This window comes from Ptychodera flava, chromosome 18 (genome assembly GCF_041260155.1).
Source record: "Ptychodera flava strain L36383 chromosome 18, AS_Pfla_20210202, whole genome shotgun sequence".
NCBI lineage: Eukaryota > Metazoa > Hemichordata > Enteropneusta > Ptychoderidae > Ptychodera > Ptychodera flava.
This window is the reverse complement of record NC_091945.1, coordinates 25,652,239-25,713,186: the sequence shown is the minus strand read 5'-3', so window position 1 is coordinate 25,713,186 and position 60,948 is coordinate 25,652,239. Positions and strand designations below refer to the sequence as shown.

At 37.8% G+C, this 60,948-nt stretch overlaps 1 protein-coding gene across 1 annotated transcript; it reads left to right on the top strand.

The window, feature by feature from the left end:
- Positions 1-17,838: 17,838 nt before the first annotated feature.
- LOC139117246 (heat shock cognate 71 kDa protein-like) lies at positions 17,839-33,808 on the top strand. Its single transcript, XM_070680192.1, has 8 exons — positions 17,839-17,967; positions 24,411-24,563; positions 27,693-27,970; positions 28,486-28,763; positions 29,001-29,239; positions 30,412-30,574; positions 30,811-31,043; positions 31,363-33,808. Exons 1-8 carry the CDS (start codon positions 17,920-17,922, stop codon positions 31,504-31,506), a joined length of 1,536 nt encoding a protein of 511 aa, XP_070536293.1. The 5' UTR covers positions 17,839-17,919; the 3' UTR covers positions 31,507-33,808.
- The last annotated feature ends 27,140 nt before the right edge of the window (positions 33,809-60,948 follow it).

Sequence of the window (60,948 nt, the reverse complement as noted above, 5' to 3'; positions counted from 1 at the left end):
GAATATTACTTGATAAGTGGGGATAATTTATGATTTCAAAATCAAAATCATCCCTTTGTCATACAGCTTAGTGTGTAGCCCATTAGTACCCACTTGCAGGAACAGATCAAGATATGAAGCTGAGTTCCTACTCTCAGTTGTTTCTTTGATTTCCAATTCATCAGGGTATATATGATGTAAGTAATTTGATATGTCTGGATTGTTTAGACTAATCAGATCATCAATATATCTGTGCGTGTTGTTAAAACGCCTTGCAAGTTTTTAGACCCTGCTTTGTAGAGAGATTGTAGGAACTCTGCTTCATATGAATAGAGAAATAAGTCAGCAAGAAGTGGTGCACAATTTGTACCCATTGGTATGCCGATAGATTGTGAAAGGTCATACCACCAAACTTAACAAATATGTTGTCGATTAAGAACTTAAGCATGTTTATAATGTCTTCATCTGTGTATTTGTGCTGGGCATCTATGTTGTTACTAAAATAACCTGACCCATGTTTGATGATAATGTATTGGTACCTTCTACTGCCATTTTTATGCAGGAAAACTTGTTTAACAAGAGATGACAGCCTTGTTTTAAGTTTATCGTGGGGAATTGTGGTGTATAGTGTGGAAAAGTCAAATGTTCTGATTGACCTGTACTTGTTTTTCTTGACTCTTAAATCAGGCAACAATTCCTTGGAATTTTTTAATATTCACATTTGATTCAACCCACTCGTTTCATACACTTTGTCACAATATCGAAAAAGACCGTTTTTGATGGTTGTTAAAATTATAGTCAATAATTGTGACAGATGTTTAGTAGTGCATTTGCTTGATCCTGCAATAAACCGATGTTTGTAAGGGTTCTTGTGCAGTTTAGGTATCCAATACAACATAGGCAGTGTTTGTCCTTCTCTTTCAAAGGAATGCCAAAGTCACTGAGTATAGATGAATGGTTTGAAAAATATCTTCATCAGAAAGGGAGGAAAGAGTATAGGTTGTATTACTCTTATCTGAATGAAGATTTAATTCATCTATTATACACTGGATATAATAATTCCTACAGACAAAGAAAGACAAGTAAAGACATTCATTTAAATGATTAAGTGCGTTGTAAACTTGAGTTGTGGAGCACAGTTTGCATTGAAAGTGTATCGTTCATCTAAAGCATCGTAATAGGTCAGACTTAAAAAAAAGGGAAATTGAAACACAATGTTCTATGTCATACCTACATTGAGAAATACTAAGCATGGAGTCTCCCCTAATTTTCTCCCTGTTCAATCAGTCATTAATTCACTTGTCGGCAATACTCAATACTCAATAGTTTGAAATTTGACATTATATAGTCAAAATTCCTGACTGAAGAATATCAGACAAAATAAAAAGCAGAAATTATTCTAAGCGTAGTTTTCCAGTATAACATGTCTGTTTGGATAACATTCGTTCATTCTATTGTTCTGATTATGCTTTGCGAGACACAGTCCAAAATGTCCGTGGATTATTTATAGATTGATCACGTTTTTGTCCAGCCGTCCGCAGTTTCAAAAGTAGAAGGCGCTGTTTGACAACATTTGGTGAAATAATTGACTCATTGAAAAGACCGAGCAAATTGTATTTTGAAATGTTGACTTTACAACATGAAATTCCTTCACTTTGATGTTGACTATGAAGAACAAAACTCGTATAAGGTCGCCTTGTCTTTAGCGGGAATCTGCATATATTTATGTGTACTGGACTCTGGTCAACATCACCCGGTAAAGGGAAAGGGGTACTCCAAATATTTTCATATATTTCATATTCATGAATATTCCAGGAACACAACGATTGTCAGAGATTTCTCGACGAATTTTCGTGAAGATTTTCCAGAATGGACATAATCTTTGTCATTGACCCTGGCGTTTTACTTGCTCCCATGTCAGCGATTTGGAGTGTATCTAATAGATCGATTTGTGGTGTGGTCTGGCGTGTGTCAAGTTTTTTCATTCAAAACTTCTTTTTCGGAAAGTCCTTTTCTGTAATTGCACCATCGAAGGTTTTTAGTAAACGCTGCCACCCTTCCCAGAAAAGTATTACAAGTTTCTTTAGAATAAAATCCGATGGTACCTTATATTTGTAGTAGTTTTTAGTAATATTTGATTCTATCTTGCTACACGTTGCAGGAGGATTAGTTAAATAGCAGGATTTTCCTAAACTGTCGATTGGCATACTTTTTGTTAATGCTCCTAGATGGCCAGCTATTCCATTGTACCTCAACACCTTGCCTATCCATTCTCTGTTGGTCGGCTACCATCTGGTGGTAAAACATTTCCTAAGCACCAGTCTGTTTTTCTTGTCTTTGTTTCTTCGCTCCCTGTTATCAAAACTATCTCAATCTTTCATGCTCCTCTTTGTTCATCAACCTTGACTTCTGCACCTCTAGCTTGATATCTTAAGTTGTCATGCCTCTCTTTGCTCCTTGTGACTTTTACACCTGTCCCTCGATTTCTTAATCCACAATGCCACTCTTTTTTCTCTACAGTGATATCTTAATCTCTAATGCCTGCCTTTGTGCTATGACCTAGGATTTTCACACCTCTACCTTTAAATACAGTCCACTCATGCTAGCAACTCATTCTGCTCCTTATTGCTGCCACTCTGGATATCTCACTTCCTCACTGCACTGCGCCAATAGCCAGGCAACTAAAATGTTGACAATGCCTCCAGCATGGTCAAAGAGATCAGCTCACTAGCCAACCTGCCTGCAAGCCAGATAACACCGCCACAGTCCACTGAGATTGCAGATCTGCAAGTAGCAGTGCCAGAGGCCGACCCTGCAAGACTAGCAACGTCAGTGCTTGTAAGACAACAGTCAGCAGCTGCTCTGATTTACAAACCATAATCATGGAGGAAATCGAAGCCATCTTTTCTCCCCTGTGAACTTCTGAAAACCAAGTGACCACTGCTATACCTAGCTACGTTGACTCATCACCCAAACTATAACGTTTCAGGGCACTGTTACCAGCATTGAACTCAACATTTCACACCATTGACACTAAAGCACGACCCGACGTCATCAACAACCCCGTTCAAACCCTTCCTGACAGCGGCTTACATGCCATAAACCCTGACCCCATCATGTCAGTACATTCGGCATTAGGGGCAAACTCACTTCCGTTCGAATTATCATGGCCACCGCCATTTGCAATTAAATTGTTGCTAACAGAGGTCATTTGCTCGGGAATCACTTTCAAGTGGTACCGAATGCCCCTTCACCTGATCTTCATCTTCCTTACATAGACCAGCAAATACTAGCCAACCTTGCAACAAGAGTATGTACATCCATCCAGGGTAAGTACATCCATCTTTCTGACCTCAACCCCGACAACCTAAAGCTAAACGCACTGTAGATAGTCAATTGTCATATTTCCTTAGATCAAATAATTCAAATCATTGCAACAGTTGAATAGCAACCAAATTGCAATCCATACATACCTTTGTTAGTTGGCTAGCCATATTCGGAGCCTTCTATGCCAACCACGTTTACTCCTTCACAGAAGATGCCGTTCACCGGATTAATTTCATCCTTTTCATTGATATGCAATAAAAACAATTACAAACCTGAAGCTCGGCTTTCATATGATAAAACATTCTGTCTTTATCTGGAATTGCTAAGCTGGAATACACCTGACCTCGAACATGATTACACATTTTTCAAGCAAAATCCTCACTTACTCCTGCCATTATGCCATGAATGCAACAGAGGCCAATCAGCTCGACTACTGACCTCATCATCAAACACCAATATCAGCAAGAAACAACAATCAAATATGTAAGGATTACAACCATGGCATCTGTAAATCAGCCTGTCCCAGAAATCTAATTCACATTTGCAAAAATCTGTTTCAACTACGGCCACACCGCAGATACTCACAGCAATGAACAACAAGAGGATTCTTCGTCATTTTTGGCCAATGGAAACAAGCAAACTACACCTCAGCCCTTTCGCCCACCTGACCAAGACAACAGATAAGATCATAACCATGTTCTCAACAACACCTCTTTGATCTGACGTCTTTGCAAGTGAATCACACAACCACCCAGACAAATCGTTCGTCGCCTACATACTATACAACGTTTCCTATGGTGTACACATTGGCTTCACTGCATTGCCATCATGAAAGAAGTTAGACTAAGGCATAACATGGGACCATTCTCAAAACCACCATTATCGAACTGTGTTGTAAACTTTCTTTGGTTGAGTAAAAAGGGTGGCGCCTCTTTGTTCATCAACCTTGGACTTTTATAACTCCTATTTGAAATCTCAAGTCTCCATCGACTCTTTGTTCCTTGTCTTGTGACTTTTACATCTGACCGTAGATTTCTTGATCCACAAGTGAAGTAACGTATCGAACTTGTTCGTCGTCGTGTAGTACTTAGCGAGTTAAAAGCGAGGTCACTTACAGCCTAGTCAAGCTCTGCTATGTCAGGGGAACCGAACGCGGTACGCGAACCTAAGCACTCGACCGAAAATCGTTAAAAGCGAAGATCATCGGCTATAACTTGAAACCCGAACGATCAATCGACGATCCTAGGTCAACATCCTCAGAAAGTGACACCCACTCTAGTTCGGAAAGTGACAATTCTAGCTTTGATGACGAACTTCAAATTCCTCTTGCCGATCGATCATGCCTGTCAACCCGTGCATGGAGAGTCTGCAGTCGCTGCGAAATAATGGTTATGCCAAAGGAATTCCGCTGTTATAAAGAGATGGACATTGTTTTTGAAATTTACGAGCATTTGAAATGTGCTACAGAACACTCTCATTTAGCGATGATTTGTTTAGGACCGGCCGTCCTGTCTACAGCGTACGTAGACAAGTCTTCCATATATACAAGCAACGCACTGGAAATGCCCAGGACAAACTCACGAACAGGTTAGTAAATTAACGCTTATATTTCATTGTATCATGTTTTAATTTGCGTTTGGTTTATAGTCGCCCTATTAACCATACCTAAAAATCGTTTGAAAGCAATTTACTGCCATCATTCTCATTCCGTCCTTCAACAGTGCTAAATATCAAGATCTGTTTACAAGTGATTTTCAGTGGAGACGGTTCACTGAAAAGAAACCATGCGTTATATACATACTGAAAAGTACGGCAGTAATTGACTATTTATGGGTTTGCCATGTCTATCTCGTCTTTTTTAACATATCATGTACACTGACGTCGAGTCCCATGGTTTTTGTTATCAGATTGTACTGTTTGGTGGCATACAGGTTATTTATCCAGTTGGCATATCAAGGTGAACGACTCTGCAAGCATAACAGACGCGTGGTAATATCTTGTGTTGCATCCATGATACGCAGAAGAGAGCAGGAGATACACCAGTTTCAAGGAAATCGAGGAAGCCATGAAGTTCGATTGAAATTTAAGTTTTTTAAAATGATCACCTTTTACAATAATATACCATTTCTTTTTTTAATTTTGAATTTAAACCATTCATTTTGCCAATGTAACTCTGAATGTTTGTCACTGTGTAAATCAATCACCCTACAAATCTAGCCCAGTCATTTTTAGCTCACGTGTTGTCGTACGTGAGCTTATATCGTAGCGATGTCTGTTTGTCTGTCCGTGTATGTGTGAGAGTGTGTGTGTTTGTCTGTCTGATTACACAATAACTCAAAACAGGCCTGAACAGATTCAACTCAAGATTTGGTAGACAGGTACTGTGTGCCAATTCCAAGAACTGATTAGATTTTAATTGGTGTTGCTTGCATATTAATGAAGTTATGAAACATCATTTTTTTCACACCATGGTTTCCCTATGGAGACAGTAATGACAGTGACAACATATATCAAAAAATAATGCATAAAATTTCATGAAACTTTTAACTGATGACAATCTCAAAACATTGTTATGATACCTGGGTATCATGTCAATTATCTGTTCATTTGCATATTTACTGACTTTTGTAATCAGTGATATAACTCCGGAACTCCTACACCAAATTTGATGATACCTGCTAACGTGCTACAAATATTGATTTGAGAGATAAGTAAATGTACAGAGAAGCGTTGAGTAGTGTCAAATTAAGATACAGCTTATTTGCATATTTAATGAAGTTTTGTAAATAGTCAACTGCACCAAATTTGATGAAATCTTCTGCAGATACTTGTCCGAGAGATATCTGACTGCGTTGTGAAGCATTTAATATCACCAGTTAAAATAGCCAGGTACTGGTACAATTCTCTCCAATTACAGACCAGTCAGTAACTTAAGCTTTGTATCAAAACTTGTTGAGCGGGTCGTTGTTGACCAATTAACAGCTTACATGCAAGCAAATGCCCCATTACCTGTGTGTCAATCTGCATACAGGCAATATCAGTCAGTAACTTAAGCTTTGTATCAAAACTTGTTGAGCGGGTCGTTGTTGACCAATTAACAGCTTTCTCGTACGCGCAAATTCGATCATGTCACACCCGTTCTCAAAGATTTACATTGGTTACCTGTAGAGGCCCGCATCAGATTTAAAATTCTTTGCTTACATTCAAAATTATCCATGGAAATGCACCTATTTATCTGAAAGATTTATTAGATTTATATGTACCTGCCAGAGACCTGCGATCGAGTGACAAATTATGTTTAACCCAGCCCCGTGGCAACTTTAACAAGACATATGGACAGAGAGCGTTTTCAGTATGTTCACCCTTACTATGGAATGATTTTCCATTTGAAATTAAGACCGCCAGAAGTGTAGATAGTTTTAAGCGCAGTTTGAAAACCTACCTTTTTACTCAGTTTTATTTGTAATTTTCTGTTTTAATTTTTTAGTGTGGTTGTATTCTTTTAAATTATTTTATACAGCTATGTACAATGTGCTGAGACGTATGTGTAGTGCATTTTAAACAATTTTTAATAATAATAATAATAATAATAATAATAATCATAGAACTGAGACTGTACTCAGCAGGGTAACAACGTTCAACATATTTTAGTGTATGGGGAAAAAACAGTTGGCACTGATCGTGTTGCTGGATCTAAAGGCTTCCTTTGACACAGTAGATCATCAAATATTGCTCCACACTATAAAAGCTGAATTTGGATTAGATTACACAGTTTTGAATTGGCTTGCATCTTATCTGAGTAAAAGAGTACCGATATCCTATAGTTTTTTTCTGAAAAGTGTGGTATAAGATTAGATGTTCCACAGTTATCTTGCCTTGGACCCGTTCTGTTTACAGCTTATTCGAGTACATTGTTCAACGTCATAAATAAACATTTATTGTGCAGTCATTGTTATGCAGACGATACACAGCTGTTGAAAGTGTTTGCACCGAGAGCTGATGATCAAACCACAGCAAATGAATTTGTAGAAAACTGTGTTTGTGATATTCAAAATTGGATGTTCGAACATAGGTTAAAACTTAATGATAACAAAACAGAAGTTGTGATTTTTGGTACCAAACAACAGCTCGCAAAATTAACTTGTGACTATGTTCAAATTGGTAATGACAGAATCAAAATTGTTAACAAGGTTCGTAATTTAGGAGGATATCTTGATTCGACCATGTCGACGGAGCACCATGTCAACCAGATTTGTAAGAAAGCGAGTCACAGCTTATTCAACCTCCGACATATTAGTCATTATTTGAATCAAGACACTACTGAAATTCTTGTTCACGCTCTCATTAGCTTCCACCTCGACTACGCCAATTCAATCTTATACGGAATTCCAAATCAGCATTTTAATAAATTACAACGCGTTCAAAATGATACAGCAAGAGTGTTAATGCGTTTGAGAAAGTATGATGGTGTGACTGACTCACTGATCCAACTACACTGGCTTCCAGTAAAGGCCAGGGTTAATTTCAAAATTATCTTGCAGGTCTTTAAGGTTCTAAATGGTATGGCACCACAATATATTTGTGACTTGGTAGAAAGAGTCAGCGCTAATGGGTATAATCTGCGGATAAATTCCGGTATGAATATTGTTGTACAAAGATCTTTCAACAAATATAATGATGGAGCATTTGCAGTTTGTGGTCCAAGGTTACGGAACTCACTCCCACTTGAATTAAAGTGCATAACGGAAATTCAACCTTTTAAATCAAAATTAAAAACATTTCTTTTTCAACAATTATATCAACTGCACTGATTACTTTTAATATTATTGGACATTTTATGAGATTTTAGCTGCGCTGTCAGCGACACGGAGCTTATCAAATAGGCTGATTTTCCATCGTTGTCTGTTGTCCGTCGTTGTTGTCCATCGTCGTCCGTCAACAATTGCCTTCTCCTCTAAAACCGCAAGTCCAATTGCTTTTAAATTTTATATGCACTTCACTCGGGGTGACCTAAGTGTGTTCAAATCGTGGTGAAATTTTGCATATTTGTATTTGGGGGGCATTTTTTGGTGTTTTTGGTAAAAAATCTTCTCTGAAAGCGCTTGTCCGATTGCTTTGAAATTTAATATGCAGTTTACTTAGGGTGACTTCAGCCAGATTTGTTCAAATCGTGGTGAAATTTGCATATTTGTATTTTTAAGGCAATTTTTGTCGGTTTTGGTAAAAAAATCTTTAAAAATCTTCTTCTTCAAAACTATCCGTCAGATAGCTTTGATATTTGGTACATATGTCCCTAATGATGATCTATTTCAGATTTATTCAAATTGTGCAAAAATATGCAAATTTGCATTTTAAGGCAATTTTTGCCATTTTTTGGCAAAAAATGTAATTCTCAAAAAGTACTGGTCTGATAGTTTTGAATTTTGGTATATAGGTTTCTATAGATAAACTAAGTAATATATATTGAATTTCTGATGAAATCTGTAATTTTGTATTTTTGGGCAATTTTGCCATTTTTGGTCAAAAAATGTGTATTTCCAAAACTACTCATCTGATAGCTTTGCAATTTGGTATACAGGTTCCTAAAGATCACCTTAATGATATTTATTGAAATTATGATGAAATCTGCAATTTTGTTTTTTTAGGCAATTTTTGCCATTTTGGGTCAAAAATGTGTTTCTCAAAATGTACTGGTCTTATAGCTTTGAAATTTGGTTTACAGGTTTCTACAGATGAGCTAAGTAATATATTCAATTTCTGATGAAATCTGCAATTTTGTATTTTTGGGTCAATTTTTGCCATTTTGGTCAAAAAAGTGTATTTCCAAAACTACTCATCTGTTAGCTTTGAAATTTGGTATACAGGTCTCTGTAGATGAACTAAATGATATTTATTGAATCTTCCATTTTTGGTCAAAAAACGTGTTTCTCAAAAAGTACTGGTCTAACAGCTTTGAAATTTGGTATGCAGGTTTCTATAGAGAAACTAAATTTATTCTGTTGAAATGATGATGAAATCTGCAATTTTTATTTTGGGGGGCAATTGTTGCCATTTTTGGTCAGAAAATTTTATTCTAAAAAAATACTCATCAGATAGCTTTGATTGATGTGTTCTTAGGGATGATCCGATGTGATATATCCAAAGAATGATGAAATCTTCAATTGTGTATTTTTGCAGTTATTTTAGCCACTTTTTTCTGGCCACTGCATTGAGCTATCAAAGATTTCCACCTTCTTAATCAACATGTGTCAAAAATAGTTATTCTCTACATAAACACAGAAGAGCTATATCGGCCGCTAGGTCGCTTGTTGTTTAAATCTTGTTTTGTATTTTTATTATATGCATACTTTTTATTGTTTTACTTGATGTAAAGCGCTTTTTAATATTTTGTTGTAGAAAAAGCGCTATAGAAATATATTAAACATTAAACGTTAATAGTATGGAATAATATGAGGATTAATTTACATATTTAATGAACATTAAATATTAGCAATATAACTTTAAAATTATGACACCACATTTGGTATACAAGCTACATATATTGATCTCATAAATATGTAATTGTCGCATGAAGCACCATGCGGTGTCAAGCTATTGAGTAGCTCATTTGCATATTTCATTGAGTTTTGTAATCAGTCATATAACTCTAAAATGACTGCACCAAATTTAATGAAATCTGCGGCAGATTCCCATCAGACAGATATCTGACTGTGTTAAGAAGCATTAGTAGTGTAAAGTTATTTAAGGATTCATTTGCATATTTAATGAACTTTGAAAATTAGTATTTTAACTCTGAAAATATGTCACAATGGGTTAAACCGGCTACGGATATTGATCTAATAAATGTCGTGTGAAGCAGTGTGCAATGTCAAGTTAATTAAGGGTTCATTTGCCTATCTAATGAAGTTTTGTAATGTTGATATAACTCTGTAATTACAGCATTAAATTTTAACACAATTGGAACTATTTTGTGATGATAAGATGAACAGTAAAAGTCACAGAATATGCTCTCTAAGAGAGGGTTTACTCAAAGCATTTAGTAATTATCAATTTTTCTAGTGAAAATATCAAAACTGTAATTATCGAATTAAATGTTAAAGTAGTATTAAAAAAATGTAGTATTTAAAGCCATCTGCTTTTCAAAAATTGTAAATTTATCCTTTTTGACAATTTTTAAGGATATTTCATCTCATTGATACACATTCTTGAAATGTCAAGATTAAAGGTCAAAACTTGATGATTGCTGTATTGTTTAGAGGACCTGGATGCATTTGAAGGTTTCGGGATCATATCTGATTGGTTCTTTACTATTTCAAAGTGCCTCTCTAAGACAGTCCTTAAAACAATGGTTAAGGGTCATACCTAAGTTGTCCCTTAAAAAATTAAAGGACACATCAGGGTGGTCCCCGAAAGTTCAAGGACTCATGTAGGTGGTCCCTGAATGTTTCAAGGATTCGTCTTGGCGGTCTTTGAAAGTTTCACGGTCACATTAGGATAGTCCTCGAAAGATTCAGGGACACCTCAATTGGTCCCTGAAAGATTTAAGGACTCATAGACTTAGTCATGTTCATGCTACGATCACAGTTGCTGACACCATTGTCGAGATCGGGAACAGCACTGTCACTCCACAAAGGACCTTGGTAACGGACATCAAATTCATTGGCGATATCCAGTATTCCGTTGCTTTCCATGTAGTCCTGTCATTAAATAATTGGGGTAATGGACGTCCTACATTCAGAATCGGTAACCTTTCCCAACGAAGGAATTAGTGCAGTGGACAAAATTCATTCGAACGTCGCGTCGTTTACACACTCGACTTGAAACAATGCAGAGTCTCACAACAATGTGACCCGTGACCTTTATTATGTTAATTAGCAAGGACCATATTATTTGGTGTACGATTCGGTGTCTTGCTTAACGAGAAAAGCATCATTGACTACATCTCCAAATTAATCATGAAGACTGTAACATACAACCACAGTATTTTAAACGGTGGGAAAACTTTACAGCATAAAAGAGCAACATTTACCTTACCCGGGACCTTACACAATCGCGCGATGCGCCCTAGGTGTCCCTGTAGGTTAAAATGGAATATGCCATCATGAAATGATTGTTTGCAAATTGTTTACTGTTAAGACCAGCGTCGCGTCGGCTAGCGACAACATACTTCAACAAGCGAGTACTTAAATCGTCAAGACTGCTCGTCTAAATCGACTGAAGGTTCAGCCACTGCCCAGTTCATCACATTTATGCCAGGGAGAACATGCCTTGTAGATCTCGTCGCATGATAAATACGCAAAGACGTGTTTCGGCGCCGGCCGACCAGTCACACATCGGAGCCATGAGGACGCCGGGTTAAGCCATTACATAATCTTAACTTCGAGGTGCTGAATATTGACGCTTATGTGCAGGAAATTGGACCAAATCTTTCCAGTGATTCCTCTGCCTGTCAGCTTTACCAAGTAATGCTTGTGAATGCACAAGCTGATGAGCGAAGGTCACATCAGGATAGTCCTTGAAAGATTCAGGGTCTCATCTGGGTGGTCCCTGAAAGTTTCAAGGTCACACCAGGATAGTCCTTGAAAGATTCAGGGTCACATCTGGGTGGTCCCTGAAAGTTTCAAGGACTCATCTGGGTGGTCCCTGAAAGTTTCAAGGACTCATCTGGGTGGTCCCTGAAAGTTTCACTGTCACACCAGGATAGTCCTTGAAAGACTAAGGTAACATCTGGATGGTCCTTGAAAGACTAAGGTAACATCTGGATGGTCCCTAAAAGTTTCAAGGACTCATCTGGGTGGTCCCTGAAAGTTTCAAGGTCAAGTCAGTGTGGTCTCTAAAAGATTAAGGGTCTCCTCGGAGTGGTCCCTGAAAGCTGCAAAGACATCTCTGTACAGTCCCTAAAAATTCCAGACAAAAACTGTTGGTTCCTGCCGTTAATATTTTAAGGTTTCAACAGATATATTGATTACATTTCTTTGCATCTACTAAAAATAGTTCATTTTCAATAGAAGGGCTGAAATAGTTCAGTGATTTTGTAAAATTTTCCAGTATTAATTAGCACAGTCACAAGAAAACGGAAGTTTAATCAAATTTATCAGGTCTCATTTCTTGTATATGAAATAAATAAATGTACAAGACATTTTCTTAACATCTACCAAATCATTTGAAAGAGAGATCACCAAAAAAAACATATACTACAGCAGAACTGATTTGGGTAGAGGTAGAAGGCCATTTTCCCATCGAAAATTTAAAATTTTATCATGCATCGTTTGGTGAGAATAGTAAATGCCTACAAATCAACCTTGGAAAGGGAATTTGTATTTTGACTTAAACCTAAACAAAATTGACAAATAAGTTACATTTAATGGGTTCTCCTTTCCTGAGCGTGCGAAAAGCTAGACAAAATGTAAAATTTAGGAGATATATTTGATGATTGTGCAATTATCAACAATTTATGAAATTTGCCCCGCCTTCACACAAAAACACTGTTAGATTGATGATTTTAAATAGATTATAACAAAATGCTCAAGATCTTATAATCACAAACTAGTTCCAATTGTGTTTTTACGAAACGTGCTACATATGTTGATCTGATAGAGATCTCATTGTCCCATGAAGCATTGAGCAGTGTCAAGTTAATAAACATCTCATTCGCATAATAAATGAAATTTAGTATTTAGTCATTTCACTCCGAGATTACTGTGCGAAAGTTAATGAAACCTGCTACCTATAATTATCTTACAGATATCTTATTGTTCTGTGAAGCGTACTACAATGTAATGAACCTGTGTTACAGCGAGGGCACGACTTATCGGAACACCAAATTAGGTAATTACCCAGCAACTTAGCTGAGCACTTTGCAATTTGACCTGGCATTTACCTAAACAAGAGTCTGTTTTATGGTCTGAAGACTAATAAGATATCCACCAAACTCAGCAGGCAGCTCCCACTAAGTAAACTGATATGCCTACACAGGAACAACCCATTTTCAACTGGCATCTAGTTCATGGGAAAATTGTGAAAAGGGGGAATAAATATTATGATGTAACACAATCTATTGTACTCATTTTGTGTCCTGGGCCTGAACCTGACAGGTTTTGCCTCTGTATGTTATTTGGAATTGAAACATCGCAGCATCCCTTGTAAATCTAGAGTTACAAAACTCGTCAAATTTACCACCTTCCATGAGCCCACCACCGACGTTGATGGAACAGTCCATTTTTATCATATGATTGGATGGTTGCTCTGACAGTCAGTGTTTCTTCAATGTATGTAATTGTGATTAAAAAACTGGTAATAACATGCATATATACAAAAACAGGACACAAAATGACAGCAGCAAATCATGTTTCAGTTACACTTTACAACATTTTCTTCCGGCCCTTCAAAACTCTCCCATCAACTACATGCAGCTGCCAGTCAAAAGTGTTTTTTGCAGTGTAGGCATATCAGTTTACTCAGTGGAGGAGCTGCCTGCTGAGTGTGGTGGATATCTTATCAGTCTTCAGACCATAAAACAGACTCTTGTTTAGGTAAATGCCAGGTCAAATTGCAAAGTACTCAGCCAAGTTGCTGGGTAATTACCTAATTTAGTGTTCCGATAACTCGTGCGCCAAGTGTAAACCAAGTGAGCACATTCAGTTCACATCTGGTCTTTTCTAAATGTCCCAAAATCGACAAATATTGTTTTTAACTAACTCAGTTTTTTTTTATTGAATTTCTTGGCCAGGCTTGTTGGAATTTTGCACTCGCCAGCTTCAACACATGATTTCTCTTCTTTTTTCTCCATTACTTTGTGAAACATATTCAGAAAGTCATAGCTTTTCTCCTCAAACGTTGGACGAGAAATCCATTCGACATAATACCCTTATGATATATGGTTCTGAACTGCAGTGCCCCTTCTACCTGAATTTCGTCTGGTTTTCTTCACAATACTAGCTTGCTCCCAACATTGTTGCTGTGGTCAAAAGCTGCTGATTGCATGCGGAAAGTCATCAACTTGTAGTCAACTCATTCTCTGTAATATATTTGTTCATTATTGAGTGATAAACATCAAGAGAACCAGTATGACAAAATTCATTCACCTGGGCAATATCTTTCAACAAACGCTCACCTTGCACACTATCTTGCAGGGCCATATATGCCGGTGAAGTCTTTTCAACCATTCGTTTATTGCTCTGCATCTTGTCAGGACCATACCGGTGAAAGTATTGATTTTCATGCCATGTATTTTTGTTGTTCACATGTTAGAGTATGGACTTCCACATTTCGACCAACACCTCACTGTTACATTAACACTGCTCTGCACAATACCACAAATGATTTCCAACAGATTTAAACATGAACTTCCCCTATAAAAGCCGGATTATCGTAAATCTATGCAAATGTAAAAAAGCTACGCTACTGATCAGACGTGCCGTGTTTGGTCCCAGAATCCCATGATTTTGCCATGTTTCAGGCGTTCATTGTCATTGAATCTTGCAAATAAATGTCTGTGAATATATAGCGACTAAACTTGAGTCGAAAATAAACAGAAAAAATGTTCCGTTTTTTGTCGGAGAACGCATATGTATCAAAATGTGTTCCCTGTACGACCATTTGACCCCTCTTTGCATATGTCACGAAAGTGCCCATCATGATTATTCAAATTTATCATACGGTCAAAGCGATGCTATGAGAATTCAAAAACTGCCGCATAGTGTATGCAAATGGTGCGTTATCAGTAACCAAATCAAGTAGCTGAGAACATCTCTTGTTTTTATCTCTCTCCACCTCTTTTGAATAGATTTTCAAGATTCCAAACATCAAATTCATGTCATACATTAGGGTACTTTTTCATAAGGCTCCGATACCAACATAACGATCAGTGACTACACTACCTTGCTTCACCCCAATTGTTTCTAATATCTTTTTAAACTTATCCATCACCCGCTGGAAACTTTCTTTCTCCACGACAACAGTTAACTACGTTTCACTAACCTGAACAACAGAGAAGTCAACTACTTACCGTGACTCTGACTCCATCATAGTGTACGTACGGTACTTAGTATTGTAACCAAGGGACTCACACCTGCCGTCAACAATCATGGTGTACGACTGGCATCGCAAAGAATATAATATACGCTCTTGTTCTGGTGTCCACGAACTCTGTATTTCAGGAATCAAATATTTTACATACTCCCTCTGGTCGGAGTTTTAGATACACGGCTTTCAGGTCAAAACAGTGCAAGTTGTCATTCATTCCCACCGCCGTGTAGCGCTAAAAATCGCTTTGTGTTTTGCTTTTGGTCCGAGCCCATGTAGGGGATGAATAAACTTCTGTTGAATTGAATTGGATTGAATTGAATGATTGCCAGAGCCTAGACTTAATTTAAACAAGTACACACATATCCGACTCAATTTGTTGATATTTGCAAAATTGATGCTGCCTGGAGATACTCCTACGACAATAGTCTGCTTCTGTTGCCTATTGATCATTGAATTTGCCACATATGGTCTTGTTTTAAAGGAAATCGCTATCAATAAAAGTTACGACAGATTTGTCCGTCTCTGCTAATTTTGCCGTCAATGCTTTTACGACTTTCGCTGCAACGGCCGAACTGCTGCCTTATCTTTACATACTCTGTGCCATAATTTTATATCTCAAAGTAGGCTGGGCATTCTACTAGGTTCTTTCACTTTTAGTCATCCATTCACTGTATTATTTATCATCATATTTGCCAGCTGTCTGTGCTTTTTATTAGATTTAGATTTTTCCCACAATTTGGGCAAAACCTACCCCGAACCCAACATTATGACACTTCCTACCCACAGCCGCCACCACTGCCCTAAAACTCAAACCATCTTGTATGTACAGCAGTGCATTGGTATTATTGGCACCTTTCGGATAACAGTAGCATTTCTAAATTTCAAAATTTCTTCGATGAATGCAGGGTAAAAGTACATTTGCTAAATGATACCAGCAATATTTCCATCATTGACCTTACATTTAGATACATAGACGATGTTATTTCATTGAATAACTCGGAATTCAGTAAATATCTCGCTAGGATTGATCCTCCAGAATTGGAGATTAAAGAAACTACAGAAATGGCCTCTTCTGCTTCATATCTGGACATTTTACTTGAATTTGACTCTAATGGTCACCTTTCTACTAGGCTATATGACAAGAGAGATGATTTCAACTTTAGTATAATCAATTTTCCACACCTCATCAGTAATATTCCACTCTCACCTGCTTATGGGGTATACATTTCCCAGCTTATTCGATATGCAAGAGCATGCAGTTCATATGGTGATTTTGTAGAGAGACATGGCCATCTCTCTTACAAACTGTTAAATCAAGGTTACACCAGAGCAAGACTTGTCTATACATTCAAACGCTTTTTTGGCAGATATCGCAAGCTGGTAGATAAATACAATATCTCTCTTCGACAAATGGTCATTGATGGCATCGGTGACATGGGGCCTTAGTTAGTGACCACTACCTATCTGACTTACAGATTGATATATGGCGGGTGCCACATGTGGGGCAGGATGCGCTTACTATTTCGAAACACCTGACATTACTTCTTGGTCTTTTGGCCAGAGGTCCATATATCTTCTTTGATGAATTTGACTTTGTTTGTGTACCGTCTATTTACTGTCTGTTCTGTGCTGTTTTGTGTCTATGGTTACAACTATTGTCTTACAAATTTTGACCTAGTGTTATTGGATTATGGATTGGTATGATTGCGATTATTTTATCGAAAGGTTCAATGTAAAATATCCTTACCGATGATCCAGGAACTGTAATGCAGTGTTCTACCTCTTCTAGATTTTTAAATAAACCATGCATAATAGGACCTGCCGTTGGTATTGATTTGGGTACAACATACTCCTGCGTCTGTATTCCAGCATCGCAAAGTTGAAATCATAGCCAATGACCAGGGAATCCGTAAAACTCCCAGCTATGTGGCTTTCACAGATACAGAGCGTCTCATCGGAGATGCTGCAAAGGATCAAGGTGCTATGAACCCAACCAATACTGTGTTCGGTAGGTTGTTAAAAAAATCTCTTCTAACGCCAATGTCAGTTCCACTTGATATTTAAACGACTGTACTTATCGTAAAGTATCCATCGCTTTTGGATATTGCTCATGGTACTTTGTTTTGTGCGAAATGAAAGTATGGCGAATCATTAGAACATAATTTTAACATATGTTTTGCCGTTGTGCGAGTCAAAGACGATGTTCTTTTCTGGTAAATTAAGAAATTGCTGTAGATTCGACCTCTGACCTTACTCAACGGCAACTGCATATTTAATTACCAAGTATGATTTATAACCTGGCCTCAAATAAAAAGTCACAATTTAGACAGGTTCTCTTTCGGTGATTTTATTGTGTTTAAGTAAGATCTAGTGGACAAATTTTGTCTCACTGCTGTTAACAATCATTAAAAATATCCTTCTTTTTCAGATGCAAAGCGTTTAATTGGTCGTCGGTTTAAAGACTCCGTAGTCCAACAGGACATGAAACTGTGGCCATTTAAAGTGATTGATGATGGGGGTATACCCAAGATCAAAGTGGAGTAAATAGCAGAAGAAAAAACCTTCTACCCAGAAGAAATCAGTTCCATGGTTCTCCTCAAGATGAAGGAAACTGCAGAAGCATATCTTGGAAGGGTATGTTAACACTGACTACAATTTAAGGGTGTATATCTTTACTATGTGCTCTGTTTCTAACTCTTAAATTTGAACAAACTGTGTAAAAAGGTACAGAAACATAAGAAATGAGACAATAATCTTTACGGCCCTGATACGGCTTTTGCGGCCCGAGGTCATACGGAGGAAGGGCCCGAGCGTGCGAGGGCCCGTACGCCGTACGACCAAGGGCCGCAAAAGCCGTATCAGGGCCGTAAAGGTTTTATCATATACCTTATGAAATGGTAAATATGTAGTTTACATAATATTCAACATTGTTTAGGAGATAAAAATGCGTGCGATATCAAAGATTCATCGCCATTTGTGTAAGTTTTCAGAAATACGATGACCGCTTCCCGTCGCGGATTGACATACATAATGACGTCATTTGTTTACCTGCAGAATTCTAGAACGCGCAAAGCAACATCCGTACTGTACGTGACCAACAGAGATCAAGGCTGAAATCGAGGTGTATGGAGGACAAAAGCGTGTTGTCAGTTTCTGGTAATTTTACTGAACAGGCACGCACTTAGTATACACAGCATTTCACTGGAATTTAGAAATAAAAGCCGATGTAACCTGCACGGCCCCACTGTCGCCACGCGCAACTACGATCTTAGTGAGCAGACGTTTTCCTAATCTCGCGCTGGCTTTGTGTACGAATGGAACGTTTGCAGATAGCAACGCGCGTAGTAACCAGAATCGAAATAGTTCAGAAATGCACGCGATTGCCCATATTTTGGCACCGGGCCGGGGCGTGATACGTAAAAAAGATGCACGGATCTGAGGGCGCTTTCTCCCATAGTTATACACAGGCACGTGAATGTAGGTATATGATAAACAGTGGTTTGTCTATAGATAGCAACTCGATTAAGCAAATATCTAATATGTGATTACTGGTAGTGTTTTGATGTCAATGGCGAGTCTGAATAGTAAGAATTCTTTTTTTCAAATATTACTAAGAATTGTTTTCCTTAATAAAACCATAGGCTAATTATGTAATTTTCTTAGAACTTTGGTTACATCTAGGTCCATTGAAATGTTCCCTCACAAATTTTTGCGAGAACTTATACAAGCTTAATGAGTTAGTGGGTGTGTGTATCAATGTGTACGCACTGATATGGATTTTAAATTTGACGCCTTAAACCAAGTATGGTCAGGGATTGGTCAGAAACGCTCTTCCAATCATCACGAACACCCCAAGTATAACATTTTGTTTATTTGGTCCTCAACGCTATTTTTAGTACAAATTCAGACGTGAGCTGAGCACAATCACCTAAGTTTTCTAGACAAATCATATAGTTTATTCAATTGCGATTGATATGATATATGTTAAAAATTATATAGCCTGGTATCGATATCCATTGGAAAATTTTCACTGGCGCTTTACACAGTGTCGCATGACTATGCTTTCTCAAAGAAGCAGGTCTTTAGTCAAGATTTGAAAACTTCAGTACTTGATGCTGAACGAATATGACTAGAAAGTCTATTTCACAAGGAAGCAGCGGCATTCATCTGTGCAGTCGTAGCTCTCGTTTTTCTCCCGGACGAATATGGGTTGCAACGGAAAAAGAGTTCTTCTATCGCAACGTACAAGAGCCATGGCTGCTGCTACAGCGACATATGAGAGACAATGATCATCATAAAATTTGATTCTTGTTCGTAGAGTTTTAGAGAAACTTCGTCATTTGAACGGAGAGATACGAATTCTGGTTTATAAAATCGAAAACTTATGTGTATACATAGTCCCTCATAACAATGTAATAGTGTACATCTGTCAGTAAAATTGTCTCGTTTTCATTGGAGGAAAATCGAGAAAATTAAGACCTAGTTCCCCTTAGCTATGAATACACAGCTCACCTACTTGCATTTTTTGGCAATTCTGTGTCATTTTATGCGTTTTTAATCGATTAGAATTTTCTGTGCAAGTAGCAAAAAACCGTAAAATCAAATATAAGCCAGGAAAAGACACAAAACCAAGAGAAAATGCTTGTTGTTGACTAGGTTCCCTAACCCAAAGGGGCAGTACGGGCCTGTTGGGCACTGCAAAGGCCCAAACCACTGTCAATCGCGGTGTACTTGAAGTTGCCCGGCAATGTTAGCCATGAATTGCGTAAAGCATCCGTGTGTTCCCGGCGTTACGAGGGCTAGCCAGCATGCGACCATTTTTTCTGTTTGTCTGTGATTTTATATAGTGAATAAGTCAGCATATCAAGATAAGACGACAATATATCAAAATTGGACTGAATATATATCTTACACAGATATGCCAGACCCCTATTAGATAAAAATTTAAAACAATTTATAGCCGCCAGCTACGTACAAAGCTGGGCTCGAGGTACGGTCCAGGGTACGGGTGGAGCGAATCCTTGGACCGGGGAACGCTGGCGCTTACAAACAGGCGAAGTCGTTCAATCTTTGTTTTATATGTTATGTCCCGTTGGCCGGAATGTTCTGCACCAGTGAATGCCTGACCCTTGTCCATAACAACAGAAAAACTATCAGTTTATAGTCATTCAAGTAACTACCGATCGACACGATCACAAGCGTAACACTCGTCGCTGATGTGTCTTGCATATTACGGTGCATACAATGTCAGCTTAGAGCACAGGGTCCTCGATCTCCGATGATGATGATGATGATTAAACATTTGAAAATGAAGAAAAATAAAAATATATTTGGACTCAGTAAAGTTGTTGTTGTTGTTGTTGTTGTTGTTGTTGTAGTTGATAGTATTTGCAGAAAAGGACAAATTATGCGCTGCAAAATTCAATACAGCCTCACTGTACACATGGAGGTAAGCTACCACCATGCTATACACATGCGCTGCAAAATTCAATACAGCCTTTATACTATATACACATGCGCTGCAAAATTCAATACAGCCTAACTTTACCCAAGGGATGTCAGTTCATTGCTACACACTTTCTTTTCAATCACCAAAAATACCGCAATTATACGGTGTCGCTCAAATTTGATCAGAATTGGTACATACCAAAGATCAACAATAAGTGTTATTTTTATCTGTTCAGTGCAGGAAAATTATACGTTGATGTTATGACAATTTCTGCACAGTACAACCAGAAAAACAACAAGAAATATTTAAACCAGAAAATTAAGAATGACAAAAGTAAATAAGGTCTGAAACTTTAGGTACTGAAGGTCAACTTTAGCAACATGCATAGCAGAGAATCTTTCTACCATGGATGTACAAAAATAGACATCTATATGGTTTCAGCAGATCTGTTAATATGTCACAGTTCATAAACAATGAAGGAAATGAACAATTAGCTGTTTCAGTTACTGCTACCACTCCCAAACATAATAGGTACACTGCATACAAATAGGTTAAAGGTCAAAATCCTCCTATTCAGATGTGTGGGCTGATTCAGTTCACTGCCACCACTCATGCACACTTGCAGTATTTCCCTTTTTCTTACCTCATTTGCACATTTTTGACAGTGATGTGTTCATTTAAACAAATTCACATCTCAACCCTTACATCTTCCTGTACACCAAATACTGAGATGGTAGCTTTGGCGGTATGGGAGCCTTTGTGTGTGACGGACATACATCCGCACATACCCACAAATATACAGACATACAGACGCCACTCAGACTCATCATATAAGCTCTTTTTGGTATTTATATATAAAACCAAATATGAGCTAAAAATTGCCCCAAAACAAAATATTTCCAATTTTATCATAATTTCAACAATTAGAAGGGTAACACCCTTGCAAACATCCAATCCAAATTTGAGAGCAATTGGGCTAGCAGTTTTAGAGAAGAAGAAATTTTACTCAAATGAGAAAAATAACCAAAAAATTCAGCAAAAATACAAAATTCGAGATATCTTCACGATATTCATAAAACTGATTTTGATCATTCTTAGAAACCTGTATACCAAATATCAAAGCTATCAGATTAGCAGTTTTTGAATAAAAAAAATTTTTGACCAAAAATTCGGAAAATTGCCCCAAAATTACAAATATGAAAATTTCAATTCAATTTGTATAAACTTGACTGAGGTCATCCTGAGGACATGTATACCAACTTTCAAAGCAATCAGATGAGTGGTTTCAGAGAAAAACATTATTTGACTAAAAACTGAAAAAAATTACCCCAAAAATAGAAACATGCAAATTTCATCCCAAATTTTGAAGACCTAATTTAGAATACCTTAAGGAACCTGCACATCAAGTTTCAACCAAATCTGACCATCGGTTACAGAGTTTCAGCAATTTGCAGGGTTTTTCCTTTTTTCCCCTCATTTGCATATTTTTGACACTGACAAGTTCATTTGAACAAATTCACATCTCCACCCCTAGGTGCACCTGTACACCAAATACTAAGACAGTAGGTGCTGCGGTTTAGGAGTTTTTGACGTGGACGGACATACATACATACATACATACATACATACATACATACATACATACATACATACATACATACATACATACAGACATGCAAATCAGATGCAAATGAACTGATTCAGCTTATACGATAACCTCACATTGGTGTACCAAATGTGAGCTAAAATGCACCTAGCAAGCATCGAGAGTGGTAAAATTCGACGTAGGGTCAAAGCACATTAGTCCTTCTCAATCACACTCAAACATTTTTACCTTTTACCGATGAAAAGTCGACAAATCGGCAGGTTTTTCAGCGCATCTTGTCGTCTCTTACATTCCAGATTTAAAAAACCCGGCGGCTGGCGCATTAAGTCACGTTGGCGCATTTCAAATCGAACCAATAGCAGAGCTGAATGGGCCGAGCGTGAAAACCCGGAAGCAACGTAAGTTTCTCACATCTTTGGAAAGAACGTTCTCTCGCTATGGGTGAACTTCACTGTTAAAGTTACCAGAATTTCGTACGCAGACGCACGCAGACAGTGTCACCCATAGTCTTCCAAAGACGTGAGAAACTTACGTTGCTTCCGGGTTTTCACGCTGGGCCCATTCAGCTCTGCTATTGGTTCGATTTGAAATGCGCCCACGTGACTTAATCAGACGCCGGGTTTTTTTCAAATCTGGAATGTAAGAGACGACAAGATGCGCTGAAAAACCTGCCGATTTGTCAACTTTTCATCGGTAAAAGGTAAAAATGTTTGAGTATGATTGAGAAGGACTAATGTGCTTTGACCCTACGTCGAATTTTACCACTCTCGATGCTTGCTAGGTGCATTTTTGGCGATGGAAAAGAAAGTGTGTGGCAATGAAGTGACATCCCTTGGGTAAAGTTAGGCTGTATTGAATTTTGCAGCGCATGTGTATAGCATGGTGGTAGCTTACCTCCATGTGTACAGTGAGGCTGTATTGAATTTTGCAGCGCATAATTTGTCCTTTTCTGCAAATACTATCAACTACAACAACAACAACAACAACAACAATAATAACAACAACAACAACAACTTTACTGAGTCCAAATATATTTTTATTTTTCTTCATTTTTAAATGTTTAATCATCATCATCATCATCATCATCATCGGAGATCGAGGACCCTATGCTTAGAGTGTATGGACATATGCGAGCGCATCATGTGCGGCAGTGGTTTGAGAGACTGCAGGGCTAAAATACTCGAAATTATCGTGTGTAGCAACGCATTGCTTCATTTTCGACCAAAAATGGTGACTTGGGTATTTTACAACATAACATGCACTTTTAATAGTTTGCTTGTATCCGTTCAACTCAATGGACAATGGACACATCGTTAGGTGTTGCCGTTCTCAAACTACCGAAAATCCAGTCGTTGCGGACGAAATATTTAGAAGAAATAAGTGTAGAATGTTGGATTAAGTGTATATAATTTGTTTGCGTTCCTGCCAGCCTGATCCAACGCATTCTTTGAAGTTTTATCACCCTCGTTCACGCTGAATATTCATAGACGTGGTGGTTATCCGGTTCTCGGGACCTGAACCGGATATCCACTACGTCAGAATTTGTATGGACAAAAGCTGGAATGGTGAGAGCTTTCATGATATCAAGAAATCAAATCCTTTAAGGATGATAGAAGTGTTTTATTTTTTCAAAGGACATTAAAATGGTTTTGGAACAGTCATGTACACTATGTCATGTACATTAAGCATAAACATAAAGTTGATAGGAGTAGAATAAAATAAATATCCAGTTATTAACCATTCTGGTTCCCCTTCTAGCAGAATCGCTACATTTGTACATTGTTAAGACTGGCAAATTTTCAAGCTTATTTCCCTGGTCATTTCAAGGAAAATTCCTCCTTGAATAATAACAAATATGGCGATAATATCACACCCATGCTCTGTATATTAGAAAAGAAAAGGATTTCTTATCAGCGGAGTGCACTTAAATTATAAGAAATCATTTCTTGAACAGACCACTTGTAATTAGAGTTTCATCAGTGATATAATTTATATTGATTTATGCTAATTTTTTTATCACAGAAAGTAAAAAATGCTGTAGTAACTGTCCCAGCCTATTTCAATGATTCTCAACGTCAAGCCACCAAAGACGCTGGTACAATCTCTGGCATGAATGTGCTCCGTATAATCAATGAGCCAACAGCTGCAGCTATTGCATATGGTCTTGACAAAAAGGTAAGTTCACCAAGTGTAAGATTGTATGAAAACAAAGTTCTGACAAATTAAAGCAGAGTGTGCACTTGGGTATTAGATATATACATCTGCAACTACTCCATGAGGGGCTAAAATGCTTGCATCTCTTGGGCAAACTTTTTGGTATTTTCCCAACAACATTTAAATAACGGAGTTACAGAGGATTTCCAGAAAGTTTACTGAACAGCGCTCTCTATGGTCAAACTTGCATATTTTTCCCAGGATTAATAGTGTGTTTTTTTGCTTCTGCTGCCTTCAATAAACTGCTGACAACAAGAGAAACCAGATAATCTAGATGCATCTAGATTTGACTTGTCTTTAAACAGTGTTACATGCAGTTACGTGATTTTCTTTCTGTACATATGTAATTCATTCATGCGATATAAGTAAGTGACTAAGCTGTCACGTAAAGCTCCTTTCCACTCAAAAGAAGAGCAAACATGAACATGAGGCATGCCGAAAATCATTGTGTATGATTTCTCCAATGTGAGCTAACACTGGACAAAATGCTTGATGTACGTGAAGTCGTTAAGTATATTTACGTATATTGACGTATATGGAACAAATATTAATTGCATATTACGTAACGTATGTCTTTGTATATGGAACATTCTAATACGTTGATATGTGTAGCGTATATCTGTGCAGATCATGAGTGTACTAATGCAGATCTTTGCTCACCAAGTGTACACTGTGATTTTGCATTTTATTAGTATACGTACGTGTATGCTAAATGTATTTGATACATGTACAAAATCAGTATATGTGTATACATTGTTGCATATCAAGCATTTTGCCCTGTGTATTTTGAATTTTTGGGTGTATGTTAAACTGCTGAATGTGTTCAGTTTATTTTCTCTGTGTATGTTCCGTGGAGAATATTATTATGTGACAACATATTATAACCAGATGTGAACTGAATGTGCTTACGTGGTCTACAGCAGGTTCATTACATAGTAGTACACTTAACAGAGCAATCTGATATCTGTCAGATCATATATGTGTAGCAGGTTTCATCAACTTTCGCACAGTACTTTCTGAGTTAAACCACTAATTACAAACCTTAATTTTATATGCAAACGAAGATTTGTAATATGCAAATGAGCTGTTTATTAACTTGACACTCCTTAATTTTTAATTGGACAATTAGATATTCATCTGATCAATATCTGTAGCAGGTATCAACAAAATTGGTGAAAGACTTTTACAGTTATATCACTAATTCCAAAGTTCATTAATATGCAATGAGCCCTTAATCAGCTTCACACTACCAAATGCTTCACAACAGTCAGATATCTCTCGAATCAGTATCTGCAGCAGATTTAAACGAAATTACGGCATTCAATTCGGTGAAACTTGCTACAAATAATGATCTGATAAATGTCGTATTGTACTGAGAAGCATTAGGCAGTGTCAAGGTAATAAATTGCTCATTTACATATTTTATGAAGTTTTGTAATTAGTCATATAACTCCGAAATAAATGCACCAAATTTGATGAAATCTGCTGCAGATACTGATCCGACAGATATCTGACTGTGTTGTAAAGCATTTAGTAGTGTGAAGTTAATTAAGGGTTCATTTACATATTTTATTGAACTTTGTAATTAGGTATATAACTCTAAAATTACGGCACCAAGTTTGGTTAAATCTGCTACAGATATTGATCTGATAAATATCTCATTGCCCTATGAAACATTGAGCAGTGTCAAGTTAATTAAGGCTTCATTTGCATTTGTAATGACTTTATAAATAGTGATATTACTCCAAAATTACTGCACTGAATTTGATGACACGTGCTAAAGATGTTGATTTTATAAATATTTAATTATACTGAGAAGCATTGGGCTGTGTTAAGTTAGTAAATAACTTATTAGCATATTTTATGAAGTTTTGTAATTAGTCATATAACTCCGGAATAAATGCACTAAATTTGATGAAATCTGCAGATACTGATTCCGCAGATATCTGACTGTGTTTTAAAGTATTTAGCAGTGTGAAGTTAATTAAGGGTTCATTTACATATTTGATGAACTTTGTAACTAGGTACATAACTCTAAATCACGGCACCAAATTTATTGAAACCTGCTACAAATATTGATCTCATTAATATCTAATTGTGCTATGAAAGATAGGGCGGTGTCAAGTAAATTAAGGTTTCGTTTGCATGTTAAATGAACTTTGTAATTTTTGATATCACTCCAGAATTACTGCATTAAATTTGATGAAACGTGCTACATATGTTGACCTGATAGATATCCTTCTGTTCCATGAAGAATTTAGCAGTGTCAAGTTAATAAATAGCTCGTCTGCATATTAATTAAAGTTTTGTAATGAGTGATTTAACTCTGAGAGTACTGTTTGAAAATTGACGAAACCTGCTACATATAATGATATAACAAATATCTTATTGTTCTGTGAAGCGTACTGCTATCAAAGAACATGTTGTAAAACACGTGAGCACAATCAGTTCACATCTGGTTTTATTTCATGTGGCAATAAATTATTAAAACTATTATTATTAATGTAGTACGCAGCACGAAAGTGACAGATTTAAACTTTTGCTCAAACTTTCCTCAATGAAACTTTTAACCATGCTTTTTGTCAAATCAAGAGTAAAAATAAGGGGTCACCGTGCAAAGTTGGGTACTAGAGTAACAAATTACTCGACGACATTTACTGATGTCTGATTTCAAAGTAGCCACCTTACGTAGGTCCACTCTATAGGGGAAAGATAACTTTCATTTTTCGAAAACAAACTTGTGACTGTACAAATTCCTCTTACTCCAAGCGATTTAAAATGAGCCGAACAAGAGGTAGATCAGAAAAGATTGTAAATGTTTTAGAGTCTGAATTTCTGTTGCTAAGGCTCAGTTAATCTTGACTCATCACAGCCACAATGAAATTCTGTTTGTTACATATTACATATACTGGTGTAGTGACAACTAATAGACATTTATTCCATAATTAAATCGGAAAGTTCAGAAATGTAATCATCAGCGGCCACACACTCATTTTGTTGTTCGAGTAACATTCTGATCGCTTACCTTGATGTAAAATCACTCTCTTATGGGAGACTGACAAAGTTAATACTCACTACTTTGCCAAACAGGTTGGTGGTGAGAGTAACGCCCTAATCTTTGACCTTGGCGGTGGTACTTTTGATGTGTCCATCGTAACTATTGAGGACGGCATCTTTGAGGTCAAGTCCACAGCCGGTGACACTCACTTGGGAGGTGAAGACTTTGACAGTCGTATGGTCAGCTACTTTGTGAATGAGTTCAAACGCAAACACAAAAAGGATATTAGGGGAAGGAGGCGTGCACTTAAACGTCTTAGAACTGCTTGTGAACGTGCAAAGAGGACACTTTCGTCTGCAACTCAAGCAAGGTTAATATGTACATATATTTTCCTATACAAATCAAAACATAATAAGTATTATACAAACTTGTTCATTTACGTTTTTGGCCATAAAAATGAGTTATCCACGCCATAGTAATTTCATATTCAATGGAAATGTATATTTCTTTCGGTCCTTGTTTTCATCTTCCAGTGTTACCTTTGTTTTAACAAGTGTTCATAATGGCGTTAGGAAATGTTGCCCGCCCTCAGTGTTCTTTTAGCTGTCACTTATGTTTTAACAATGATCCAACTGGTTGAACTGGAATACTTCATGTATCAAACTTCTGTAAACTAACACTTCTAACAGTTGATAAACACCATCGTTCTCTGAAAGTTGCTTTTTGTTTGCTGTTAAGATTTTTATAAGAATACTTAATACTTAGACATTTTCACAATGGGAACCATCATAGATTTGACCAGTAGTTGCATTCTTAGATTGTTTATTCACCTGCTTACTGTTGATTACAAACTTACCAATTTAGCAATTCCTTCTTTGTATCCAGCATCGAAATCGATTCGCTATTTGAAGGAATTGATTTCTACACCTCCATCACCCGTGCCCGCTTTGAGGAACAAAATGTAGACCTGTTCCGTAGTACACTCAAACAAGTCGAGAAAGCTCTACTAGATTCCAAGCTAGGCAAGTCAAAAATCCATGATCTTGTACTTGTTGGCGGCTCTACTCGTATCCCTAAAATTCAGAAGATCTTGCAAGATTTCTTCAACGGCAAGGACTTGAATAAAAGCATCAACCAAGACGAAGCTGTTGCGTATGGTGCAGGTATGTAAATCTTTGTGTAAAGTACTCACCAAAAAGACGCATATAAAGTTGTTATTTGTGTCCAGTTCTCTCTTTAGTGTAAAAAAAACTATGTACAGGTGGGGTCAACTCCTCTATCAGCAATAATCCTTTTCACCTGATGCAAAATCACTTTTTGTGTACAACTGAGAGGTCGAATTTTCATGGCCACATCCTTAATGTATATCAAGGCATTTAATTTGATCGAATTTCTTACAGCTGTCCAGGCTGCAATTCTCTCTGGGGACAAATCGGAAGAAGTCTCTGACCTTACGCTTCTGGACGTGGCTCCTCTTTCCCTTGGTATTGAGACTGCCGGTGGTGTGATGACAACTTTGATTAAACGTAACGCCACTGTCCCGACAAAGCAGACCCAGGTATTTACAACCTATTCCGACAACCAACCAGGCGTGCTCATCCAGGTCTTTGAAGGAGAACGTGCAATGACAAAAGACAATGTAAGCATCTTACCTTCACAACTTGTCTTAGTGGTTGTATAAATTTACAGTGGAGGTGACTGGAAATCGGACACCTAATCAGCATATTATCCAGCTATATAATGAACAATGTAGTGAGTTCACTTGGTAATTAGTGTGCCACTTTATGTCAACTTGATAACAATATCATTTTAAACCAGTCTATAGTAGGCACTTTGTGCATTGAAGTGGGCTGGGGCATTTTGCCATAAGGCTAACCTGGGTGTGTTAGTAATTCAGTATAGGGGTGGCAGCTTGTTACAACAGGGGATTCGGAATGGGTAAGCATGGAAATAATGCATTGGATGATGGCATACACTGCACTGCTAAATAAATTGATCAAGCCACACTTGTCATTTGATTTCCTAATGAATATTTGCGTTAGGGGTATGAAGAATCGCCAGTTCTTGCATGTTTCCTTGAAGTGCCTTTTAGAGGGAACTATTTCTTTCACCAAACATTGTTTGGAATATAAATTATTGCTACAAGTGAAGAGCCTAGGGTCCATTGTGGTATACGAATTCGTTGCAAGTTATTGTATTTTGAAACAAAATGTTGCTTTTGAAAAAAAAAAATTAACATGATTGAAACTAATTTGAGATAATTGGATGGTGAAGTAATGCCTGCTTGATCTGCATATGTAAAAGCTCATTTGCTTTTCTTTCTAAGTTAAACGCTCGTTTTTATGAGTAATTTGTAATATTGCAACAATCAGCTGTAGAGCACCTGACACTTTTGAGAAATTTTAAAAATATGAAAAATATGAAATCCCAAATTAGTTCCAATTGTGTTAATTGCATGTCAGAGAAATATCCAATAGTAATTCTCACATAACAAGGTCCGATGTTTCTAGGAAGACCGTGGATTTTAAAGCCTCCAGGAAAGTCCTGGAAAATTGATAATCTCACCATGCCCAGTTTCTAGAAAGGATAAGATGATCAGTCATGAAATTATAAAATGATATCTGGAAAACGGTATTTTTAACCTTCAAAAGAGCTTGATAATTGCTGACGTCCTATGACATCGGATGTATTTACCCTCTGGTAAACTGATACCTTGACAACACGTCAATGTAGAATTGATATTCAAATTCTCAAGATTAGTTACTTTTGCATCAATTTATTTGTAAACCTCTTATTTTTTATTTCTGATAGAATATTTTGGGGAAATTTGAACTGATTGGTATCCCTCCTGCACCCCGTGGTGTACCGCAGATCGAAGTAACGTTTGATGTCGACGCAAATGGTATCCTGAATGTGTCTGCTGTAGACAAGATCACAGGCAAAGAAAATAAGATCACCATCACGAATGACAAAGGTGAGTATTTGTGAGCCTTTGTACTATCGGATTTGGTCGAAGCTTCAACTCTGATCTTTGAAATGTCTAGCATTTTCTGTCGCAGGTGGTGCACTCTATTTTCGAAGAAAATATTTGAAACTTTTCCTGTTGAAGTCACCTGTAGCATATAGCATTTTTTGGTCAGGCCAAGGACATAGCAATGTGGAAGTTGTGCAATATCAATGACTTTCAATTATGCTGCTATTCTCTTACAGGACGTCTGTCCATGGAAGAGATTGAGCGCATGGTACAGGACGCTGAGAAGTACAAGAATGAAGACAAAGCTCAAAGGGAGAGAATTTCAGCCAAGAACAATCTAGAGAGCTATGCCTTCAACATGAAGAACACCGTTGAAGATGAGAAACTGAAAGACAAGATCAGCGATGAAGAGAAAACAAAAATAATTGAAATTTGTCAAGAAATCATCACCTGGCTGGACAGCAACCAGGTATGTTACAGGTCACGTGATAATCTAATGGGCGTAACGACAGTAAAGAGAGTGCAGTGACTTACTGAATTAACAGGCCTAGAGTTACATATTTATCAACAAGCATGGATGATATTGTCACTTGACTAAGCTTCGTTACAGCTTCAGGAAGCAACAAAGTTCATTAAGTGTATACAGTGTCAGTATGACCTCACTGACAGCTACGGTGAGATGATCGACCAAATTTGTTGTTACATTAATGTTTGAAAAATACTTATTTAAGGAAACGATGTACAGTCAGGGCAAGCAAATAGCATGCACTTCCTATTCCCTCCCACAGACTGCAGAAAAGGATGAATATGAAGACAGGCTAAAAGAACTTCAAGGCTTATGCGAACCCATCATCACTAAGCTATACCAGGCTACAGGTGGCCAGGGAATGCCATTTGGTACGTCATGGTATGCCTGGCGGTATGCCTGGTGATTTCAGTGGCGCTAACGCTGGTGCAAACGAAGGTGGCAGTGCTGGCCCAACAATTGAAGAAGTTGACTAAAAAATACATCCTCTGATATCAGAGAGATGTCCATTTCCAGCTCACATTTGTAGAAACGTAGTTCAAAGAGAGCCTAATGTCACGAAATTAATAAACTATGTAATTGGAAATTTACAAAAGGAAATAGAATTACAGCATTTCGAAAGACGCAAAGTTGTCAAATTGTTGAAAATAACCACATTTGTTTTGTTTTGATTTTACAAAAACATCAAAATGTGACCTTGTCATTTCAAGCTTTAATTCCATGAAGCAGCTGAACGCAGAATTACAAACTGCAGCCTGCAGTGGTGCTATTGAATTGTTACCCATACATTTATTCTTAAGAATAATCAGTGGCTGCAAGTTGTGAAAAATGTTTAAATATTTTTGTTACAACCTTGTAAGACTGGTTGAAATGAATGTTGTTGGGAAGACAAGTAGCACAACTGTACACAGTGTATGTAAACATTCAGCAATCAAGAAATGTTATATTGTATTCCCGACAATACAGACCTGTATGTTAATGTCCATCCCCTATTTTAGAAGATAAGTTCGCCCGGATTTTTCCTCACATGATCAAGCGTATAATGTGCATGTATTCTAAACTTAGTTGCTCATCGGAAGTTCAATGACACCAGGAGTAAGGAAAACCAAAATTTGCATGCCCTCGATTAAAGTTAAGGGTCCCAGCATCCTGAGAAAACCTTCACTTCAAGTGCTTAATGTGAATGCATATAGCAAATAATGGACTGGTTTTTGTTCAATGCAAGCATATTTATATAAAAAATGTAAATATTGCTATCTTTGTATTTCACAATTCTGCAAAAATACTGTAATATTTGAAAGCAACAGGAGAAATTGTTCAAATGCCGGTGTGAGTTGTGAACTTGATTGCACTGAAGTGTAGAATTCATCTGAAGCATCGTAATAGGCTACAGTGGAGAAAAAAGAGACAAGTAAAACCATGTGCCATACCTACATTGGGGAATTCTAAGCATTGACTCTCCCCTTATTTGCTTTTTTTGAATGCGGTCATTACAGCCCTTACCATTTGAGTTTTGAATTTCAGTGTTTCGCAGATTTCTTGACTGTAACATTCAAGTTTGTTTACTCTGACACACAGCATCAAAGGATGTGACGATTGTCTCACATTTCCTTATCGTGCCGAATGTTTAAAAAACCCACTGCAGCAGAGTTTTTACCTCTCAATAAAGTGGCAGTTATGTTATTTTCTTCTGACTCAGGCGTAAGTCCGTAGTTCGTAGTCCGGTCAACCAATAAAGGTAGCTCACAGAGTGTGCAACCTCCATGGTCAACCACTCCGCAAGGCTCGTCCATTTTAAAATCAAGGTGCGTTATTTGCAAGGATGGGTCATTTTATTGTGAATATCGAAATCAATGCAGAAATTGAAGCTAGTCGGATCTTTATGGAAATGACCAAATTAGGCCCAACAAAAAAATGTGCTGTTCCGATAACCCGACCTACCCTATTTTTTACCTGCCGACTCTAAACGTTTTAGAGCTACGTTAACACGAAAGTCAAAATAAAAGAAAGAAACAAATCAGTAAAATCACGCGTTTGTTACTTGGCATTCGATTTTTGCTTCAGCGAGGATGTCTTATGTTTTTTTCCCTTTTATATGTATGATGTTTTTTTCTGGGAATGTTGTGGCCAGTATTTGACCGCCACGAAATCCAGAAAAATGCATATTTAAAAATAGAAGTATTTTGGAAAAAAAATTCCTACTGACCTACCTACCCTAATTTTGAAAACCATGTTATCTGAATAGCACATTTTTTTTTGGCCTTACCAAAAAATGTAGCTCAAGGCGTGCTTCTAATTCGTTATAAGTTATGGCCGACGGCTCATCAGTTTTGATGGCTTCTATGAACTCAACGTCAACATCTCCTGAATCAATGCTCATTGTCGACCACTGTAATGCAGTCTTGCAAAAAACGCCGAAATGTTCTTTACTGTCGATGCTGGCAATCAAAATATCTCTCTTCGCCGTTTGTATGTATGGTCATAGACAGAACACATATCTACTTTATATGGTATGACATACAAAACTTATCGCCTTTTCGCCGCCAATGTCTTCGTATTTCGCGAACTACCAGTGGCCATATATCACTGCCTTTTGCCTTTCCACAAAAATGGACATACGTTCTTCCTTGTGTCTTGTACATTCTTGCGATGCATTACTCCAAGACAATAAAGATGAGAAGTTATCAAGATAAACCGTTGGCCAAACACACATGGACATGTTCATTTTTGTCTAAGACTTGCTAAAAGACATGTATATATATATTATATATATATATATATATATATATATATATATATATATATATATATATATATATATATATATATACTTGTACTTGTTTAGTTCAAGATCAGCTTGAGTAGAGTGCTCAATACTAGAGTAGAGCTAAATATACAACTTCACAGTATTAGTCAGGGCGAATATATATATATATATATATATATATATATATATATATATATATATTTAAAAACTATCTACTGTTGATTGACCAATCAGAGTGCTCAATTCAGGGTGTTTATCTACTCATAAAGCCTTGGTCACCAAATTCCAGAAACGAATGACAGCGCCATAGTAAAGTACTGTCCAATCAAAAGTGAACATGTCATAATCTGTAGACATCTGGTACGTTTTAATATTCAAATTTGGTTACACAGCGGAAACCAGCTGCAACACAAAATCTGCTGTGGTACAAACATAAACTAATGTGCCCTAGGGCATTTAAACTAATGTGCTCTAGGGCATTTATAGGATGTTCCATTACATTGGAAAGCTATTTCACAAATAAAAGTTTTAATTCATATCCTAAACATGTTACATTGACAAAGGGGACGGTTGACGTAAACACATTGAAAACGAAAATATATCAGTTAGGGGCGATAGTTTTATCTTAGTTCCAGGTAAGAGACGATAAAATGTCTCGGCCTGCGGCCTCGACATTTTATCGTTGGGTTGGACTTTATATACCAGAAGAGCCCTCGTACTCGGGCTTTATCCTATACATATAATATATATATATATATATATGCGCCTGAATTGATGGAAATATACTTTTTCGATAGGTAAAGTTTCTGCTATAGTTTATTTGATTTATATGGTAAGACACCGTGCGGCAATCGACATATCCTTTAATGTTGTTCTTCACAGCCAAGAAATCCGTGTGTGCCAAACAATGAAACTGAAACGTCATATGAAACGTCATATGTTACAGTCTTTACTGTTAGACCCTAAAATAATTAGTTCCAGTTTAGTCATCTAGCTAACACCAGCGTCCGTCCTTGCGTTCTGGCTATCGAAGCGATCACCGGATCGGTAAGTGCGAAAATGCACCTTTTCGACACGATCATGATAACTTGCGATTAAATGCAAATTTTGCACTTGTGTCCATTTTGCTTCATCAAATGGTCTCAAATGTACGGCTTCCGTGTTGAAATAAATTTTCCTCGTATTACAAAAAGTGTGTTCTCCATATTTACATTTACAACTGCTGACATCGCTTGCCAAAATCCAATCACCGTTTCATAATAAACAACCAAAGAAATCGTGTTTGCGATCTCAATATTTCACGTTTTTGAAACTCAAATTGCCAAAAAATTGGCTTAGAAAGCATAAGAAACAAAATCGCATCTTCAAACATAAAACAACTCTTCTTTTATTTATATCGCTGATTTTGTAGTTGACAATGATTCCATTGTGGCGTATGGAGCTGAGAGCGGCGCAGTATGCGAGTTAATACGTCCATCCGCAGCGAGTGAGTTTAAATCAAGCTCGGATGGGATATTCTTTTTCTCTTCTTTCTTTTTCTTTGTGTCTATTACGTTGTATTTTGTCTCTTCTCTCTCACTCTTCTTTCCCATTTTTTCTCTTTTCCTGACAATCTCCGCCGATCTTTGATGGAGATTCAGAAATTTAAATTACAAAGCATAGTGCCTTAAGGTATTAAGGGAACCGATACACATTAAAGTACATTTCCTTGCCCGATGAGACAGTAACATTAAAGGCCAGGGCGTAGTATATATAGCTAGTTACCCCTGTTGGAGTTAATACATGCAAAGCGTGGCTTGGGTAGCGTCACGCTCGATCGCTCCGTAAAATCCATGCCAAAATGGTAACAGTCGAAGAAACTTAGGCATCCATGCACATTTACCTAACTATGAATTTCTACTGATTGAATTTATCGATAAAATATTATGATTTGACCATAAATAAAGCTGATTTTGATCGATGGTGTTCTTTTTGTCTTCAACTAGCGTGGCAAGCGGCCATAACGAAGGTCTGCAAGCTGTCAATCAAAAAACGACGCGCTACAGGTGTGAATCGGTAAACGTTTGCAATGTCAACATGTTAGATACGGCACAGCATTGTAATTATATGGGGTGACCGCAGTGCTGTTGGAAGGGCAGACCTGCAAGCACATGCGCTCTTTAGCTGGGTAGTCTGCTAAATAGATCGATTTTCGGCTCGATCTATCGATCCCGTAGTCGATATGCCCGCCACTGCAACCTAAATACTCATTTAGGTTGCAGTGGCGGGCATATCGACAACGGGATCGACAGATCGAGCCGAAAAGCGATCTATTTCGCAGACTACCCAGCTCGAGCGCCTGTGCCGGACTGCAGTTTGTCACTCGAGCCATAGCGCGTTCTCGCGTAGACGTCGTACCAAGACACGCCGCTATTTTCGATCGTTTCTTCCACAGAACTGTCATTTAAAGTTCAGATTCAAGTTCAGTTGTTTGCTGTCGTGAAAAGTATTATTATTATCGTCGTGCCGTTTTAGAAGATTTTTGAGGACCTAAACGACATCGTGTGTTGCTCCATTGCCATGGAATCCGATGTCAAGGAAAGGCGGTGATTTTTTTCAAATTGAATAAAATTCCTTTCTGGTTGTGTTAGTTAATGATTCTACTCCGGAATAAAAGGACGCGATGCTTTCTACAGACTCGGTACGCCCGAACAATCACGTGATGCCGGTACAAACAAGCCCACATGTGTACTAACGCGTATGGAAATACACGTACGTCTATGCGCGTTTGCGATCATGGCTTTGTTGTACCGTGGTCGATTCGATTTCCGTGTTTGGCCTATTAATCGAAATATTTTGTTCCAATTGATCATAAACCATTGACAGTGAACTGTCGTGATTCTCCAATCTATGATTCGATATTCACTGACTCATTCTCTCTCTTCTTTGTCGATCGGTGAAAGTAATTTTATCTTCATACTTATTTGACAGATGTAACATCCTGACCTATATTGTCATTAGTTTCTAACCAACGTAAAAAAATTGGCCCGTTCGCCAAAGATGTTGATAAGATGTTTTGCGAAACAGTGAATAAATATATTGGATGAACTCTATGCATTGGGGAGATACTCATGTTGAAGTCTCCCCGAAACGAGCGATAACAAAGGCGATGACTCAGTTGAATAAAACAAAACTTAACTTTTCAGACATCATATTTTCATCCAAGCGTACACTTGTCGGTTCGATGTGCGACCGTACGCAGATCGCCCATATTCTCCTTAAAACTAGTCAAAACAATTCTGCGACAATGATGGTGTCTCCTCGTGAACGTCCTTGAACCCGTAGCCGCGACCATTGTTTTTTGATGTGTTCCGTGGTTGATGATTGGTAGAATTAATGTATCAAAATTTGAAGACACACGTGACTGAATCCTGTGATTGTTAGGCAATTGACGGTGTGTAGGGGCGAGACGGACGGCAACAGTCCAAGGACCAAGGGAGCATCAGCAGTACGCAGTACATTGCATGCTTTCTGAGAATGAACCGCGTGTTTCCATAGCTACCATGCGAAATCCGGCTTTGACCAATGTTCCTGTCCTGTTTCGGAGGATAACTTTCAAGCTGCGTAGCTACTGTTGAGGTTCAGATATCCGAATCTTTCATGTTCGAAAGGCTTATCGATTTACAGAGAATACTAAACTTTTGTTATTAGTTTACATGTACATAACCCAGCACATGGGGCAAAGCCAAATACTTACCGGGTCTGAAAATTTCAGCGAGTCGAAAAATACGTTGGTATCATTGCTCCGCTATGTCTATTGTTGTTTGAACGACTAGTTTGAAAGTCATAGACTTTCTTAAAGAGGCACTCCCACTTAACATTTTTAAAACACATTTTTTAATGCCAACGGTCGATATTGACGTGGCGACTGCGCGCAGATCGCGAGATATCGATAAAAACATGTCATTTCCCGAGCGCATTTTCACATCCCGAAGTTATACGGTCGTTTCTGATTTTGACCTGAAATCCCCCGAAGGTTTGTTGTTGTGCTGATTGACGATATTCTAGGGAGTCTACAATAAGTTCGAACGACCCAATTAATTTACTTCCCACTGCAAAGACTTTATATACAGCATTATGCCATTACCTCAGGTAAGTTTTGTAAAACTTCTCCTTAGTTTTTGTCGTTTTCATTATTCTAAATCAGTTGTACTATATTTTTAACCAATACCACATAAACATCAGTTTTTACGTGTCAAATATTAGCCGCCTCCGATGACTACATTTTGTCGTCTGCCACACAGTACGCTGCGCGCGCGGTATGCGTCTATGCATACCACTCGGCCGCCCCTATGTATCAACCGCACGTAACTGTACTAGTCACCTATGCGAATTCTGGTGGAATCAAACTTTGTTTTCCGTTTTTTCTCAGAGTCAGTAAGACTCGGCTTTCCCCCAGGGGGCATGACCGATCACCGACGCGAGTGGTACTGTGGCATACAGCAGCGTAAGCGTAGACTCGTACTCCATAGCTTAGTTGACAATGGCCCCAGTGCCGAACGTTCGATGTTCGGAAGCTGAATTTAGGTGGGCCACCGGAATTCAAACTTTTACTTTTTTGAGGACATGTTTTTATCGATATCTCGTGATACGCGCGCAGTCGCCACGTCAAATATGGACTGTTGGTATATTAAAATGTGCTTTTAAAATGTTACCAAGTGGGAGTGCCACTTTAAGGGAGCATTTTTTTTTACAGAGAAGGGGGTCGGTGGAAATCAGGGGGGTTGACTTTTACAAAACCGTTTTTAGGGGGTCAAATTTTACAAAGGTTTGTATTGAGTTATGATAAAAAAATTTGACTTTGGAATTTCACCGAAATGTTGCTTGTGTAACCGATGTTTCGAAATGGCAGAATGATAACCGACCAAAGCTCAGAAAAATTTGTTTCTCTAGCAGGGCCAACAAGTCCGATACTGGCGGTAACCTCTTTAGAGCAGCAACAGAGCATGTAGCCCTGTGTACAGGTCTGTGTGTTCCCGGCGTTATACGGCCTCCACCACAGCCCTGCAATGGTCTGTGGAGATAACTGGGGTCTCTGCAGCGAGATTCAAAATTGCGATCTCCATGGGTAAACAACTTGTTGAGTACGTTATGTTTCAGAAAACGAGCGGTTTTGGACGTTAGGAGAAGTTAATCGCATCTTTTCTGGGGTCGGTTAGGAGGTAAAGGTAGGCAGGGAAAGGATTTTGCCCCGATAGAGCAGAATTTCGGCCAAAAAGACCGTTTTTTCATTGCGGTCCAGATCCGGGCCGCAGAGACCTCAGTTCTCTTCATAGACCGTTGCAGGGCTGTGGTGATGGCTGTATGTACTGCGGCATTTTGTAATACTGACGCATTTTATAATAACTTACGCAAAATGTTATAAGGGGTATCAGCATTTTGTAATAACTGACGCATTTTGTAATAACGTCTGCAGTATTTTGTAATAAACCAGTAACAAGGGTATCAGCATTTTGTAATAAATCGCACTTTGTAATAACAGTTAACGCATTTTGTAATAATTTTAAAAATTTTTTCCTAGTTTTAAAGCATTAACAGATATTTTTTGACTTTTGAATGGTATTACAAAGTGTGTGTTTACTCGTTAAGTAAGTACAAAAATTGATCGCTCCCTGACTTCCATTTCAAATTAGAATGACTTAATTTTAGATAGCTGTCAATCAGTATGTTTACCAATTGATCATCTGAGGCAGGTAACTACTAGATTTTGACTAGTTTATTATCATATATTTGAGAGAATAATTGGATACACAGTCAGTCGATTTATTAAATAGAGGATAACAACATTCTTTCTGATGTACATGTATTGCAGACAACCAGCAATCAACAGGTAGATACTCAGATAAAATAAAATATAATAACATAAAATAAATTACTATACATCTGCCTTCGCAAACAATAGAATCGAGCTTCCGTAAAAACGGGCACGTAATGGGCATGGAGTAACCCCTTTACTTTCATATTTGATGATAAACATTGCATCATTGAATGGCTCAATACTGAAACTCTATACTGTACTTTGAAAATAACTTCTGATAAAAGAAAGAGAAGTAAATGTATTACGACTGTTTGCAGGTGAAAAATATTATGAGGTAATAACGACAGTTCACCAAGACGGCACTGTACAAATCTGGCACGACATCGCTGCTCGGCTCGTACATCCGATGTTGGATGAGCGCGATATAAACATAGATGGTGCTTACCCTTAACCCGCTCGCAGAATATGCCTTTAAAGTGTATGGAATAATGCATCGGAAACGACGGGTTCATATATTCTTGATGAAAAAGGAGATTTTTGATATTGAAATACGGGGCGACGCGATGACCATTAACGTTTGTTTGTGGGCAGGGCGAGAGGAAAGCCAAAAATTAACGGGCAAGGCTTGCCGAGCCCGTCAATTTGGCTTTCCTCAAGTCCACGCCCACAAATAAACGTTAATGGTCAGATCGGAGGTTGTTATTTCCATTATATTATCATCGAACGCAAGGAAACTGTCAAAATTTCCGAAAATTTCAGGAGCGAACGACAACTGGGCCCCAGAAAGTGAGTAATACGTGACTGACTGTCATGCGCGCTGTCAAAAATTGGCAAAGCCGGAGGTGTTTTCAGAAAAAAGTATCTTAACTTGACCAACAAGTGCTCCATTTTATTTTGTGATTGATTATTAATTACGTTTGAGCTGTAAAATTACGATACTTTGAGTCGTTAATCTTATTATTCATATTCACGGGCATGTAATCAAACCATTACTGTGTATTTTTGGTCAGTCACGTGGTTTAGCTCGACCAATCAAAATGCGACGGGCAGGGCATGGTGATATAATAATAACTATTACGAAAATACCGCAAAGTAAGCATTCAGACATTAGTGCAACGCATCGCCGGACGCGCTAAACGCGCGCTAATGACTAAATCTATGTGTCGTTATACATTCTTTGCGTTATTTTCATAATAACCTTAACTATACTGAAGTAATCTAAAGTAAACAAAATTAAAACTAAACTAAACTAAACTAAACTAAACTAAACTAAACTAAACTAAATAGTCAGAATAATCTGATGTTTTAGTGATTTGACTTGTTCGTCCGCGGGGACTTACAGATTGGGTCCCGTCCGTCTGTGCGTCCGTGCGTCCGTTCGTCCGCAGCCGTTTCTCAGACACTGCTGAACCAATTTTGTTCAAATTTGGCACAAAGGCAAAGCACTATGACCTACAGATGCACATCGATTTATTTTTCGATACGATTCAATATGGCCGCAAGGTGGCCATATTTTTGCGATTTTTCATGTCTTTGAGCCATAACTCAAACATCCTTGAACCGATTCTATTCAAACTTGGCACAAAGGCATAACACTATGGCCTACATATGCATGTAGAATTATATTGCGATACGATCCAAAATGGGCGTGAGAAGGCCATTTTGTTTGAGATTTTTCGTGTCTTTGAACAATTAACACAAACATCCTTGAACCGATTCTGTTCAAACTTGGCACAAAGGCATAACACTATAGCCTACATATGCATGTAGAATTATATTGCGATACGATCAAAAATGGGCGTGAGGCGGCTATTTTGTTGCGATTTTTTCATGTCTTTGAACCATAACTCAAACATCCTTGAACCGAATTTGTTCAAACATTGCACAAAGGCAAAGCACTATGGCATACATATGCATGTATCAATTAACCTTGCGATAGGAGCCAATATGGCTGCAGAACTGCCATTTTGTTGGAATTGCATGTCTTTGAAGCTTAATTCAAAGGTCATTACACCGATTTTGTCCAAACTTGGCACAAAGATCATGCACTATGGCATATTGGAACATGTCAATGTACTGCGTGACATGTTCCAATATGGTTGCCAGATTGTCATTTTTCCCCAATATCGCCGCTAGATGGTCATTTTTGGATTTCTTCATGTCTTTGAGGCTTAATCATATGCAAATATTCCTTATCCAATGTTGTTGAGACTTGGTACAAAGATAAAGTACTATGGCATACATATGCATGTCTACTAATTTTGTGCTATGATCCATATGGTCAATAGACAGCCATTTGATTTCAATTTTGGTGTGATTTTTTATGTCTTTAAAACATAAACATAGGTCACTGTCCTTCGATGGACTGATTTTGTTTAAACGTGATATGGCTGCATTCTTGTGCACATTAATTTGTTTCATTATATGATCCAAAATGGCTAATTACAACAGCATACCCGATCCCATACCATTTCTAAAATTCCACCAAAACATGTGTATAGTATGTGCCATAATGACACTAGAGGCAGTGAGGGCATCGTTATGTGTGATATATAAGTTCCTTCAATGGTCATTACCGGCAGAGAGGGATCAATTTTATTGAGCGTTCCTCAGATTACTTTATTATGCAAGTCACAGGCCTGATGCACCCCGCATCAATATCATTCCACAGCTACGTAGACCACAGCTACCTAGACACCAAAGATTATAACAAAATGGACAAGCGGGGACTGTGTCATCAACGATGACTTGTTTAGCTACTAAAGATATCTGACCTGTTGAGTATGTATGTATGTATGTATGTATGTATGTATGTATGTATGTATGCATGCATCTACGTGGGTAGGGAGGGAGGAAGGGAGGGAGAGAGGAAAGAGTGCCTGAGTATGCCTGTCTATCTATGTATCTATCTATCTATCTATCTATCTGTCTGTCTGTCTGTCTGTCTATCTATCTTTCTATGGCTGTTATCATTTAATGATAATGGCAGATGGCAGGTATAACCAGTAGGATAGCGAATCAAATTTAGCTTAATCTTAGTATCGCAGGGCAGCTTATCCTAGCTCATTGGCTAGACAAATTTAACATAGGGCGATAGCGTGGATTCAAAGGAGGAAGACAACGGGAAAGAAATAGATCTATGAAAACAAAACCATGGCTCAGTAGATATGAATTGTCACCTTTTACATACAAGGAAAAGTGGCTGGTTTGTCGATAGGGCTTTATTTTGTACTTGTTTATGGGATAATTAAAATAACTGATCATTCAGTATTTTAATTGACTGCTTCACGTCAGTGTTTTTTTCAGTATATTTTGAAAAATATCAGCTGTCAGCATTGATATATTAACGTGCCCCTCCCATCTTATTACCGTAAATTATCGACAATCAACTTTAGAGAATCACATATCATACGTATAGAAGTTGCTTAGAATACTGCAATCTTTCGTACGTTATTTTCCACTTTAACCCTTTGCACACCAAGGCCCTGTGGTGGAGTTGACATTTGGAAGTACCATCTAGCATGACGTCTGACTTCTTAAATTAACAAAGACTGTCCACCATACCATTATAATTTTTGAATAACCATAAAATACTTGTCCCAAAAATATGCAAATTATGGTCACGTGACCTCATTAAGTATTCAAAATGGCCGCCAATATATAAATATTGTATTTTTTTAATATATTTCTTTATTTCATATGAATTTCTCGTTTATTCATCATTTTTCATCTCGAAACCTGTTTTCTATCACGTCAGCATGGACTGAAATGAAATTGTGACAAAATTTTAAAAAAACACTGATATTTTGTATCATTTTGACCTGCTAAGTGTACTGTAAACAAAGGCTCTGTATATTAAGTGTTAGGTCGGTCAAAGCATAACGTAACATAACATCCAGCAACTAATATTATGAAATATTTCCCACAGTAAGTATGTATATTTTGAATGACAATGACACACTTGTCCCAAAATATGCTAATAATGGTCATGTGACCTGATTAGGTATTCAACATGCCGCAAAAAAATAAATTTATCATTATTTTTACATGTTTTCCAATTTTCCAGTAAAAGATAATCGATATTGTATCATATCCCAATGCTTAATCACTATTTATAGTGCCATGACCATGGACTTTGATGTAAACTTTATATATTATGAAAAACTTTACACAGATTTGATAAAACTTACACAAATTTTCTTGTCTTCACTCATAAGTGAAGAATTACACACAGCGCCCTGGATCTGACTATTGAATTTATCAAACTTTGTCCACAATTACAAGATATTTTTGGAATTGTAGTATTACAATTGCCCCAAAAATATGCAAATACTGGTCACATGACCTCATTAAATATTCAAAATAGCCCCCAGTATTCTAAATTTACAATGATTTTCACATATTGCTTCTCTTTCTGACGACATTCTAAAGAATTTATCCCTTCCTATTTCTCAATTATGTCTAAATGTATATTAGATTCCGTTGTCTACAACTGATGGTTCCAGGAAAATGTTTGTACACCGTCCCTCCACCCTACAGCGATTTTGCTGAATAAACTTGTCGATATTGTAACACAAACGTTTCGATATTGAGGTGGAGCCTCAAGGTTCTTTCACATTTTTATACATAAAAATTCATTTCTTTTCAAAGCTTTTGCGTACTCTTTTGGCCTCCAAAACAGATTGAGCTTGCACGGAATCGCCGCTAGACAACTGTACGCGACCGTACCTCTATGTCTTAAAACGGATAAACAAAGACACAAACAAAATCACTCTCCCAAAATCATCGTTTCTGACAAAAAAACATCAAAATAAGTGTCTCACCATTCGTAAAATATCGTATATTTAATGTTCAAAGACTGAAATATGCTGAGTTGGATTAGATTCAAACATGGAAGGGAGGAAAAAACTTCGTGACCGAATAACCAACGTGCGCGATCAAAGTTTCAAAATGGCGTCGCCACAAACTCAACAGCATTCCAAAACATCGAAAGCATAAATTTTGAGTAATGTTAGAATGAAAATCGATTCTAGAAAATAAACTTTTAGGAAGGTATACACCTTGCAAGTCAAAATTCAAGGGGAATTTTACGGGTTGATTGGCAATTTCCGTTGTTCAAAAAACGCGTGGCCGACGTAAGGTGGCCGCCATCTTGATTTTTAACAACAAATGCATCGTCGAAACTCGGGCGTTTTCTGCAACAGAACAGAGTAAACGACACAAAAAAACGCACACTACCAATTTTAAAATCCCCATCGCTGATTGATCACGCCAAATTCGTTTCGATTTATTCTTATTTCTACAAGTGAAAGGGGGGAAAACTTTCGTACTATAAGGTGCCTCTTCCTACCTAGCGAGGTCAAATTTGGTGGGCGAAAATTCGACGGAAAATCATAGACGAAAATCTAAAAAGAAATTACTCTCAATAAACACAGTTTCTCAGTTGTAGCAGAAATCCTGGCTATGGTAACAAAGTTACCTGAGGAGCAAAGACATGACAATAAATAAAAATACTCCGCACCGCAAGATGTTGCCAAACGCTACTGATGGCGTCCCCAAGCAAGCATTTACATCCGTAACGCGCTTCGTTACAACGGTAGAGCAATTAACACCTTTAAACAATAGCGCACGAGTCGCGTTTCCAGACCGGTGGGTGGAGGGACGGTGGTTTGTAACACCATTTTTATGAACCCAATAAAAGCTTCGTTCAAATCACTGTGTACACTAATATTATATCATTTTGTAAAACTCAGAATTTGATTATTCGAGTTTTGCAAACTTCATCCAATATACATGCAAAAACATAAGATACACAATTTATTGTAACCAAAAACAATATTTATTGTTTTTCTTTTGTAAAAAAAATAAAAATAATGTAGCAACGCCCTAAAAATCAGACCGAAACCCTCAAAATGTCACAAGGGAACCATTTCTGGATAAGGTTGGTTTTGTTGCATGTACATCATTAGTATAATAAAATTAGGTCGTAGTATACAACACTGTCAATGTTGATGATGTCGCTGTCTTTTATCATATTCTGAGCTCTGCATGTCATCTTCCTGCCTTCCTCTTTCCATCCACCAACAGTAATATTGAATAAAAAATGCAGAAAGGTCTGCAGTATATTGTCTTTTCAAAGTACAGTACTGCATGTAAAACCAACAAAAACTTTCTCAGTTTGTTTTCTCAATTATAAATCGCATATTAATCTCATTCTATCTTCAATTGCATTTTGAATGTCAACTCAGACCCCCTTATATGGCGTTAATATGATAACCTAGCACCGGTCGTGAGATATAATCTCGATATCATTATATGCTATCACATTTTTACGTATTCAGAAACCACAAAGCATTTTAAATACATACAATATCAGCGGATGTTTATAATTATTACAAAATGCGTTACCTAATGTTACAAAACGCGTTTTATTACAAAACGCTGATACCCTTATTACAAATCGCGTAAACAATAATTTATTACAAAATGCTGATACCCTTATTACAAAATGCGTAGACAATTTTATCACAAAATGCTGATACCCTTATTACATTTTGCGTAGGTTGTTACGAAATGCGTCGTATTACAAAATGCCGCAGTAAACCGTATAACGCCGGGAAAACACGTGTACACTTTCCTGTACGCAGGGCTGTAACCTCCACAAATGTAATAATCTCCACAAATGTAATATCAACCACAATTGTAATAAAATGCACCCATAAATGTAATATCGCCCATAAATGTAACAAAAACCAACCATAAATGTAATAAAAACACCAACCACAAATGTAATAAATGGTAACCATAAATGTAATAAAAAAACCACCCATAAATGTAGTACTTGTCAACCATAAATGTAATAAATCTATTTTGTCGTTGCAATTGAGGAATTAGCCCTTAAATATTGATCTATGTAATAAGGAAAGCAACTCAACACATTATTCATTTCTTAATTGTTTGCGTTAAGTGTGTTTTGCATATTTGAAAGTGTATTTTACGTTTCCCTGTTTTGTGTACAGAACTGATTGGCCATGGCTAGACACAGCTGTTGTAACCTCCACAAATGTAATAATCTCCACAAATGTAATATCAACCACAATTGTAATAAAATGCACCCATAAATGTAATATCGCCCATAAATGTAACAAAAACCAACCATAAATGTAATAAAAACACCAACCACAAATGTAATAAATGGTAACCATAAATGTAATACTTGTCAACCATAAATGTAATAAATCTATTTTGTCGTTGCAATTGAGGAATTAGCCCTTAAATATTGATCTATGTAATAAGGAAAGCAACTCCACACATTATTCATTTCTTAATTGTTTGCGTTAAGTGTGTTTTGCATATTTGAAAGTGTATTTTACGTTTCCCTGTTTTGTGTACAGAACTGATTGGCCATGGCTAGACACAGCTGTTGTAACCTCCACAAATGTAATAATCTCCACAAATGTAATATCAACCACAATTGTAATAAAATGCACCCATAAATGTAATATCGCCCATAAATGTAACAAAAAATCAACATAAATGTAATAAAAACACCAACCACAAATGTAATAAATGGTAACCATAAATGTAATAAAAAAATCACCCATAAATGTAGTACTTATCAACCATAAATGTAATAAATCTATTTTGTCGTTGCAATTGAGGAATTAGCCCTTAAATATTGATCTATGTAATAAGGAAAGCAACTCCACACATTATTCATTTCTTCATTGTTTGCGTTAAGTGTGTTTTGCATATTTGAAAGTGTATTTTACGTTTCCCTGTTTTGTGTACAGAACTGATTGGCCATGGCTAGACACAGCTGTTGTAACCTCCACAAATGTAATAATCTCCACAAATGTAATATCAACCACAATTGTAATAAAATGCACCCATAAATGTAATATCGCCCATTTATCATATACCCATGCCCATATTGCTACATCCTAGTGACGTTCGCCGTAAAATATCAGCCGTGATATTTCACGGTAAACGTCGAGATACGCACGATGAACGTCATCAGTTTTAGAGCTTTCCCGAACTACATTAGCAGTTTGTTGGTAAACAACGTAAACAACAAAATGGCTGCCGCTCCCCGCCTGCGAAGCGATGTCGCCGACGTAAAAACTTGAAGGGCTTCGAGGAACACTAGTATTTCTGGTTGCAAAATACGGGAATATCACGTTGAGTCTTGAAATTTTTTCCCATGGTATTATTTTGGTCAAGTTCTAGCAAACATTCTGCCGTTCGCACGGCGCCGGCACTGTGCACGGTCTCCACCGAACAGGTAGTGAGCGCGTGGCGTGACAGCGATGTCGCGCGCGCGACAACTGTTGACATGGCAACTCGAAGGGTAAACTAACAAAATGGCGTCCTCTCCGCGCGAGCTCCGTGCCGTACGACGATCGAAATCAGGATAGATTTAAAAGCTGAGCAGTTTTTGATCGGGTACAGATGTAATAGCATATTGCACCTTTAAATATTCCTGCTGTATGACGATTTTTGTATCCCGGTGTCTTTCTTCTTGGTTTCATTGAGATATGGACGACTTGCAGCGATGTCGCGCGTGATTGTTGACATCTTCGTCGAATACTTTATGAATGAAGCCTGTTCACATAAACATTCTGATATTTGTGCGCAAGGCGTAATAAAGTAAAGCCTCAAAATTTAAGGTTTTTCGTTCTATTAGTAAAAATTCCCTCAAATTATGGGCATGGGTATATGATAAATCGGTTATTACCCAATATCGCCTGTTCCTTGTGTCGTATCAGCATTCGTGTCATTTGTGCTGCGTCAGACACGAGACGACACTCGACTTCGTCTCGTGTCTGACGCAGCACAAATGACACTCATGCTGATACGACACAGGAACAGGCGATATTGGGTAATAACCTCTAAAAATGTAACAAAAATCAACCATAAATGTAATAAAAACACCAACCACAATTGTAATAAAAGGTAACCATAAATGTAATAAAAAAATCACCCATAAATGTAATACTTGTCAACCATAAATGTAATAAATCTATTTTGTCGTTTTAATTGAGGAATATAGCCCTTAAATATTGATCTATGTAATAAGGAAAGCAACTCCACACATTATTCATTTCTTGATTGTTTGCGTTAAGTGTGTTTTGCATATTTGAAAGTGTATTTTACGTTTCCCTGTTTTGTGTACAGAACTGATTGGCCATGGCTAGACACAGCTGTTGTAACCTCCACAAATGTAATAATCTCCACAAATGTAATATCAACCACAATTGTAATAAAATGCACCCATAAATGTAATATCGCTCATAAATGTAACAAAAATCAACCATAAATGTAATAAAAACACCAACCACAAATGTAATAAATGGTCATCTGTCATCTGTCATAAACGTTGTGTGGTATCACTGGTTGACGAGTTATTTTGACGCTTCCTTATTATGTAATTATCAGTGTCTAGAACTGCTGTTCCACTTCCATTATCTAATGGTTTGATCAGCAACTGGCCGTTTTCTGATAGAGTTCTCAAAGTATTCTATTCTGTGTTTCGGAAAGGAAACCTAGTTTCAGGAAAGTATGCAATAACATTACACTAGTCTTTAAGTTATTAAAGTTATTCTTTACTCAGGGCATTGATAAACAAATGATCACATATGCAAGTTCAAGTTTATTACATTTATGGTTGAGTTTTATTACATTTATGGTTAATTTGTTTATTACATTTGTGGTTGCGGATTGTTACATTAATGGTTGACTATTTTATTACATTTGTGGTTGATTTTATTACAATTGTGGTAGATATTACATTTGTGGAGATTATTACATTTGTGGAGGTTACAGCTGTAATCTGAACGTCAGTGCAGTCTCTGCTCCAGAGTGGGGAAGACTGTATAACACTACGATCCTTTAACGCCGTTTTTTTTCGAAAATTGCCATACTTTCTTAATCGATCGCCTCAAATTCGTCTTCAGTGGATAAATTGTGTGGAATAATCGATAGATTGTGTGTATTCCTATGTTGTCCCACTTGAAGTTTGTTCGTTCACTAGGGATGCCAGGATGTCTAATTTTGTTCTACTGTGTTCAAGGTAGTGTTCGTATTGTTTTTTACTAGATTGAAATATATGTTCTCGTCAACATGTTTTGTGTCGTAAGTTTCTCTAAATATATTTCTCTGTAATTTGTTCTGAGTCATCTGTCATAAACTTTGTGTGGTATCACTGGTTGACGAGTTATTTTGACGCTTCCTTATTATGTAATAATCAGTGTCTATAACTGCTGTTCCACTTCCATTATCTAACGGTTTGATCAGTACCTCACCGTTTTCTGATAGCGTTCTCAAAGTATTCTATTCTGTGTTTCGGAAAGGAAACCTAGTTTCAGGAAAGTATGCAATAACATTACGCTAGTCTTATTAAAGTTATTATTTACTCAGGGCATTGATAAACAAATGATCACATATGCAAGTTCAAGTTTATTACATTTATGGTTGAGTTTATTACATTTATGGTTAATTTGTTTATTATATTTGTGGTTGCGGGTTGTTACATTAATGGTTGACTATTTTATTACATTTGTGGTTGATTTTATTACAATTGTGGTTGATATTACATTTGTGGAGATTATTACATTTGTGGAGGTTACAAGGGCTACAGAGCATGGGGCATGAAAAGAGGAACTACCACACATAATGTAACAAACAACTTCCGTGTAACTGTATGACTATATTGTGTCAAATATTGGGGTCTATCATACAAAATAGTAAAACCGTACTTCAAAACTATAAATATTACTCCGTGGTAATAATAACTGTACTGATCGACCTCCTGACGGCAGGAGTCGAACACACTTTCAGTAAAAAACTCTGTTCAAACCCTTTCTAAATGCTTAACAATTTCTGTGAAAAACTTTATAACGTTACCGCAGAGGTACCTGAAGACTTGACCACGTGGCTCGGAACACAAATAGTTCTAATTATAACACGCCACATGCTCATTCCCTGTCGCGATTCGCTAGAATACGTCACGTGACGAGAAAATAGATACGTCTAGTCCCCTTTGGATCTACAGAATTGACTTCAGAGAGTATTTTTTGAAAAGCTATTTCCCTAGGGAAATAGTCCTGACCAAATTTGGAAAAGTGTCTGGTCACGTGACCGTAGTGTCGTCTGCAGCTTTGCAACAATGGCGGGTGACTGGAACGTGATGAGCGTCTGGGATACGTGATGACACATTCTCTCAAAACAGCTTTTTCCAACATTTTCCAACATTCCAACAGCGTAGGAACTTGAACAGCTCATCGACGGAAAATATTAAAGTGCAACTAAGGATGTCGCTAGGTATGCTTAGAATATTTTTTGAAAGAAAGTGGTACTACCACGTACAACTGAAACCGCTGTGGAAACATCGCCCAGTAAACTTGTTACAATGGATTGTTGTGGTAAAAAAATATCAAAACACATTAAAAACTATATAACAATACAACATGAGCATGTGGTGTGTTATAAAACACCTATAGCCTAGTCTTTATTCGGGCTATAGTGCTCGTCTATTACCCCTCGTGGCCGTGTGTTACCAGAAACACATCGCTATACCCCTCGGCCTACGGCCTCGGGGAATAGCGATGTGTTTCTGGTAACACACGGCCCCTCGGGGTAATAGACGGGCGCTATAGCCCTCATGACCAGGCAATAGGTGTTTACTATTGTTCGATGATGAGCGCGATTGTCCGGTTGAATGTCCGGTGTAATGTCCGCACTTGAAAGTCGGCGACAACACACGTGATTCACTGCTAAGCAGCATCAAGTTCAGCTACCACGGGCGCAGCCATCTTGGATCTTTGTTTACTTTCGGTCGGCTCTTCAGGGACGGGGACACTCGTTCTGCCGAACTAATCTGAACTCTTCCTCTGAATTAAAACTCCGTGCATCGACAAAAGTTCAGTGGAACAATCACAAATAATGTTCTCATGGCAATCTCAGACATCTGACTGAACTCATAACTGAATAAAGTTCGCAGTTAACACACAATTTGCTGCAGAAAGATCAGCTTTCAACTTATGGTGATACTATCATCTCAGCGTGCAGAGCGTATATTGCACATATGTACGGTATACGGCACGGCTTGTGAGCAATGTTTGTTCGATCGACTAAGTAGAGGATGGCGTAGGGTTTAAATAAACAGTCTGATCTGCATAAAGTTTGATCTCTGCCACTCACCGGTTTCTTTACATATCTGCTGACTTGAGTAAAACTCAAAATACAGAAATATCTGACTTAAAAAGCACACGCTGACACTCAAACCTTCCAGTGCAGCGTGCAACGTAAAACACTCTCATTGAAAGTTCCCATCCCGGACTCCCTAGATGTACAGTGATAACACACAAGAACTCCCAGGCAAAAGAGAAAATACACAGGTCCTCCATACATAATCTATGAGTAGTCTATGAGAAGCTATGAATAATTTCTTTAAAATACAAAACTAGCTAAATCTGTGTATTTATAGACTCTCGATTATTGATATTAATGTACTTGATCAGACTAGGGTAGTTACCAGTGCATATGTGAGCAAGAAATTTGATTTTGGAATTTCACCGAATTGTTGATTCACTATCTTGTCAATGAGGAAACTATGAATATTTTTTTCCCAATACAAAACTCGTTAATTCCATGTATTTATGTACACTTCATTATTGATATTAATGTACTTGATTAGACTAGGGTGGTTACAAGTGGATGTTTGTGCAAGAAATTTTATTTTGGAGTGTCACTGAAATGTTGATTCACCATCTTGTCTATGAGGAAACTATAAATAATTTCTTCCAATACAAAACTAGATAAATCTGTGTATTTATGTACGCTTTACTATTGATATTAGTATACTTGATTAGACTAGGGCGATTAAAAGTTCACATGTGTGCAAAAAAAATTGATTTTGGAATTTCACCAAAACTGTTGATTCTCTTGTAAGTGAGGAAACTGAAAATATTTTTTTGATTTTTTTTCCCTGGGGGTCACATTCTAAAATTGATGAATGAGGGGGTCAAATTTTAGAAATTTGATTTGGAGGGGGGGTCGCTTTTTACATTTCATTTGTCGCTCAAATTCAACTGACACCCCCTCCCTGTAAAAAACGAATGCTCCCTAACGGTGAAATCCGTATTGCCGTTCAATATTTTACGCACGAAGTCACCTGTACACGTCCATTCGGAAGCAAAAAAGTTTACAGACTTCCAATGGTGATAAATGCCTCCCGTCACAAAGAAGCTTCATAAATCGAATAGACATAAACGTAGGCAAATGTCGGCAAAATTAAACATCAAATGGCTAGACTTTGGAGGGGGGGAAGAGAGAGAGAGAGAGAGAGAGAGAGAGAGAGAGAGAGAGAGAGAGAGAGAGAGAGAGAGAGAGAGAGAGAGAGAGAGAGAGAGGAGAGAGAGAGAGAGAGAGAGAGAGAGAAGAGAGAGAGAGAGAGAGAGAGAGAGAGAGAGAGAGAGAGGGTTTATACAGTCGCCAGCTGGTCATGGTTTGTAGTATGGATGGATGCAGTGTCGGTTTTAGAACAAAACCAAAAGTGTTGAAGTTACTCTTTGGATGTTTAATTCGCAAGTTTGCTAAAGTTAGATTATACTTACAGAAAATGGTCGCCGTAGTCTTCTGTTCAAAAAAATATGTTCTTCAACACCACGTTTCTTATGATCGGTGATGTTACATTTTATTACTTTTATAAATATAGATTAATGCACCACGGTGTTAATTTCCGATTAATTTAACGATTTCAAACCGTAATTATTTTTCTGGTCGAATTAAGAGGGTTTTTAGTAGTTCTGTAGACGAAACGATCGGAAATAGCAGAGTATCTTGGCAATGGCACGACGTCTACGCTATCGTTTAGCTGCAATAATTGTACAGTTGCAGCCCGCGCCCGGGCCCCGGGTAAGCCTAATTCGGAATGTAATAACGTCAGTTGCAGTGGTGTCGTGGATTAAGTGTTCCGTTGTCATTACTGTTGAAGTACACCTGTTATTGCTACAAGCATTGCAGGCTTCATGAAATATTGTTTCTCTGTACACGTATACTGGTCTCGCCGTTATATTCACTGACGTATAATCTGTTGTTTGCATTTCAACACATCGGCCTGTTTACAACCTCCTTTACACACTAATTGTGACCGTAGTTTACACAGACATAAAAATTCGACCCCGCCCGTGAATGCCAAAGGTGAACGGGATAAACTTGATCCCGGTATCAAGTCCCTAACCTATAATCTTACCGATATTTGCTGTGTTTGATGGTCGTAAAAAAAACTACGCCTTATTTTCGTGTCGATAAGTAAGAAAAACTGCGTATCGACACGATAATCGTGCCAATACCGACACAAGCATCGTGTCGATAGGTAAGAAAAAGCACGTTACCGATACGACCATCGTGTCGATAAAGCATATTTTCTCTGTCGACACGATGATCGTGTCGATTGGCGCGACCCAGTGCTTGTGTTCTTACACACACTTCACACACACAGACATTACACACACAACCTGTGTAATTCGATAACATTCACTCATTCTCAAATTCCTGGCCACTGGGAGTGCGGGATTGACGGTGTGGGAAAAATCGATCCTACACTCTCCAGAAATCGTCACACACTCTGTATACATGCGTATATACTAAAGCTGTATATAATACAAGAGCTGTGATTGGATAATAAAGGGCCTTTCGCTTTACGTGTAAAATATTATCTAATGGCGCAATGAGTAGCGTACGGACCGGAACTACAAAGTGAGCAGGTCCCAGGGCAGTGGCAGATGGCAGCGACGTCACGATTTTGAATGATGTTATACGTCTTGGGGACAAATTCACAAAAGACGGTCGAATTTTCCAAATCACTGGTGAACATAGGCCGCTTGCAACATATCGCCAGTTCGTTTTGACGGATGTCTTGACTGGAGCCGAAGTAGAAGTATCGGCAGTGAAACTCGCCTCAGAGTTCGTGCAAGAGGCTCCACCTGCTGTACCAGTTGCTGTACCATTGTTGACTTCGAGCTTTAGATTGCTGCATTGTCCTCAAATGACATTGAACAATTCTTAGTGGATCAGCAGAAACAGTACGGAAGACTAAATATCATGTAACGCTATTCAAACAGTACTTGCAAGAAGTAGACGAACATCATGAAAATGCCAATATTCCGCCCCTTGAGCTCGACCCGCTCGTCGGAAATTTCCTGTGTGTTGTTCATAAGGAGGATGGAACTGAATACGAACTATCTTACCTACGAGGGATGTTAGCTAGTTTAGAAAGACATCTACGATGTCCAAGTTAGTGATAGGTTTGGATTTTTTCTACTCGAGAAAAATTGAAAGCAAAACAGAAAAACTACGGAAAGATGGTAAGGGAAATCTACTATATAAAGCCGATACTCTCACTGACGACGATGTAAATAAGTTGTTTGCGGACAGACAACTAGGCGCCCACACGCCAAAATCAGTCATTAATACACTGTGGTTGAATAATATACTGCACTTTCGAATGAGGGCAGTGGAAGAACATAGATCTCTATGTTTGGGCGATGTTAAACCAAACGAGATGCTGATGGCAAAGAGTTTATTGAAATGACAAACCAACACCAGACGAAGACTAGAACTGGCGAAAATGAGAGCGATGATAGATCTGTAAAGCCACATATGTATCCATACCCCGATGACAAAAATAGGTGCCCAGTTGCTCTGTATAAATTCTAGGCATCATTGCGACCAAAGAACTTCATGGGTCCGGAAACCCGTTCTACTTAGCTATTAAAAACACACCGCAACCGTCTGATACCATTTGGTTCAAGCGTCAGGCGATGGGTCCGAACAAAATTGCCCAAATAATGAAAAATATGGCTTGGAAAAGCAGAATATATTGTCGTGGGAAACGGCTTACCAATACAAGTGCCAGGAAATACTTGCTACAGAAATTGAAGGACAACAACGTGCCACCAACAAACACAGTGCAGAAAAGCGCGCATAAAATGTGCAGTCAGTTAATAACTATTGCAAGTTGTCCGACAAACAGCAGTACGCTATGTCCCATATATTGACTGACACATCCAATCAACAACTTCAATCGCACACTATCGGACAGAACTTCCGACAAAGACGGTTGTTAGTTAAAGCGTGCCGCAAGTGGATGTTATTTTCTTCGCAGGTACGAGCCTTCTTCCCTTGTTGATATCTCTTCTTTGTTTAATTGCAGACGGTGGATGTTGATTGTCATCTCCCTGGTAACGCTTTTTGCCGTCGTAGTAACGGCTACCATGTTTTTATTCAAAACTGGTACAACCAACGGCAACACCGATACAACGCCCTAAAATATGACTTTTCGCAGACCAAAAAAAATCGTGTGCTGTTGTGAACATGAACGGTTTTTATGTCCCAAAGGGATGGAAGTGGTGGATTACATTTTGCGGCGAACACCAAAAGTGAATGATGCCTCTTGGAAAAAAGCAATTATATATAAAGATATTGACTCAAATATATCCATAGCAGCTCTTTCATCAGCCTAGCGTTTGTTTTGTTTGCAGCAGGTATGTATATATATATATATAAATATATATATATATATATATATATATATATATAGAGAGAGAGAGAGAGAGAGAGAGAGAGAGAGAGAGAGTATAATATGTGTGTGAATATGTGTGGTTAAAATTACAAATTTTCACATTGTAAGTGTCAATAGAGTATTTTGAATGAGCTGTGATTGTATTTCTGTGCCTAACCAGATGTCAAGAACTGTTGTATATAAAAAGAGAACAGCAGTACATCAAAAACTTCATTGGGTAAATAGACTTTTAACAACCATCACGTTAAGTATTAATTAACCCGTGCTTTGCTCACTTATAGTCTTTTTTTCTCATTTGAGGGTAGAGCTTAACATATTTAAGGTACAGTAGCTATATATTTTGACAATTTTCCACAATTTTATTTCGTAAAAAAAACGACAGAAATGGCCAGACTTTTTGTTTGTCAACATAGCATACATATGTATAAAGTATACAGCCAAAAATGTCAATAATAAATATAATTCCAGGTGAGTAAATTGGCAATACATTAATTGGTCTGAGCTGAAAATTCCGTCTTTTCTATACATAAGCAGGTTATTTTAACGAGCTTAATATTAGGCATTGCAATGCACCTTTAATCCCTTCACCGTATTGGTGATCTCTACAGATGAAAATGGAGAGAAGAGGTTCAAAGAGTACAAGACACTATGGTTAATAATACAGAAAAAAAATAATGATGAAATTCCATTTTCATAAAGTGCAGCTAATCTCCCTAAAAGAAGAACTAGCACGAGACCAGTATAAATGTGTCTTTTCATGAAAATTTAGGTATGTTTATTTTCAGTGATAGTGAATTACCCCCGTTCTCTGAAACCACATGTTGTAATAGCTGTTCTTGTACTAGCATCAAATGTATTGAATATGAATTTCTCTCTCTTGGTTTTCCCTGTTACTGTTTTAATAACTGGTTTAGATACTTTATAAAAGAAACTACCACTACAAGTGATATTGACAAAGTAGAATCACGCCTTTAATTGCAAAACCGTGGACAGGAGCAAAGAAATATGGACTTTCTTGCTTGTTCCAATTACATCTCCTAAGAAGCACTAAAGAAATAGTTGTTGCCAAATCTGATGCGCACTGTGTCAACGCCGAGAACTGTAACAAAATCATACAATTTGTGGCTGGGTATGATCCATTTTGTACAGTAATGAGCCTGTGTCCCGATTCAAAAACACATTACCCCCATTGAGTATTTCAAAACATGTGACCCTGCCGATAACCGAAATGAAAACCAGGGTGACCCCCATGACTCCACCACAACCGGCCGAAGAAACTGACCCAGTCCCTAATCGTGCATATTGTCTACATTTCAACTACAAACTGCTCAGCGGCTGAGAGCTGCATCACTGAGTGCATTGCTCCACGTTTTCATAAAATACACAACCTGTTTTGATATCGATCGTTGGTTTCATCTATTCAATAACACCCTTAAATTCTTTAATGTTTTGAATATTTTCTGGTGTATATTGTGGTTATAATACGAGAAGTGGCGTTATCATAGGGCTCGAAATGCAGTCACTTTTGGATCTCAGCCTGGTAAAAATCGAAGCGTAAAGCCTGATGAAAATATTCCTAAGATAACTGGTCCTTATGTAATCTCACGGTTTGCACAACTTTTCGTATTTCCGAGTCAAGTTCATGATCATGTCAGAAATGTATATCTTTGTCTCATCGGATGAGAACATTCTAACAATTTTGAGATACGCTCCTTTCCCCATATTAAATGTTGGGTCTCAGGATTTCAACGAATCTTGTCTGAACAGAGTGACATTATATGTGTGTCACTGCCCACACAGGGTTAAAGACCGAAGGTCAAAGAGAAGAGGTGAGCTATTTTATGTGTACAGTACCCTTGTAAACAGAAATATCTATCAAATGACTTAAAAGCAGTAGAGCCCGCGGCCATAGGGTGCGGCGATCATCCGTAGACCGCTATTTCAACGAAGTCGGAGAGCTAAATTATCAATGACAAGATACCGAGACCCACTCCACGCATCAAAACATGTTTCACGATTGAGGGAGCTCCACTAAACATGTCAGTCGGTATTATTTCTATTGTGATATTTGGCATATCTCACTGAGAATGAACTGTGAAGGCGAGAAATCCCGACCGGCAAAAGATTAACAGTACGGCTAAAAGGTGGGGGCTGAATTCATAAAACACATCTGTAAGATAGTCGAGTAAAACAAGGACGAGTAACGACATAATCAGTGATTCCTGAAGAAACATGAGAAAGTGAGCAGTAGACCGTAATGTATAACAACACAATGATAAAGATGAAAAGATCTTCGGCCGCTGGTGGCGCACTCCTATTAAATCACATAGCTGTATCATACACAAGAAGAGGTTTCACTTCATTTATGTATGTTGAACAAAGGTCAATTTATATATAATGTCATTGGTATTTTAAGATACTACAACCCATCTAGATGACTAAGTCCTTCCATTAGCGGCGAAATTAGTCAACCCGACATAATGTTCGTTTTAACTTTTGCAGCTAATTATTCCAAAGTAGATGTGCATAAGTTGTTTTTCATCGTGAGCGCTTCACTACACCCACTGATCAATGCTGGTGTTAAAGTAGCAATTCTGAGAAATAGTCACGATCAGCACCAGTACTTCTCGTCTCTCGTCGTTCGTAAACCAACACAGGCATCGCCCTTCCTGACAATGTCAGTCTTTCCCGCATTTGATCGCACTTTCTAGACTTTCGTTCATGCTGCTCAACTCTGACCTCGACGTGCACTCTTTTAAAAAGCACAAAGTTCAAATAAGGCGCAAGATTACTCTAAATGTGTTTTCTAGAATGTTTGAATAAGCCGTACTAGGCAGTGCTTGGCGGCAAGTAGCGTTCAGATCAAGCTTTATGCGTAGATCGGATTCCCACGCATAGCAGCAGGGGAAATTTTACATGACAGGTCTAGCCTCAAGTGTTCTTGTTAAGCTGATGAGTGCATCTACATGATCATCTATGTCAAAACAATGATCATATGATAAAATATAATCCATGTTATGACATGCATCCGTATCAAACACCCATGACGCTAGAAGCCAAAGCCAACCAGAACAAGCGCGACAACTTGTACTTTGCACGTAGGCCTACACAAACGTGTATGTAATGAAACACAATGGCAGTGCTAAAAAGTCTTTTTCATATACATGCAACGATAGTTATTTTTTTCCTGGTTTCGGGTGAGTAGTAATTTTCAGTCTCGTCATATTTGTGTTCTGAATTAAAGGTGTGAAGGTTACCGAGGTTCTAACACTGCATATAGCATATTCGCACCAAATGCTCATTGACCAAGCCCAGGGGTTAATCATTACACTGTGTTACACTGTAGTGCGCAGATAATGTGTTCAAAATCCCAGACATGCAGTCTTTGGTGAAAGCGTACAAAGAAGACTGACGGAAACAGTAAATTTGGAACAGCCATTTTACAAGCTACAGCATATGTGATTTCTAGAAAATGACAATATTCTAGGTATTAGGTAGTCACCCACCTTAAAAGTCTGTACCTGCCACAGTCAAACATTTGCCAAGTTTTTAAATTCATTTCTACCTATGGGAGAGTACTTCTGGAAAAGTGAGACTTGTCTAGTCAGTGAACACACCGTGCTTTGTATCATTTAATTATTTCTTCCTCTGAGTACTTGCTATTAGTATCGAATGTTAAAAACAACTTGGCAACATTTACAACCAAAATGTTTGTATAGACCACTGATATGACAACATCAAATATATATATATATATATATATATATATATATATGTGTGTGTGTGTGTGTGTGTGTGTGTGTGTGTGTGTGTGTGTGTGTGTGTGTGTGTGTGTGTGTCTAAATGTATATTTGGTATTATAGGCAACTGGCCCTTTACAATTCATGAAAATAAACAGTGATAACAGACGAAAAGAAGGATATTTGCAGGCTATTTACAGTACACCTCAAATACACAAAATGGACATTCATTGCCTATTTTGTAACAGACTCTCTCGCTTTTTAAAGCTATAAAAGAGGAATTTTGGCAAACTGAACAGAGTATCACGATTTTGTGAATGCATGAGTAATGTAAATTTTGCTATTGTCAGAAAATCACAATAAAAGGACGGTGAAAATTTCGTTCTCATTTCACGATATACAGGGCAAACGAGCTTTTATGGCCACTTAATTGTAAATGTTTTCTTATATTATTAATTAAATGACCACTGTATTGTTCCTGCAAAGTGTGATAAACTTGTCAGACTGTATATGTCCTATTGGGTGTAAACAGTATTATGAAAGCTCCGAAATACTACACTGACGCAAACTCTCTGATGGGATCCGCTGGTCATCGAACAATGATGAAATACACAAGTTCACGCGAAAGACAAAATGCTAGAAACGATCACAAACGTGGGTGTTCTCTGAATGCGCTGGTTAAATGACTCTGATCACCACACGCACCAAGCACAAAGTCACACAAGTAACCGTCAGTTTATTCGACTCCATCAGATATCTTTCACCCGTTCAAGTGAAAGCAAAGAGTTTATTCAAGACACATGGGAGAGAAATTTGGATTGGGATGAATCGCTAGAAACCAACCTCGCAGATCAGTGGAAACACATAGTCATAATATCGGACTTAAACGTGAGCACTGAAATCAAGACCGACCTCTGTTATTTCGCCGAAATACGAGCGCCGATCATGAACTACACGTC

What these genes read in the sequence shown, in the direction of transcription:
- LOC139117246 (XM_070680192.1), top strand. Translation starts at nt 17,920, where the DNA reads ATGGTTCTCCTCAAGATGAAGGAAACTGCAGAAGCATATCTTGGAAGG. An exon ending in CATATGGTCTTGACAAAAAG is followed by an intron (nt 24,564 to 27,692) that starts GTAAGTTCACCA and finishes TTTGCCAAACAG; the next exon opens with GTTGGTGGTGAGAGTAACGC. An exon ending in TCGTCTGCAACTCAAGCAAG is followed by an intron (nt 27,971 to 28,485) that starts GTTAATATGTAC and finishes CTTTGTATCCAG; the next exon opens with CATCGAAATCGATTCGCTAT.